The following is a 72,089-nucleotide window of genomic DNA, read 5'->3' as shown; positions in this document are numbered from 1 at the left end:
GTCATGATAGCTCCCCACTATGGATTTCTGTTCAAATTTTGTGACTTTTCAAACTAGGGACTATTGTTCTCATGGAGATAATGGTTATGCATATTTCGAGCATTCGCAATTCTATGATAACACGCCATTGCAGCTAAAAGCTTTGAGATTAGCGCAATTGAATGTACTGTCATATTCATTAGAAAATGAAGAACATCAAAGTATCTTTTGGCATGCTCAGCTTAACAAACTAATGAGTAATGCTAAATTTGTTCTGGAGCCGCATCAAAATTATAGATGTCATTCTAGCTAAAAATTTTGACATCAACGTAATTGAACATATCTATATTCATCGAAAAATGAAGAACGCTAAAGTATTTTTTTGGCATGCTTGATTTAACAACCTAATGCGTAATGCCAGATTTATTCTAGAGTCGCATCACGATTGTAGATGTCATTGGAGCTAAAAGCTTCGAGATTAGCGTAATCGAACATAATGTCATTATATTCATTGAAAAATGAAGAACACCAAAGGATCTTTTGGCATACTTAGCAAACTAATGAGCAGTGCTAGATTTGTTGTAGAGCCACATCACAATTATAGATATCATTGGAGCTAAAAGCTTCGAGATTAGCGTAATCGAACATAATGTCATCATATTCATTGAAAATGAAAAACACCAAAGTATCTTTTGACATACTTGGCTTAGCAAACTAATGAGCAATGCTAGATTTGTTGTAGAGCTACATCACAATTGTAAATGTCATTGGAGCTAAAAGCTTCGAGATTAGCGTAATCGAACATAATTTCATCATATTCATTGAAAAATGGAGAACACCAAAGGATCTTTTGGCATACTTGACTTAGCAAACTAATGAGCAACGCTAGATTTGTTGTAGAGCTACATCACAATTGTAGATGTCATTGGAGTTAAAAGCTTCGAGATTAGCGTAATCGAACATAATTTCATCATATTCATTGAAAAATGAAGAACACCAAAGGATCTTTTGGCATACTTGACTTAGCAAACTAATGAGCAATGCTAGATTTGTTGTAGAGCCACATCACAATTGTAGACATCATTGGAGCTAAAAGCTTCGAGATTAGCGTAATCGAACATAATGTCATCATATTCATTGAAAATGAAGAACACCAAAGTATCTTTTGGCATACTTGGCTTAGCTAACTAATGAGCAATGCTAGATTTGTTGTAGAGCCACATCAAAATTGCAGGAGGGTGACTCTTTCCTGTTGCTCAACAGTTACCTCCCTAGCTCGACAAAGTACAGGCCATCCAGTCTCATCAAAAAAAAAAAAAGATCCATCGCATGGCGAGGACCAGATGGAAAACGATGCTTCCATTCCGTCAATTGACATGCACCGAGTGAAGTTCTCCATTCCAACACGAAGAGATGGACTCCTGTCATTATTCTATAAGAATAAGGTGGAAAAAAGTCAAACTTTGCTCGGACAAGCCACGATTTTTAGCTGACCGAAGGTAGTAGGAATTCTGCTATCTTAATTTTAATGCGGACATAAACCACTATATCTGCTAGAGGAAGTAATAAGATCTAGATGAAGTGAGTACTTTTGTAATCCACTATAATAGTTGATAACTTCCTGCATATATAGAGCTCTACCTTAGCTATTGGACAGTGCCCACCAATCATTATCATTTTAGTCTTTTCTTTTCTTTTTTTTTTCCTGCGGATGAGATGATCGAGCCCATTACTGTATTATCTTGGATTTCGTGCTAATTTAGCAAATGTGATAATCTTCTTATTCAGTGATCATCTTTTGGTAACTTGAGACTGTTGATGCAATGCATCCCTGTTAGCAAAGAGGACATCGGGGTCAGATTTTACAAACTACATGTGGGAGAAGTCCTAGGGTTGGGGAGTTAGCTCGGGATGCTCCTAATATGGTGCAAATATTGACTTCGATACGCATCTTTTCATTAGATGTCCTTTTGTAAGAATCATTTGCTCGTCTTTGAAGACGCAACTCAAGTTCTCTAGGTTGCCATCCGATCTCGAAGATCTCAGACTTTATGACAATGGTGCCATAGAAAAATCAAAGCTCCTTCGAAAAGAGCTTGGCCTAGGGCCAGCATCGCTATTGCGATGCATAGATAGATTTGGTTAGAACGAAATGCTAGAATTCTTCTCGATAATAATAATAATAATAATAATATCTCCTTCTACGGTCCTTCATAAGTCAATCCTTGCTTTCCAACTTTGAGGAAACCTTTGTAATGGCAAAGAAAAAAAGAATCATGATCAGTTTACGAGTGTCATTGCTCCATTATTCTCACACTCATCTTGATACGCTGAAACATCTGCTCTTTTCCTGTTGTACAGTCTTTTATTCTTTTCTTCATAAAGTTGAGAGGAAGCAATTGGCTTCCCCTCTTTACCCTCAAAAAAAGAGGACTAGGAAAGAGGAATGCGTTGTTAATACAAAATTCTAGCAAGGAAAGTTAGGTACCTTAAAGTCATGAAATTTTCTTATTGCTCCATAACATGACTAGATGTAAGGTTTCAATTGAAACAGGAGTAACAAGAAAAGTAGACATCAGATATTGAAGTTTTTTGTTTTTTAATGCTAAATTTCCATGATGCAGCAGTGCTTTTTAAGATAGAAGCACCATGAAGTAGGGGCCCTTCCAAAAAGCAATACACCGAGCCAAAATTGATAGGCACCATTCATCCTTCTCCTTTTTTTCTTCGTCTCTTCACTATCGTTCGTCCGTGAATGAGTGGGTGAAAAGGATGGTTGACAAAATGGATCGACACTAGATCTGATGTGCTGTTTGTTCCACCACCCTGAGAATGACATTGTCCACAATATACCACGCCTACATATAGTTAATCAAAATGCGATAGCAAGATACTTAGCTCAAGCAAATTTGCATTGAAATATAATTTGCCCAACATTGAACAATTCTTTTCATTTTATTAGTAGAATTTTTCAACACATTAAAGATATGTTTGCATGATTGGACTGAAAATTCTATAAGATTCATGAGCTCGGTCGGTACAACCAGCAAAATTATAGATGAGGTCTTTTCTTTTTCTTTTTATAGAATTCGAGCTGGCCTACTCTAATGCTATTTCTGAATATTTATGAATATGGACCTAGCCCATTCTATAATCTTATAATTTTGCTGTTTGTACTGATCCAATCCACGAATCTCATATAATTTTAAATTCAATCATCCATGCCCTAACAAATTTTCTATTTCGTGGGTTACAAGCCTGAACTTATAGCTCTAGAGGCGATGTGGCATGATCTCATGTCTCATGGTTTTGGATAAGAAGTATGGTGATATTGTAAGAAAATATAAAATATATAAATAAATCTACCTCATCTTATCAACTTAAACTTTTAGGATAAGTAATGATTTTAACATAGTATCAGAGTAGAGGTGCTGAGTTCAAACTCTATCTCCGGACTCTTTAACCCCACTTTATCTTTTGGTTTTAGGTGGTACACCAAGGGATGTAAGGAAGGGAGGGAGGGAGAGAGAGAGAGAGAGATAGGGGGAAAAGAGACAGAGAAATGTAGGAAGGATGAGGGGGGGAAAATGGGTCTAGTTGCTTTAATACTTAGAGAGAGTAAAGAAAAGCAGGGTGCAAGGCCTTCACTTTTTTGAAGTTGAAACCAGTTAATCACAATTGCTCTACAGTTGAGCTAGAACCCGTGAGCCAGCCAACATAGTTGTCCAATTCATTTCACCAAGTTCAGAATCTTGGCAGGGGATATGGTGATGATGGAGATAAAAAGAGCCTATTTCTTTCTTTCTTTTTTGAAAAAAATGAAAAGCACTTCAAGTTTAAATAATTAATGGTGTATAAATATTAATATATAGTTGCTGTAATGGTTCCGGCCACTTCATTAATGGTTATAATAGGGTCATCGCTTCAATACCCAACCCTGACCTAGACTCAATGAACTTTGCAAAGCGTAAATTGTTTTAGCTCCTCAAACTTCGTCAACATACAATATTAGATACTTGCGATCGGCAATTTCAACATATCCATACTTTTTTCCAAATTTTCTTGTCCTCCATCTCAAACGAGAGATCCAGCCCTTTGATCCGGAAGAATTAAATCGTTGACTCCTGCCATGTTTGAGCGCCGAAAAGTTCTCATCTAAAAAGCCGAAACAACGTTTTTTTTATCTTTTTTATTTTTTTTTACAACAGCCTCTCATACAGCTCCATAAGTGTAACCAATAATATCAAGAGAGTACTCACCCACGAGCTGTATAGGATGCCGTTGTATAAAAAAAAAAAAGTATCAAGAAAAAGGAGTTGACGTAGAAGTGAAAGAACAGCTACATGACATGTCCAAAAAATCTCTTCCAAATACTGAGCAGCAAAAGAGACAATTCAATCCACGGCTCTATTCGTCTCTCGGTATACATGAACATTCTGAAATGAGCCACAGTCTCTCAACAATCTAAGGCTGTCAGTCTGTCACTGAGCAGCAGATGTCCATCCCCATATTGATTTTTGCACCGTATCCATTTGTTCAGCATAGAATTTTTTTTTTTTGGGTGGTGGTTCGGCTGCTCAAACTACCCTCACATGAGCACAGCCAGCTACATTACTAACAAGAATACTAGTAAAAGCAGAAGGAACTAAAGACTGCTGGGTCCATATAAACTCTCCTGAATGCTGAGCAGCGAAGGAGACGACCCAATCAGCAGTTTGGTTCGCCTCCCGAAGGACGTGCCTGACCTGAATAGCCCGGCATTCTCGTAGCATCCATCGCATGTCACACACAAGTAGGTGCTCCACCACCTCCTGTCTCTCCACCCGAAGACGATCAATCAAGACAGCAGAGTCCCCCTCCAGAATGATCCCATCCGCCTCCAGCACATATCTCGCATGCGATAGCTCCGTCCATGCAGCTCTAAGCTCCGTCCCGAATGTCGAGGCCTTAAAGAAACGACATCCCTCCATAGCAATCAGTCTAGCGTTGTGGTCTCTGATCAAAAAAGTCACTCCTGCCCAATCTCTACTAGCAGACATACTTCCATCGAAATTCATCTTAAGATGGCAAGGGAGTGGGAGTTCACAAGAGACAAGAATAAATCTAGACGCTATGGTAGCGAGGAGGGTTCAAGATGTCCGAAAAAAATCTTTTCAATGTAAATGTTTTCCTATCTTTTCAAAAGCATTTGTCTTCCATCGTCATCATCATTATTATCTGTTGCTGGAATTTGGACCCGGGGGCGGCCACTGGCTAAAAAAGGAGGAGCTCCGGTGCTTGTGGTACGTCGGCGAGCTACGTCCTCCGGGGGACCTGCAAAAAGCCGGTGGCCGGGGGTTCCGGCGCCGGCCCTCTAATGCTTAAGTTAGAGGGGGGCTTAATTTGGAGAAGAAGATGAGCTGTATATCGGAGTCTAAAAGTCAGAATCCAGAAGAAGAAATCCCTCTTTAAAGAGGAAGAAGTTTCTCTTTTATAGGATGGATACAGGGTTACTGTGATGTGACCGGATGAATTAAATGAGTTACCGTCATGATTGAATGTGGTTATCTGAATTAATGCATTGCTGTGGAGGACGGGACTAAAGCCAATGAGTTGTTGGGGATGACCGAACGTAGTTGAGTGAGTCGATGAGTTGCCATGGATACCCTGAGATTTTGAGTAAGCCGGAGATCCGTGGAGACCATGCGCATTAATTGTTGACAGCGTAGCAGGGTATGGCCCCTGATTGATGTGTCGTGGCATGGCCGGCAAGTAAAGCATGGTACGGTGAGACTGGTGCAGGGTGCAGCCGCAGCATGTAGACGACGAGCTCGGTTCTTTGAGCTCGACCTTCTGGGCTCGGCATGCATGAGCTCGGCCTGCATGAGCTCGGTCTACATGAGCTCGATCTTCTGAGCTCGGCCTGCATGAGCTCGGCGTGCGTGAGCACGGCCTGCATGAGCTCGGTCTTCTGAGCTTGGTCTTCATGAGCTCAGCCTGCATGAGCTCGGTCTTCGTGAGCTCGGTCTTCGTGAGCTCGGTCTTCTGAGCTCGATCTGCATGAGCTCGGTCTTCATGAGCTCGGTCTTCTAAGCTCGGCCTTCTGAGTTCGGTCTGCATGAGCTCGGCCTGCATGAGATCAGGCTTGCTATCGAATTTGCGTGCTTTAATTGTACTTGTGGGGTGTCCATTTTTCCCCCCAACACTACTCCCCGACTTCCGAGTTCGAGCTACTTTTTGGCTCGGGCGAAGAAAGTAGTCCAGTCGTCGATCGTCCTGTAATATAGCCAAATGTCTATGAAAATGTATGTGCTAAATAGGGTGTACCTCTCGTATAGTCGGAACTAACGGCCTTAAGCCGAGCTAAGCGACTTTGCTCTGAGATCGACTTCAACAGCCTTCTTTGGCTTGTGGTCGACTTAGCAGGATGCCCCCACTCAGATCGGGGCGTGTTGTCGTAGGAGGCGTCGAATGGCATTGAAAGGTGTCGAATGGCGTTGAAATTGCGTCGGATGTCGTTGAAGTGGCGTCGAATGGCGTCGAAGCGGCGTTGAATGGCGTCGGATGTCGTCCAATGGCGTCGAATATCGTCGAATGTCATCGAATGGCGTCGAATGTCATCGAAGGGTGTCGAATGTCGTCGAATGGCGTCGAAGGGCGTCGAATGGCGTCGAATGTCGTCGAATGCCGTCGAAGGTCGTCGAATGGAGTCGAAGGTCGTCGAAGGGCGTCGAATGTTGTCCCGAGCTTGATCGGAGAATCATTGGAGACACATACCGAGACGGACTTCGTCCGTTGGCGATCGTGCGCCCTTATTCGGATCGGAGCGACGTTGGAGATAGAGATACCCATAGGTCATTTTTTGGATTCTCCAACCTGAAAATAGGTAAAATATTGAAATTATTTGAAGCCAAAGTGGCGTCCGGTACATTTTGGAGATATTTTGATGGCTCTTGAGCTTCGAAGTCCCTCAAGACTTAGCTCAACACCGGCCTTCTGAGGTTGGCCTTTGGAGCTCGTCTTGCATGAGCTCGGCCTGCATGAGCTTGGCCTGCTGAGCTCGGCCTTCTGAGCTCGACCTGCATGAGCTCGGTCTGCATGAGCTCGGCCTGCATGAGCTCGATCTGCATGAGCTCGGCCTTCTGAGCTCGGTCTTCTAGACCATGAGAGGATTTAACTTCATAGTACTTTCTTAAGGTAGAATCTCCTATGAATCTAGCCAGAGAAGCGCTCACCTTTTGGAAGGCATTACAAAATAAGACGTCAGCCGAGCTTTCATTATGTACTAAAATCCTTTTTAAAGCCTTGCAATGATGAAGGAAATAGCTACAGCGTCGTCATAAAGAGGGCTCAACACCCTTTTGGTCTTCATCGGAAAAGGAGATGACTTTCGCAGTGCACGGATGCTTTGAGGAAGCTCCTTCTTCTGAGCTCGATGCTTCAGGCGCCTCTACTCGCCTGCCCTCTGATGATATTGTTGATGCCCGTGCGAGGTTAGTTGTCGTCCCGCTCCTCACGCAACACTGGGTTTTGTTCCTCAAGCTCTCTCCTGTATGCATGATCACGGACAAAACAACTCAACCGACCTCGGCGGACAAGTGCCTCGATCTCATCACGGAGCTCGTAGCAATCCTCCGTATCATGGCCGCGATCTCGGTGAAAGTGGCAGTACTTTTTCGAGTGCTTCCGCGACTCCATCGGTCGCATCCTCAATGGAGGTCGGAGGTAGCCCTGACCCTCAATCTTTATGAGGATCTCTGCTCGGGTGGATGTGAGGGGAGTGTATGTTTGAAACTTTTGGAGGGGAGACCTCGAGTGAGCTAGGCTCTTAGGCCAAGGAGGCTCTTTCTCATGCCAGGGGGATCTGCTGCTTGGTTGGGAGCGCTTCTCGTGGCGCGTCTTCTGTATCTTGGCAGGTCGTTCGGCTGCCTCCCATCGAGAGGCCATGGCTTCCTCAGCCTTGGTGTACTTGCGAGCTCAGGCCAACTTTCAACAAAGTCGGCGGAGAAGCTCTTCTCGATGGAGAAGAGAAATTTGTAGGATCGAGCTCCAACCTTCAATGCCGACATGACGATTGACTAGTCGAGATCGCGAACCTCCTATGTGGCCGAGGTAAAGCGACTGATGTAGTCTTTTAAGGATTCTCCCTCCTTTTGCTTGATGGCAAAGAGGGAATCTGAGGTCCGGCGCTGACGCCGGCTAGCGGCAAAATGGGTGGCGAGCTGCCTGCCCAGCTGTTCAAAGGAGAGAATCGAGTTGGGCTTTAGTCCGGAGAACCAAAGACGAGCTGCCTTGCGAAGAGTCGCTGGGAAGGCTTTGCAGAGTAGAGCGTCTGTGGCTCCTTGGAGTGTCATAAGGGCCTTGTAGCTCTCCAAATGATCCAGAGGATCGGATGAGCCATCATATGGCTTAATATGTGGCATCTTGAACCTCTGGAGGATTGACTCATCCATGATCCATTGAGGGAATGGAGACTCTGTTGTAAAGTCAAGGTCGGCGTCTCGCTTCGGGCATCGGTCTTGAAGCATCTGTATCTGCCGCTCCAAATCCTCGACTTTTCTGCCAAGCTCGGGTGGGGCTCCTGTTGCAGCTTGACATGGGGCAGACCCCGCCTCAGATGGGTGATCCCGTACTCGAGGCATCAGGCTTCGGTGCGAGCTCTCAGAATAATGGATGCACGACAAGCCCTCCCGGCTTAGGGGTCGAGCTCGGTGGGAGCTTCGGTGGTGGCAACGCTCTATAGAGAAATGACGTCGCGAGCGGCGTCATGAGGACTCATGCTCGTGAGGAGGCAATAGAGGTTGGTTTTCTACTTGCTGTAGGACTTGAACGGCCGCAGTGAGTGCTTGGACTTGTTGAACAAGCAGGTTAAACTGTTCTGATTAAACTTGGAGGACTAGATCCGCCGGAGGCCTTGGTGATGGGTTCTGACTTGAGTGTCCAGGACTTGGTACACGATGTCGGGAGGCGTTAGAGGCTCCCTTACTCCTTAGCTTCATTGCTACGACTCGGGCCCTTCCTCTAGCGCCAACTGTTGCTGGAATTTGGATCCGGGGGCGGCCACTGGCTAAAAAGGGGGAGCTCCGGTGCTTGTGGTACGTCGGTGGGCTGCGTCCTCCGGGGGACCTGCAAAAAGCTGGTGGCTGGGGGTTCCAGCGCCGGCCCTCCAATGCTTAAGTCAGAGGGGGGCTTAATTTGGAGAAGGAGATGAGCTGTATATCGGAGTCTAAAAGTCAGAATTCAGAAAAAGAAATTCCTCTTTAAAGAGGAAGAAGTTTTCCTTTTATAAGAGGGATACAGGGTTACCTGTGATGTGACCGGACGAATTAAATGAGTTACCATCATGATTGAGTGTGGTCATCTGAATTAATGCGTCGCCGTGGAGGACGGGACTAAAGCCAATGAGTTGTTGTGGGTGACCGGACGTAGTTGAGTGAGTCGATGAGTTGCCGTGGATGGCCTGAGATTTTGAGTAAGCCGGAGATCCGTGGAGACCATACACATTAATTGTTGACAATCGTAGCAGGGTATGGCCCCTGGTTGATGTGTTGTGGCGTGGCGGCAAGCAAAGCATGATGCAGTGAGACTGTTGCAGGGCGTGGCCGTAGTATGTGGACGACGAGCTCGGTCTTCGGAGCTCGGCCTTCTAAGCTCGGCAAGCATGAGCTCGGTCTTCTGGGCTCGGCCTGCATGAGCTTAGCTTGCGTGAGCTCGGCCTGTATGAGCTCGGTCATCTGAGCTCGGCCTGCATGAGTTCGGCCTGTATGAGCTCGATCTGCATGAGCTCGGCCTTCTGAGCTCGGTCTTCGTGAGCTCGGCCTGCATGAGCTCGATCTGCATAAGCCCAGCCTTTTGAGCTCGATCTTCGTGAGCTCGGCCTGCATGAGCTCGGCCTTCTGAGCTCGATCTTCGTGAGCTCGGCCTGTATGAGATCAGGCTTGCTGTCGGATTTGGATATTTTAATTGTACTTGTGGGGTGATTCATTTTTTCCCCAACATTATCATTATTATAATATATATATATATATATATATATATATATATATATATATATATATATATATATATCGTGGAGCAATAAAAAAATTTGATTTACGTACAATTATGAATGATTTAATCCCTTATATGGAAGATTCCATAAAAAGTCTTTGGATAAATAAGATCCATGAGCTACTTTCTAATAATTTACGAGAATTTGAACATCAAAAGAATTCGCTTGATGATGGTAAATCATTTTTTAATTATATTGGTAATTCCTTAACTTCATTTTCTTTTGAATTCATACCCAATTTTTCTTTGAAAAACTGTTATTTATTGGCAGAACAAAGAAAAATTGATTCAGAAATATATATATATATATATATATATATATATATATATATATATTACTTAGCCTTGGTTTCCGGTTTAAGGGATGGACAGACGGTGTCGGAAGTATCCAAGAGTGCGGGGCCGACTTTCTTTTGTTTGTTTTTGCTTTACGAAACAACACCACCCACCGAACGAGGGCTGCTCTTGGCCAGCTCTTCCTCCTCCTTTCCCTCCCGTTGCTCGGCTCGAGGACGCCTGCCTCTCTAACTCCTCCCGCGTTCGCCGTTCGATCGCCGCCACGAACACCACGGTCTTTTTCTCTCTTTTTTTTTTGTCTTTTTATTTCTTTTGGGATCCCCCTCCCTCATTGTGTTATATACATTAATGTTGTTGGTACGTAACATGATATGATGATAAAAGGAAGCCGCTTTCCACTTTGGGCCCAGCAGCCAGTAACCCTTCCGACTTTTCCCTCCGTACCCTTCTCACGTCCCCACCCTCTTATCCCCTCCTTTCCCTCGCCATTGCCTGTATTTCTCTCCTACTTTATTCCTCCTCAATCTTAATCAAGAGTTTATAAATATAACTTTGTTATAAGTCTTATAATTCTATTTTATTATAACAAATCTTTATTAAAACTGTTATAACTCAAGATCCAATTCATCTCGGCTCATGACAATCTTGGGATATTAGGCCTGTGAGAGACCCTTTTCTTTTTTCTTTTTTTTTTTTTTTTGATACAACGGCGATAGATATGAGTACAACCAATACAAATAGAGGTGAGAGGCTATTTGATCGTGTAAACACGGCACCCCAATTTGTATTGTTAGCTCTAAATAGGAAAAACATATTTATAAACTCAATAGATTTAAAAAAATATTTATAAGAATATGTGTGACCATGGTAAACTCAAATCCTAAAATATTTTAATAAGATAATAAATAACAAAAAAAATATAAAAATAAAATTTTTGACATTCTAATGACCCATGCTAAATATTGGAACACCTAGTCCTTAACTGATGATGCCAGGTCTATCCAAACTTAAATAATTTAGAATTATTTAATATAGATCTAATGAATGTCATAATAATCATCATAGTGATATTGCATCACAAGATAACAAATAATATGCAAAAATAATATCATGGTTATCCAAAGAAGTTTTGACTCAGCAAAAATTATTTTGAAGTGGTTTGATCTTTAAAAAAAAAATAGTTTGAAATTTAAATTTTATAAAAAATATTATTTTATCTTGGCCAACACTGCGAACAACAAATAACAGCAAATTATAAGACGATAATGGTCAAACAATGGGCACTTAATTAAATAATAGCTATTTTTTAAACCATAACTTTTTAAGTTGCTATACAAGTATGATATGGTAGCCCTTATAGGGCTAAAGTATGATCATATATTAGCATATTCGTATTCACATTTATTTTGTTTGACGAATATAGATATGAATATAGATGTTAGTCGAATGCAAAAAATTTATATTTATATTTATTTTAAATGGATACTGATTGGGGGGGGGAATGAATCGTCTAGTCCACAGCTAAAAGGCCGCCTAGTTTGGTCAAGCGCAATCTGAGATCCCTCTTCGATAGACATGAACCAGGCGAGTCCGAATCCCTTTCTGTTTTGGCCCAATAAACGCAAACACCGTCCAGTTGAATCCTCGGTCCGGCCCAAAATCAGCTCGGCCTCGGACTTCGGTAAAAGCTATATCAGTCTCGGATATTCGCCGACTCTCCCGACCAAGTTCGGGGTGCCTCCAATACTCGCCGACCCATCCTGACCAAGCTCGGGGCGCCTACTTCAGTAATATGCCTCGACCCTCGAGCTCGGGACGCTCCACCGAGCACACCTCGGAACCCGAGGAGCCGGAGCCGAGCTACCCTCAGTACCCATCTAGCCGACCTCGCCAAACGCATGACGCGACATCTCAACGGGCTCGGTCTCGCCAACAACCGCACCCATGTGCGCGCCTATGCCCTCCTACATGACCGTACATTACAACACCACCGTGCCACACTTTGATAGCTGGCCCTCGACAGTCAAAGAACGACACCATGACTACTCCGGCCATACCCTGTTGTGACTGTCAACACCTTACCGTTCTCGAGAACGGACAACACCACACGCCACCAACCAACCTTAGCTGCGTGCCATTCAGTTCGGAGCCACGCCCCCTCATGATGAAGGCGGACAGTGCCTCTGCCACCTGGGCCTCTCCACCGGGACTATAAATAGCCCGGTCAGGTAACTTTTAAATAACTTTTTGGCTAGACTAAATTTATCTCACTCTAACTTGATCATTGGAGGGCTCTCACCGGAAACACCGGTGAGGCTTTGTGTAGGTCTGCTGCCGTCGCGCAGGAGGTGGCCTCCGTCTTCTTCTTCCAACCACCAGCGGCTCCCTCAACTCCTCTGTCGTGGTCACCCTCGGGCCAAATTTGAACCACAATAGATACGGATATAAATCGAATACCGAAAGTATGGATACGAATATGGATATAAATCGAATAATTAAACTTTATGACCATAGAATCAAAAATATAATTAAGTGAATGATAAATCAAGTTAATAGCATGTTAATATAGTCATCTATTTTTCTTAAATGCTCATGAGAGCCATATAAAATTAAATAGAGTTATAAATGGAATCAGATATCGGATAGTTGTCCATCCATATTTATATTTAATTTTTTTGACAATATAGATATAGACACGAATATTTTTTAGATGCTCAAATTTTTTATTTATATTTGAATATAAAAATAAATTTAAATGGGTATTGTCCCATCCAACTTTTATCTTAAGTGCCTTAGGATGGTATGTACTTTGGGTACCATTGGGAATTTTTGCCATATTCTAGCTTATCTAGCAAGTATGAAGCAACGCTTATCTGTCTGTAAAAGAAAGTTTAACTGCTACACATGCTTGCCGTTTGAAGCACACAAAGGCAATGATGCATTAATGCCACAACACCATTCGAACCTCGTTGGCATGCAACCTCGTATTGTTCTTCCTATCAGTTCGTTTAGTTGGAGTATATAATTCTAAAAACTATTTATTTAAAATTAATTATGGCAAAAAATAAATTTTAGCATATTTATTTGGTCGAAAAATTACTTCTAAATATAGCACCAAAATAAATTATTATATTTAATTGAAAATAATCTTATATGAAAATATTACTAATTTTTTAATAATGCTCTTGAATAAATAATTTCAATTATTTTCTTTTTTCAATTCATTTGTTGGCTATTTGTAGCTCACTTACCTAAAGAGCGTCAATATAAAGCAATTCGAATATTAAAATATATTACAAGAGTTAATAAATATTTCTAAATTAATTATAAATATATTACAAAATATATTTTAGTAAATTTTTGGCATATTAATAAATATATTAATCAAAAAATTTATAAATATATTTATTAATAAATAAAATGAATTAATTATTAATAAATCTCATGTCAGATTTATTAATAATTCATAAATACTTATATTTATTTATTAACAATTCATATTTATGGATAACTATAAATATATTAGTTATGTTATTAATATAATAATCAACAGCTTCTCGGAGCTGCTATTGCGAAATACCGCTTACCCTTAATACTATAAGCAACAGGGGGGCTGGGCTGCTCGCCTTCATAGCAATTATTTATTAATTAAATATGCCATAAACATATTAGTTACAATAAATAATATAATATTTAATATTTTTTTATTAAAGTACTATATTTACTAATATATTAATGATTAATCTATTTATTATTAAACTATAATTAATATGCTAATTACATATAGAAATAATTAATATAAATATATAATTAGAATATATGAATTATATACTATAAATATGTATATTATTAATATAAATAATATATTCAATCATATAAATATTTATTATAACTGATGTATATTAATATAATGTGAATATAATAAAAATTAATTTACTATAAATAATATGCATATTAATATATTTAATATATTATTTAATATAATACTAATTTAATATAAATAGGGGTATTTCAATCAAGAAAATTTTATATTACCTACACCCGGTAATGTGGCGTGGAAAAAATACCACTTTTTTGGTGATATTTATTTTATCTTTCTCTTTCAATAAAATAGGTGTGGGATCTACCATTTATTTTATCATATCTTTTATTCTATTTTCATACCAAATATGACAATCTAACATGGAATTTATTTTCTCATACTAGATTACCCCCAATCAAACGAATCTCAAGGGTAGTCAACTAGCTCCCTTTCTAGGTATAACTAATTATTTGGACAGATACAATTGCATGTCTTATAATTTAACATCGAGAAGGTAGTCCACTTGATGCAGTTAAATGTGCTTGATGTTACAATCCTCCAGCCTGAGACCTAGTTTGGAAATGGTATAATCAAAAGTGGGATAAGTCATTGTTATCCTCCATATGTGTATGTAATTCTATGATAAGGTAAAATATGGTGGATAATTCTGTTTTTATCGTATTGAATAGATTTGGATGAAAAAACAAAATTACTCTTGATTTTGTAGCTACTTTTTTTAATTCCGATTAACTAACTGTTGGTGATCAGCAATTCTACGAGTTAAAATTTCTTGTTTGCCTATTATCTACCTCTTATAACTCTGTTATCCCACCTCTTATTTACTTGGCACACTTGGCGTCGGAGATTTGCAATACCAAATTGATTGCAATTGAATATATAAGTCGCTCAATATGGACAACCAAATTTTTGTTATCTCACCCCATTCTTTGTCGGGCTTCACTATACCTAAATTTCCTTGAAAAAAAATAAGTACATATTTTTTTATTTATTAAACTTCCAATGATACGCCCAACTATGTTAGGTTATCCAAATTCTGATAAAAATCTAAAATATGCGACTAAGCTAGAATGATCCATGGCTCTAATACCAACTATAAATTATGTTATATGAATGAAGAAAATTTGACCTACATCCATCGAGGATCACTAATATCTCAGCAATGCTGATGACTGATGAGCGACTAGTGCTGAGATGCATGTAGATATTGATTAACTTGGTCAATATATCAAAAGCTGCCAATATAATCAAATCTACATTAACTATCATATTATGTATCACAGCAATAGCTATAGTTGGGAGGGGCAATGGACAAGAGAAAAAGTAAGAATGTGAGAGGAAGTATTAATGGTTGTGATTCTCTTTCTAATAATTTTATTTCATGTTTATTTGATGCATTTTCTAAGATTAAACTAAACCAGTAAAGCTATATATATATATTTCTAAAATGAGGGTGTGCGTGTGTTAGAAGGCCTCTTGGATGATGAAGAACCATAGTAATATAAGAAACATTGCATAAAGTAAATTATTATTCTATAATTGACATGATAAATAAAAAACAAAAATATTTTGATGACATGAAGGTTGGAAATTTTAACAACCAATATTTATGATTCTTTTGGAACAACTGTAAGAGTGAGATGATAATTAAATGAAAGCTATTATTCAAAGTATCCATTACACACGGCTGTGATTGGTGTAAGTGGGTCCAGCCCACTTGAGGAGGCCCAATAGCCCATTAGGGCTTAATCCTTGTTTTTTTTGTAGGACCGCTTGGGAGACCGCGTGATGAAATAAAGGGACGTGTGAACCTGAGGCTGGCGGCACATCAAACATAAAAACTGAAGGGCTTGCGGCTGAGAAACACGGAAAAGAAAACAGAGAAAGGAAGGAGCATACGGCAGAGAAAAAGAAAAAAAAAGGAGAAGGGCGCGAGAGAAAAATCCAAAGATTTGCGCACGCCCTACGGAAAAAGAAACAGGTTCTTTTTCTTGTTCTTTTTTTTTTTTCTGGATGTGATTTTCACATGGAGATTTAACAAATTGGGTTTCAATCTAAGAGTTGTATTGGATGCTATAGGGAGTTTATAGTATTCATTGCTAGGGATCTCATTACATTCTTGAGTTCATCATACTGTGGTGGTTTGGATGAGATCATTGTTACTCTTAGGGAGGTGATATTGGAGTTTTCCCAATTTGTTGTGAACTCAAGTTTTGGGCATAAACTTGAGGATTGTAAACTCTATATTTATTATAGTGGATTGATTGGATTTGCCCCGTGGTTTTTTCCCTCTACACTGGAGGGTTTTTCCACGTAAATTTGGTGTGTTTTTCTTTCTGCTTTTCAGGTGTTTGATATATTGCCTGTGTGAATATTGCTTCTAGTTGGCTTTGGTTTTGCCTTAGTTTATTCTGCAATATCCCTGTTTTGGCCCCAACAAGTGGTATCAGAGCTGAGGTTGTGTGGGTGTGGAGATATTGTGGAAGTAGATGGAGAATTCTTCTGGTACTATGATGAAACTTAGTGTTTCTAATTATTCTATTTGGAAGCCTATGATGGAGGATATCCTTTACTGTAAGGATTTACATGAGCCCATTGAAGGTGCTAATGCTAAGCCAAAGGACATTAGTGATAGTGACTGGAAGAAGATGCACAGGAAAGCTATTGGGTATATCAGACAGTGGATTGATCTCAGTGTGTTCCATCATGTATCTCAAGAGACAGATGCCTACAGTCTTTGGATGAAGTTAGAGGGTCTCTATGAGAGGAAGACAGCCCAAAACAAAGCCTTTGCAATTAGGAGGCTTGTGAATTTGAAGTTGAAAGAGGGAAGATCTGTTGCTGAGCATTTGAGTGAGTTCCAAGACTTGGTGAATCAATTGACCACAATGAAGATAGTGCTAGATGATGAGTTGCAGGCATTATTACTGTTGAGTTCCTTGCCTGATAGTTGGGAGACTTTGGTAGTGTCACTTAGCAACTCTGCTCCTGATGGGGTGCTACAACTTACTCTGGTGAAAGATAGCTTGTTTAATGAAGAAACAAGAAGAAGAGACATGGGTAAGGACAGTGCACAGGCTCTCGTTACAGAAAACAGAGGAAGAGGTAAGAGCAGAGATTTTAAGGGGCGCGGTACTTCTAGAAGTCAGTCTAGTACAAGAAGAAAAATCAAGTGCTACTACTGTAATAAAGAGGGTCATATGAAGAAACACTGCAAGGCTTGGAAAAAAAAATTGAAAGAGGAAAAGAATCAGAACAAGGCCAATAATGAAGACACCACTGCTTGTGTTTCAGATGAAGCAGTGGCAGTTCTCTGTGTGGGAGAGGACCAGTGTTGTCATGTTGCAGATCCCGATGCGGAGTGGGTAATTGACTCAGCATGTTCCTGTCATATCACTCCAAGGAGAGAGCTCTTCACTACTTATAGAGCAGGTAAATTTGGCAGGGTGAAGATGGGAAATGACAGTTATGCTGATATTATGGGAATTGGTGATATCTGTTTTGTTACCAATGTTGGATGCTCCTTTACACTCAAGGATGTGCGACATGTTCCAGATATGCGTCTGAATCTGATCTCTACTAATGCTCTTGATATAGCTGGGTATGATAATTATTTTGGCAATAGGAGATGGAAACTATCGAGGGGGTCAATGATATTTGCTAGAGGAAAGCTTTGCTGTACACTTTATAAAACACAAGTCAAGTTGTGCGGTGGTACAGTGAATATGACTGAAGACGATGCTTTACCAGATCTGTGGCACAGACGGCTGGCTCACATGAGTGAGAAGGGATTGCAGATTTTGGGAAGGAAGTCCCTCATTCCTTTCCATACAGGTATGTCATTGAATCCCTGTGATTATTGTTTACTTGGCAAGCATCATAGAATTTCTTTTCAAAAAGCCTCTAGTAGAAAACCAAATATATTGGATTTGGTATATTCTGATGTATGTGGTCCTATTGAAGTAGAATCCTTAGGTGGTCGTAAATATTTTATTACCTTTATTGATGATGCTTCACGAAAAGTGTGGGTTTATGTTTTAAGAACAAAAGACCAGGTATTTCAGTGCTTCAAGCAGTTTCATGCCTTGGTGGAGAGAGAAATAGAGAAGCAATTGAAGTGTCTTCGTACAGATAATGGAGGTGAATACACATCTAATGAGTTTGAGAATTACTGTTCAGAGCATGGTATTAGACATGAGAAGACAGTTCCTGGTACCCCACAGCATAATGATGTTGCAGAGAGGATGAATCGCACCATTATAGAAAAGGTCAGATGTATGTTGAGGATGGCTAAACTGCCTAAGTCATTCTGGGGTGAAGCTGTACTTACTGCGTGCTATTTAATCAACCGGTCTCCATCTGTTCCTTTAGGTTTTGATATTCCTGAAAAAATGTGGACAGGGAAGGATGTTTCCTACTCTCATTTGAAGGTATTTGGGTGCAAGGCATTTGCACATGTGCCTAAGGAACAACGAGCAAAGCTTGATGATAAGGCTATTCCTTACATATTTGTTGGTTATGGAGATGCAGAATTTGGCTACAGGCTATGGGATCTAGAGAAGAAGAAGATCATCAGAAGCAGAGATGTGGTTTATCATGAAGACCAAACTTTGGCAGATTTTGAAAAAGTAGAGAAGCCCAGTCAAATAGTTGAAGGTGTTCCTGACTTTACATCTATCTCTTTGCCTCCAGAAAGTACCACTGATAGAGAAGAGATGCAAGTTGAAGACCAAGGTGATGGGCCAGTTGTTGATGAGGACGATTTGTTTGAGCAGAGGGAGCAGTCTACTCTGCCAGAGAGTGTTGAGCAGGAGGAGCAGCCTACTGCGGTAGAGCCTCGGGTTAGGAGGTCTACCAGGGAGCGTCGTTCATCAACTAGATACCCTGAATCAGAGTTTGTTTTGCTTACTGAGGAGGGGGAGCCAGAGAGCTTTCAAGAAGTGCAGACTCATAAGGACAAGCAGAGCTGGGTGACGGCTATGCAAGAAGAGATGAGTTCTCTACAGAAGAATGACACTTATGAGTTGGTAGAGCTTCCTAAAGGTAAAAGGGCTCTAGGAAACAAATGGGTGTTCAAGCGAAAGATGGATGGTGAAAAGTTAGTGAGGTACAAAGCTCGATTGGTGGTAAAAGGCTTCAAGCAGAAGAAAGGTATTGACTTTGATGAGATATTCTCTCCAGTTGTCAAGATGAGTTCCATTCGAGTTGTTCTAGGTTTGGCAGCTAGCTTAGATCTTGAACTTGAGCAATTAGATGTGAAGACTGCTTTTCTCCATGGTGATTTGGAGGAAGAGATCTACATGGTTCAGCCAGAAGGATTTGAAGTAAAGGAAAAAGAGCACATGGTTTGCAGGTTGAAGAAGAGTCTGTATGGGTTAAAGCAGGCTCCAAGGCAATGGTATAAGAAGTTTGATTCATTCATGGTGGGTCATGGCTATACCAAGACAGAGGCAGATCATTGTGTGTATGTCAGAAAATTTTCTGATGGTAAATTCATTATTCTCTTGTTATATGTAGATGACATGTTGATAGTAGGACAAGATGTTCAGTTGATTCGCAGTTTGAAGGTAGAGTTGTCCAAGTACTTTGACATGAAAGATCTTGGTGCAGCACAACAGATTTTGGGTATGCAGATTTTTCGTGACAGAAAAGCTAAGAAGCTGTGGTTATCACAGGAGAAGTATATTGAGCGAGTACTTGAAAGGTTTAACATGAAGCAGGCTAAACCAGTCAGTACACCTTTTGGTAGTCACTTCAGACTGAGTAAGAAGACTTGTCCTTCTACAAAGGAAGAGAAAGATAGCATGGCAGTAGTTCCTTACTCCTCTGCAGTTGGAAGTTTGATGTATGCCATGGTTTGCACACGCCCAGACATTGCTCATGCTGTTGGAGTTGTTAGCAGGTTCCTTGTTAATCCTGGGAAAGATCACTGGCAAGCAGTGAAGTGGATCTTCAGATACTTGAGAGGTAGCTCCAAGATGTGCTTGACTTTTGGGGGCTCAAAACCAATTTTGGAGGGCTATACAGATTCAGATATGGCAGGTGATCTTGATGGAAGAAAATCTACTTCAGGGTATTTGTTTACTTTTGCAGGGGGAGCTGTATCTTGGCAGTCGAAACTGCAGAAGTGTGTTGCCTTATCTACCACTGAGGCTGAGTATATTGCAGCTACTGAAGCAGGGAAAGAGATGCTTTGGATGAGACGGTTTCTCCAAGATTTGGGTTTGAAGCAAGATGAGTACGTAGTTCATTGTGACAGTCAAAGTGCATTAGATTTGAGCAAGAATGCCACATATCATTCACGTACGAAGCACATAGATGTGAGATATCATTGGCTACGTCAGGTAGTTGCAGAACAGTTAGTATCACTACAGAAGATTCACACTGACAAGAATCCAGCTGACATGATGACAAAAGTTGTGACAAGAGAGAAGCTGAAATTTTGTGCCGGATTGGCCGACATGGATTCTAACTAGCAAGTTAGAGTACAGTCTCCTTCCTCTGTGGGCTGGAGGGGGAGATTGTAAGTGGGTCCAGCCCACTTGAGGAGGCCCAATAGCCCATTAGGGCTTAATCCTTGTTTTTTTTGTAGGACCGCTTGGGAGACCGCGTGATGAAATAAAGGGACGTGTGAACCTGAGGCTGGCGGCACATCAAACATAAAAACTGAAGGGCTTGCGGCTGAGAAACACGGAAAAGAAAACAGAGAAAGGAAGGAGCATACGGCAGAGAAAAAGAAAAAAAAAGGAGAAGGGCGCGAGAGAAAAATCCAAAGATTTGCGCACGCCCTACGGAAAAAGAAACAGGTTCTTTTTCTTGTTCTTTTTTTTTTTTCTGGATGTGATTTTCACATGGAGATTTAACAAATTGGGTTTCAATCTAAGAGTTGTATTGGATGCTATAGGGAGTTTATAGTATTCATTGCTAGGGATCTCATTACATTCTTGAGTTCATCATACTGTGGTGGTTTGGATGAGATCATTGTTACTCTTAGGGAGGTGATATTGGAGTTTTCCCAATTTGTTGTGAACTCAAGTTTTGGGCATAAACTTGAGGATGGTAAACTCTATATTTATTATAGTGGATTGATTGGATTTGCCCCGTGGTTTTTTCCCTCTACACTCGAGGGTTTTTCCACGTAAATTTGGTGTGTTTTTCTTTCTGCTTTTCAGGTGTTTGATATATTGCCTGTGTGAATATTGCTTCTAGTTGGCTTTGGTTTTGCCTTAGTTTATTTCATGTTTATTTGATGCATTTTCTAAGATAAAACTAAACCAGTAAAGCTATATATATATATTTCTAAAATGAGGGTGTGCGTGTGTTAGAAGGCCTCTTGGATGATGAAGAACCATAGTAATATAAGAAACATTGCATAAAGTAAATTATTATTCTATAATTGACATGATAAATAAAAAACAAAAATATTTTGATGACATGAAGGTTGGAAATTTTAACAACCAATATTTATGATTCTTTTGGAACAACTGTAAGAGTGAGATGATAATTAAATGAAAGCTATTATTCAAAGTATCCATTACACACGGCTGTGATTGGGGCCAGATATATTGTTATCAGGCCCAAACCAACTACGAATGTAGTGCAATTCATGGAGGATTTGCGAGAAAGGGATGGGCTTTTTTTTGGGAGTGGCTATTCGTTGGAATCCACCGCTCGGCTGATGGACCAATCCAACTGCGAAGCAACATGCATCATATGGAAGGAAAAAGAAAAGTATGTAATACATGGACAATTTGTATGTGTTGCTTCACGGTTGCACGGGTGGACTTGGTCCAACTAAAAATTACACTATTTTAGAAGAGCTACACTAGATAGATGACAATTCGATAAGGACGGTGTGTCCTTTAGGGTTTTTCTGTATAGAAAAGATATTGTTTTAGAAAATTATGTTTCATTCGGCAGTAAAAAGGTCAGGTTAATGAGGTTAAGCTGGGTAAAATAGAAGTTAAAAGTAGTTCACCTTTTCAAACGGTAAGTCACGAAGTAAATGACTTGGTGAGGAAAAAAAGAAACATTTGTTTTTGATCAATTTTTCCAAGACGACTTATATTCTTGCAGAAAAGTCTTGATACTCAGTTGATGTGTGTCGGGATCCTCTCTAGTTTGGAGTTGGTCTAGAGAGATGTAATCTATCATATCTCATAAGTTATGATTGTTGTAAATTTTATATAATAGAGGATGGGCCGTGGTGCAATAAGAAGATTGCTACGATATAATTTAGATATTATGAATTTGAAGCATGAAAATAATCTCTCGCACATGAAGGTAAGATCGTGTGCATCTGAACCTCGTGATTCATGGGCCACCCCTGTTTTCAATACAATACATTACCAACACGATTCAATAATGAACAGGATTAATGCCAAGTTGTCAAGTTGAAGAGAAAGACAAACCATTAAACAGTTGTTGTGCCAAATACAATAGAATAGATGGACTAAGATGATCTTACTCCACTTTCTTAACCTTGATTTCGTCTTGGAAGTATAGTGTGTTTGGAGGTGAGGAGACCATCATTCAAAGAAAGGCACCTGTTTTGAAGGCCATACAAAATTGTTCAACAAAATCAGGGGGCACAGATCATTCAGTTAACTTCTTATAATTATCCTTTTCCGTGTTATTATTTCTTCAATAACTAGTCTTTGATGGTAGAATAAAAATTCTCCGTCACACACACTAGAGAATACCATATGAAGCGGTTTTCTATTCTGTCATGTTTTCTCTAATGTCTACCTTAAACAAAAAGACCAAAAATCAAATCATGACAAGGTTCGTCCTACTAATGGAGTCCGTCAACCTCGCGACCTGAAAAAATAAAATAAAGGGAAAGAAATCGCGCATGTGAAGAGATGCGGTCTTCCGGCATTCTCTCTTTCTCCTCTTGAGGTTTTTATTCTCATCCCCAAGTTTTTTTCTCCTCCAACATATTTTTTTTCATAAAAGCATTAGAACATATATGCTTTGCAAAATAGTCATCCAACATCCTATCATACATCTCTAGATAAATCGTTATGTAGTTTCGAGAACATTGTGTTCATTATTACATGTTACACAGCTATGTGAAACACACCTACCAAAATAGTCATTTAGCATTTCAATACACATTTTTAAACAAATCAATATACAATTTTCAGAATATAATATTCATCAATATATAGTATATGACTAGATCATGCATATTCATCGACTTCTTAGTATATATTATAAGTTTTTCTATATTAAAAAAAGAGAGAAATTTGGACAAGGGATTTAAAAAGAAAAGAGATAACTCCACGAGAAAAAGATGGATAGAAAGAAGGGAGGAGACGTGGGCGGGTGGCTTTTTTATTTTTTTGTTCTTTTTCATGTGTGCAATATTTTTTAATTTTTATTTCAAAGTCATGGGACGGAGGAAGATTCATCTGGAGAACAGGGGAGGCATGATTGATCCTTGCCACCCGTCACCCATTTGCATACATTACGTCTGTCTGACCCTCCCAAAGTTCCAGATCACCCACAAATTATTCCAATCTTCTCTCCCCCGGTTCGGTGCCTACCTCCCCCTTCCTCCTTGTCTTCTTTAATTCACACCGTCTTATTCCATTCCCCCTCGTTCACCACGCCAACAACACCTCATCACCTTTCTCGCTCTCTCTCTTGGAAGACTCTCTCAAATACTTGGGCTCTTCATCTATCTCGTTCTTTTCTTTTTGTTTTGGGTAAGAGGAAAGGGGTGGGCAATCCATCTCGTATTTTAGTGAGTGCTTTGCATGCGTTGCGTGCAGTGGGAAAGGACGGTGCCACACGGATTTGAGCACGAAATGGTCCCCCAATTCCGTTCACTTCGGCTGTTTGTGGCCTGTGAGCAGTCCACACACGCTTCCAAAGTAAAACAGCTGGCCTTCAATTTAATTACTTTGCCCACCTCGTAATGTGGCCATGGCTAATCATCCGTTTCACGAACACTGCTGTAGACTCTGACAATATTTTTAAGCCAGTGAAGGAGATCTTTCTCCTCCTCCTCCTCCTCCTCCTCCTCCTCCTCCTCCTCCTCTTTCTTCTTCTGATGATCTGTCAAATAATAATAATAGTCGGTGTTGCTGTCTCAGGAAACCAGCTTGATTCCCGAGACAACAACGTGAACTTCTCTTCTTGCTCTTTTTCTGGTCTCCAACTACGCTTGCATGTCGATTTGTCTAATAATAGAGTTGGTATATTGTTGACCCAGGAATCCAGATTTCCGAGGCAACAACGTGAACTTCTCCTTCTCTTTGCTTGTATCTTTGTTTCTCTCCTTTTTTTTTTTGTGTGCGCGAGTGGAATCTTGCTTGTATCATTGTTATCCTGAATAATATATATGTTTTGAGGGATACAAGGTCACGTTCCAAGGTTTCCAAAGGTCAATATAAGTAGATCACTTGATTCCTTGAAAAATGTTTCCATTTCTCAGTTTTTGAGGTTAAAAAAATGCAAACAAAGCTATCGTCTCGTGCTCTAAAGAAGTTTGTGTACATCTGTTTGTAAAGTGATCGAACTCCGAGAAGATATTACACGTGTCGTGTTTCCCAACACTTTGAGTTCAACACGTGTAAGCTGATACAAGCATGAGCAATAACCATTAGTTATATTTTGGGTTTTTTTTTTTTTTTTTGCATGAACTCTCTCATAAATATTGAAGTTTGCATGTATACCCTCATAAAACACTTGTTTTGCTATTTTATCTTTTTTTTTATCCTTATATTTGCATATGTACCTACGCCATTTAACGCCAAAAAATTAATTATTTCAAATTCAAATGACTAAAATATTTTTAATGGATAGATGTGCAAAAAAAAATATTTATAAGGCAATCGTAATAGAGGATAAAATAATAATGTCAAAATTTTGTTTTATTTTTAATTAAAATAACTATAGTTTTTTATTAACGGTAGTAGAAGAACCGTTATACAAAAAATATTTGTGCAAAAACAACATCTTATGAGTGTACAACTGTACATACATAAATATAAATTTTAAGAGAATATTCACACAAATTTAAATCTTGAAAAGGATATTCATGTAAAAAAAACCTTATATTTTTAATGTAGACAAACATGATCTATCATTCACTTCAAATGTGGGAGATTCCAACTATATGGATAATGCTAAACCTCTCCAGAGATGAGAGGATCTAAATTTTTGCTGGATTTTGCTTATGCCATTTAGATAGTTTGATAACTTTGCTAAACATGAAAGAAAGTGAAAGATTGGTAGTTAATTGTGCCTCAAATTACTGAGCATCAGATTTTTGGAAAGAAGACTTTTTGCAGTACAGAGAAATGTTCAAAAGAGTAAGAAGTCAGGAATCATAATTCATAACTGAATCACCTGAAAAATAAATCATGATAAAATTGCATCCAATTATGCCATAATTACGATAATGAGACATAATCTAGTATAAATTATAAAAATAAATTTGATTAAGCAATGTTGCACCATTTCTTATGCCAATTATCGTAAAAGAGAGAAAAACTGCTGCCTCAAAAGCAAGGAAGAAGAGAACCATCATCTTCTTTTAAGACAGAGAGGGGAAAACTCAAGGGAAATAAGTTTCAAAATATTGTGATCAGTGTCCCGATACACAGCCTATCACTCCATATTTATACACTCCATATTTATACGACTCTAATTTACAAAAAGTAGTAAAATGACCTAAAATTGGAAAATTCAACAAAATCGTTCCTACTTCTCAAATTACATCTCCTGATTCCCTGTTGAAATCAGATTCCCAAAACCTACCAAAATAAAAGTTTCCCTAAATGGCAAACATTAGCTTTGACAGACCAAATATAGCAGGGGAATTTGATGCTTGACCAGATGGATGCTTTGATAGGGGTTGGCAATTGCATTTGGTCATAAGTTATTGTTGTTGTTGTTGTTGTTTGCTAAAATTGATGGTTTAAATGCTTCTAGGATCACCAACATTGAACCTACTACTTGAAAGTTATGTTTGTTAATGTGAAGTCGGCACATTTTGACTCAGAACATCTGAACCAGCTTGCAACCAGTTCGATTTAGCTTCTCTAAGTAATCCAGAGCCACTTGATCTACATCGCAAACAATATATATTATAAATTATTTTGGTATTTCTGTGAAGATAAGTCTTTTATGATATCTGGCATGTATACATGGAATGCAATCAGGATAGTAGAAGGTACTTGGACTCAAGTTTTAGCACAAAAAGTTTCATAGCTAATCTTTTCTTTTTTGTGCAGGTGCTAATCTTTTGTATTAAGCTCGAGTAAATCAAGACTCCATCCAATAACTTTGTTGCATTATAACTTTATTTGGAAGATGTAATAAAATTTAGTTACTAATTAAGATAGGTTAAATATAGTCTTGTATTTTTCACATTAAATCACATTGTTTTGATAATTTATTAAGCATTGCTTCAATGAAATTATCTTAGTCGATCCATACCAGGTAAAGAAAAGCAGATATAGAGGATTCTTGACTAAGCTTACCCATTTATTAACAAAATTACATCAATTAGTAGCATGTCCCTTGCATGTGGAGTATTTTAACTGGTGAAATCTAAAGTATGGTCATTTTATCATTTGATAGCATGAGCGACATACAAGTCCACCCTGCTTTTACCCTGAACTTCATAATGGTACTAATATTTTCTTCACAAATATCGCCTAATGCAATGCAAATATTTAGAGTGACTGAAAGAAATCATGTGCATATGTTCCATAAATTCCAATTCTTTTCAGCTAGTTATAAAACTGAAAAAAAAAACAAATTTTGCTAATAATCACAAAATAGAAATGGAGTTTTAGATTGAAAAGCATTTGTCCACAGGTTTAGCTAGCACCTTGCAGGGCTAGTCATCATTTAGTTTTTAGCACTGATCCTACTGTTTTAATCTATATATAGGATACGTAGAAAATCTAATATGTTGTAGAACAGTTAATATATAAGTTCTGAAAAATCTTGAAGGTTGACCTGACAGTCCACCAATATATTAGATATCTGTGAGTACCGATATAATCATGGCTTTAAATTGCTAAAAACTTAAATCCCACAAAGGAGCTTTTGACGTGAAGCCATGCCCATAAACATAGAGATAGGACCTGAAAAAATGTGGTTACTCTATTTCGTTTAGAGAAAAAAAATTAATGATTGAAGTAAAATTTCATAAAAAGTCATCTTAACTTATGTGTTTGCATGCATGCATGCGTGCAGCATTAGCAGTAATATATTTAAGATTAAGATCCCATTGTTAAGTATTTGCGAACACTTATATAAATCCTCCAACACTTGAAAGGGAGAAGATACCCAAAACTCAGTGAAGCTTCGCTTTCAGGTGCTTCGTGGTTATTCTATCCTTTCACTTATTTAAAATTTATTTTAGTATCTATCATTTTGATTTTGTGGTTGCTATCATGGCTAAAGCAACAGAATCAAGCTTTTAAAGAAAGGACATGCGTGTCTTCATCGAGAAACATGCATAATAAATTACGGGACAAAAGAGCATTTTGCAATCCCAACATAATAAATTTCAAGAAAGGCACCAACGCTTGATTTGAGGAATCTTATCTAATGAATTGTTACTTGGAAAGCTAGAGATGCCACCTTTCATACAAGTAAAAGAACCTCCATTCTTGCTTCATTTGGTTCTTTACCATCAAAATGTAATTCTTGGTAGTGCTCATGCCACCTTCTGTGCTTCACTTTAAAAGGAAAGGAATCTAAAGATAAAAGTGGACCAAATAATATCTATATAGATCTATTTTTGTATCTCGATATAGTTAGAATTTGAGTTTCTAACTAATATCTGTATCTGTATTCATAAAAATATATATATATATATATATGATCCCGTAATTGTGTGTCACACCTTTAACCCAGAACATAACAGACGCCCCATACCTACAGAATGGACCATACAAGCATGCAAGGCTACAAATCAAATCATAATAATCTCAAAGCAATAATAATAATTTTTCGATCCTTGAAAATTATTTTAATTTAAGATCTAAATAAATCGTTCTCATAATCAATTATCCTAAAGTAACATAATTCAAAATATGCTAACTAGTTATTATTATTCAAATCGAATAAAATGATCAAACTAAACTAAATTATTCTAACTAAGCTAAACTAGAATTCCAAATAATCATGAATATCTTCAGAAGATAGCACACTCCTAATCCTGAGCAATCATGAAAAATAGAAAAAGAAAGAATAACGAGCTACACCAGTCCAATAAGCAACATAACATATCAAAATGAGGTCTACACATGCGAAGCAAATAATCAAATAGCATGATACAAATTGAAAATAAATAAAATCTCAAATAATATATATATTTCTTTTAAAATTTATTTTTTATAAACTGATACTAAATCCAATATTAGGCTATGGCCATGTAACCTAGCGGCATGGGTCAGATAGTATATACAAAATGCACAAAGTGCCCGATAACAGATACTACTATTCTAATTACAAGTGGCTTAGTGTCGAAACCAGTTTCTTAGATTACAAGTTGATAGAGCCAATGAATAATCTTCATTGGCATAGCCAGATTATAGCCATGCTGAGAATGCATATATAAAATAAATTTTATAATTTATCCAATCATATTTTTTAAATTTCATCTTTTAGGAATATCATAATAATAACACATTTTAAAACAATTACGACTGTAATAATAAATAGAGATCACAATCAAATTTAATAAACTAATTATAATTTTATCAAAGGTCAGAAAATATGCTTTGAAACATTAGGTTACTTACCTCTTCTCGTTTCAAAATCACACTTCAGTTAGACCAGTCAGGTTCACCTGTTTTAATATCATTAAAATATAATTAATTTCATCATTATCTCAGAAGACAAGTAAAGTTAAAAAAATTTAACATACTATTGGAGATACGACCTCATGTCCAAAGCAGAATGGTGGAAAGGCAAGGTCAGATAGACGGTGGTACCCGACTGCATAAATCGATTTGAACAAGATGAAGTAAACTTATCAAGATGAGCTATGATTTAAGAGACTCAATAAAGGTCAATAATAACTAAGTTTTAAGGGTACTTGCAAGGCTGGAGTATTGGGCCAGTATGCCGCCAGGGTACCAAGATAATTTAGGGCCTCCACCATGAGGTCAACTTGGATCTGAGTGAAAGAAGATAGAGCTCTAAACTAAGATCCCTAGGTCTTGCTTAAAGAGAGAAAGAGGGAGAAGAGAGAGACAGCTTTAGTCTAGATTCAATCAAGGGTCTGGGTTCAGTTATCAATAGCATAAATATCTCAACATCTGGTCCACGTGCCAGAAAAGAGGAATTAACAACTAGAGAAGAAAAATAGGATTTCTTTTTTTTGAAATTAATAAATAAAGAAAGAAAAATAAAAATGTGAAGGAAAATGAGAACTTAAAGGAGGAAGAAGAAGAAAATGGAAAAGAGGAAGAGAGGGAAGAGAAGGAAAAGAAGAGAGGGAAAGAGGGGGTGGTGGTCTGACAGTGGCATGACGAGCTCGTCGGGGGTCGGTAGCAAGCAGTTGTGACGGCGGTGCCAACTGGGGATTGTAATGCCGGGTGAACAGAAGAAACTGAAAAAAGGAGGAATGGAGCAGTGCCCCCTAGCTGCCATGGAGTAGGTTTCTCGACCAAGAAAGAAGCAAGAGGAAATGGGCCTCACAGGTGAGTAGTGATGGCGGCAATTTTTTGTCGACGACAATGAGTTTTGTCAGGTTTTGTGGCGACGATGCTCTGAATAAAGAAAGACAATAGAGTAGTCGGGTTTAGAGAGAGAAAAAAGAGGTTTTGGGGATGACAGAGCTCGGCTGCGATGACATGATGGCCGCTAGTGGTGAGGAAGAATGGATGAGGGAGGTTCAGTTACGATCAACCACAGTGGAATGGGGAATTAGAGAAATTTTTTTTGAAATATGATAAAATCAACTCAATGGAGAGATAAGGATGATCGTTTGTCGGTTGGCAGCGGCCCCAACAGTCAGTGCCCCCTCTATACTGGCCTCTGGTGGCACGATTACGATGGCCTTATCCAATCGGTAGAGGCACGGGGCGGAGAATGGCCATTACGTCCTCTATTCTGCCATTGTTTTTTTTTAAATTTTTGAATTGAAGTTGGTTGGGCATGGCAACTTTAAACCAAAATAAGCCTAATAGGTCAGTTTTACAGGATATGAATAAAAAACTATCTGATCCATATCCGAAGATTCGATTCGATCGTAACACTATTTAATTTTATATAACACTCATCAACTTTTTAGAAAAATATATAACTACATTTTTATGCTATTAACTTGATTTATCATCCACTTAGTAATATCTTTAATTCTGTGGTCATAAAATTTAACTATACCTGTATTTGATTTGTACCATATCTATTTAAAATATATATGAATATGAATTTTTATATTTTACTAATATCTATATTCGTATCTGTATTCGTCAAATATAGTAAATATAAATATATATATCTCGATATCTGATCCGGTTCAGCCCTAGAGAAATCTGTTGTTTTAAATTTTTCTAGGAATCTTTTAAATTTTTTATATTTAGCTCAAGTATACCGCCACCGATAGCAACCTTTACCCACTTGTCTTAAATTTTGACATACGACCTTCTACTGAATCCAACTCTACATATCATATAGTATATGAATGGAATCTTTTCTAATGTTCGTGTATTAAATTCAAAAACAATATGATATAGGATAATATAAAGCAAAAGAATAGATTGTTAGTGACACCAGTAAGATCACAGTCCAATTATTTACTATCGTATCCATACTTTAGAATTTGTAGTAAGCAAGCAATAAGTTCACAGCTAACAAATAGGCGGTATATAACTTTATTTCATTGGAAAACAACTTTGCAAGGAAGCAATGTCATAAGCCTCCTCCTCCTTCCATTAGCTAGATGAGTTCCAAAACATACCATCCACCTTATTTCAGAAGGAACCATCATACTCTCTTTTTTTGTATGAAATTTATCAAACAACTTAATTATAGATCCAAGGTTAATCAAGAACATGGTAATATTATGGCTTCAATTTGTATCTTGAAACCTATTGTTCAAATCATTATGATCATCAGCTGAACAATGGCATGGATAAGAATATCAAATTAATGGGGAATGATTGGTTATTTCTAGATTCTTTGAGAGACCATTATGCTTCCACAACCAAAAAGAATCTTAACAAATCAAATCATTAAAAAGATCATATTATTCTGTATACCGTATCCCACCTGAGCTGCCAAACATTGTTTGCGACCTTGCCTCCATGATATCATATGATCCTAAACGAATGTTAGGGTTATCCTAATTTAGGTTTAATTATTGTGTTGCCCCCATCGCCTGCGATCCTTTACTCCATTTACTCACTACACCGCATACGGCACCGAAGACCTACGGAAGCCTATTGCCATCCCTATCTCCTACCATGGGGACCGCCACTACGAGTCTACGCCAAGCAGGCAATGGATGCCCTAGAGCCGTACGATCGGACAAAGGTGGGCCCCGTGAAGCTCCGATTCGTTGGACGTTTGCGATCAAAACCGTCCAAAATTCTGAGAGCTGGAAAACGGCCTCACGTCACGCGGCGAGGGACGCAGGCTTCGCTGGAAGCAGTAATATTCCATGAAAAAGGTCGCCAGAAATGGAAGAGACGCAGAGAAATAAAAATATATAAAAAATATAAAAAAGTATAATTAAAAAAAAATAGAAATAAAGAGAAGGCGCGGTGCTCTAGAAGCCGCGGCTCTGAGACAATCCAAGCTAAATTTACGGAGGTGGTGGCGTGCAGGTGGGAGGCCGTACGGACGCGGGGTTCTCTTTAGGGTCGCGGCCCCACTCCCAGCACCAAAACTTCCCTCCTTTCCCACGCCACCCACCTAATACCACCCTCTTCCACCTCTGAACCGTCCTTGGTTTAGAAGAATATTAGAAAACAACTCAGATATACTAAGCCACCTAGTTTATTTTACTTAATAAGTACTCAATATAAAACAGGGGGCTAAGTCCCTTTCCCCCTTCTTTCTCTTCTCTTCTCTTCCCTCCCTTGCCTGATAGATTTTAAGTAATATATTATTCTATTATAATGTACTCAAAAATAATAGACAATAAACAAAAATGTTATTTTTAGACCTATAAATTTTTTGAGAAAGATTTTAACAGAAAAGTATGATTTTTGAAAATTTATTATTTTATTAAAAAATAAGGGAAGAATAAAAATAATAACTGCTATTTGTATTACACAATCTTTTATAACAAAAATAACAAAAAAAAATAATAGTTATGACATGTTTCATATTATTTATCCCAACAAAGCGGCAGGACCACTGAAATCGCTACAGTAGCCTGACTATGATACTGTTATTTAAATTACAATAGAGCCGATGCAAGAGAGAGTCCTGTGAGCTGAATATGATCAAATTATGTAAGCTACATGTTCTCATCTTGAAACGTGTTCTTCAAAAAGATATATTTTTTTACCAAAAAATTTATTTTGAATATGATCATATAAAATAGAATGAAGGAGGAGAATTCATGTAGCTGATTCTAGCTAGTTTAAGATTGAGACTTGGTTGAGCTATGATGGCTCTAGTTTTGCTAAATATTCATCCTATTTTCTTTGATGAATGCACAAAATTCTGATCTCGCTATTTTGATCCTGCTGTAAGTTATAGGATTGAACTAATTTGTTTGCTCACTTCAAGCACTAGCAAACAAATTGAACATGACTTTATTTCTACTACATCAAAAGTTATATATATGCGAACAACACCCGCTATGAGTAAAATAATTCTTACTAGGAATGAATGATCCAAAGCCCTCAGCCAATATCCCCATCTGTCTCATAATCTCACCCTTCATCCCTAACATACTCTGACCATGGCAACATAGGAATTCATATGCATTCCCACACACCCAATCTCACGCACACCTACCCGCACCCACAACTAAAACTCTAACTCCACCAATTATACATTATTATGCACCCACTTTCCATTGGCGCTTGCTTTCTGCTCACCTCTCCTAAGTCATGATTTGCTTAACGCGTTGCTATTTTTTCACACTAGGCGAATGAAACCGAGTGGCTTTTGCAAGTATTAGGTTCATGTTCTAGTTTATTCTAACATATAGAGAAATATGCAAGTGATTGAAGTGCTTTTGTATGTTTTTTTCTTAAATTAGCTGTTTTGCTCTATTAGTCACCCCTCTAAGGTTCTTTTTCAGGTATTAAAGAAAATAAAACAATCAAATTTCTCTGAACAGCTGTTAGTTTGTCCTTTGTCTCTTGACTCAGTAAGCAGTGCTTATGCATGACTAATGTGAATTGCCACCAAAAGTCCGTTAAGATCTTGGAAGTCTAGTTTCCAGTCCATCTCATTACGCGGATGAGCTTATTTGGTGTAAAAAGCTGCCGTGCCCGTTACTTTCAAATGCGAATGCAATCACTATTTGGTACATAATGATAGGAATATTTCTACCACATACCTTATTGGACGCGGCATGTCTCTAATTGCCCTGGAAACAAGAAATTAGGAAGGCGAGAAGGAGAGAGAGAGAGAAGCGGAGGGATTGCACGTCACCATGCTCCTAAAGTAGTAACACGAATACCCTCTTGGAGGTCCTTTTACGAGGGATTAAACTAAGCTAACTTAGAGCAAAACCCGTTTATATCTATGTAAAACCTTTCATGGCTGGGCCCTCAACCACGAAAAGTACGGCATATATTCGCTCCCTACCTATTATTTTATCATCAGTGTGCAGCTTGGGAGGGGTAGCAAGGCATGAGGGAGTGGAAAGGAGAAATAAAATAACATCATGAGTGATTGGATTGATGGAGACCAGAGGGGGGGAATGGGTGGTCAGTGTTAGGGTGGAGAGGAAGAGAAGGAGAAGAAAATGAAAAGAAAAAAAAAAAAGCTGAGCCTGAGCTTGACCCTTTTTACGACCTCTGACCCCATGCACCAGAGACCGGAGGGAGCAGCATGCATTCGAGGGTGATCCGGTTGCTCTATCTACACGTGTCTCATTCTTCCAAACACCCTTTTTACCCACCTTGCCTTCCGCCCTTGGCGTCCATCACCCCAATTTAAGGCCTAATTTACCATTGCCGCCTCCTTGTCCTGGCTTTAATATACATCACGTGACTTCAGCGGGTAATAATGCCATGACCCCAGCTAAAAGAAGGGAGAGTTGACGCTGCTTACGCTTCCATTAGAAAAGAAAAAGAAGGCAGAGAGAGAGAGAGAGAATGGAGAGGCAATTGAAGGGAAAATGGAGATGAAGGGGTGTGGGGAGGTGAGGGCCGAAAGCTGAGCGCTTAGCTTTTAACAACCGCAGCAGGACAGGCGGCAGCGGCAGCGGCAGCAGCAGCAGCGGCAGGAGCGGAAGCAGTGCAGGGAGCGGCAGTGAGACAGAAGCCTGCGAGGAAAGAAACAAAGATAGAGAGAGAAGGGGGGAGGAGAGTGATCGAGAAGATCTCGATCAGAAGGAATTTCAGAGTCCCCACAGCCAGCCCCAACATCACCTCTCCCCCACCCATAATTAAACCTCACACGCCAAAAGGATAGAGAGAAAATTAAAAAAAAAAAAGGGTAAAGAAAGAGAAAAGAAAACAACATACACCCCTAACAAGAAAAACCAAAATTCTAACCCTACTCATTTGTTAGCTTTAGATTAACACAGGCATATAGATATATAATTAGTGATATATAGATAGAAAAATAGAGAGAGAGAGAGAGATAGGAGGAGGGAGACAGAGAGAGGGGGAGGGGGTGAGAGAGTGAGGGAGAGGGGTGGGTATATAAGAGGAGAGATAAATATACCTCCAATACTAGCAGGGGTGGCTTCTGGAAGGCGGTTCCCATCCGACACCGGCGCGTTCGCGGACTGGGTGGCGTCCTCCGCCACCGGTCGAGGCGATGATCTCTGCCTCGGATTCAATGCCGGCGGGGGTGGAAGCGGAGGAGGAACCGGAGGAGGAAGCGGCGGAGGAGGATGGGGTTCCAGCTCGTCCGCCTCCGCCCGCCAGGGCCTCAATTATGGCATCGCCGACATGGGGATGGTCGGCCTCCGCGATGTCCTCGTCGTCGCACCAGCGGGATCGTTTCATTCGCAGTACCACGAGCCCTTGCCGTCCTCCGCGGAGCACCCCATCATCCCCCTCCTCACCACCGCCCCCTGCCTCGTAGATGAGGCCCACGACGGCGGACGCCCTAAGCCCGCAGGCGGGATCCACCTCTGGCAAGCCCAGCCCCCTCCGCCGCCCCAGAACCCCAACCCTAACCCTAACCCTAACCTCTCCTACATCAGGAAACCCGTCCCCATGCTCGACGCCGCCGGCATTCTCGGCGGCGCAAGCGGCGTCGGGGGAGGGGGGGTATCCACGTGCCAGGACTGTGGCAACCAGGCCAAGAAGGACTGCAGCCACCGGCGGTGCCGGACCTGCTGCAAGTCCCGCGGCTTCGAGTGCTCCACCCACGTCAAGAGCACCTGGGTACCCGCCGCCCGCCGCCGAGAGCGCCAGATCGCCACCACTACAGCCGCGGCGGCCGCCGGCTCCTCCGCCTCTACCTCCGCCCCCAAGAAACCTCGCCTCATCTCCTCCCAGACCACCACTACCGCCTCCCACACCTCCACCTCCAACACCACCCCTCGTAGCTTCGACACCAGCTCCAGCCACCAAGGTACGGTCCCTCCCTCCTTCCCCTCTTTAATCTAAAAAATGACTAAATTTAAATTCCCACACTCCAATCATCCCTCTATGTCGGTTTCTCTCTACACGTGTTTGCTTCTGTTGGTTTCTCTCTCTTCACTCCTCCTACTTCTACCAGATGCTAGCTTCCGCGAGAGCTTGCCCGCGCACGTTCGAGCGCCGGCCGTTTTCAAGTGCGTCCGCGTGACGTCCATCGACGACGGCAGGGACGAGTACGCGTACCAGGCCATGGTCAAGATCGGTGGACACGTCTTCAAGGGCTTCCTCTACGACCAAGGCGTCGACGATGGGCGGGAGGAAGCGAGCACCAGCGATAACGCCATTCCAAACATCTCGGAACTCCACCTCGGGGGTGTCGGCACTTCTGCCGCTGGTGGTAGAAATGGCTCCTCCTCCGCTGCCATGATACCGTCCGACGACTACGGCGGCGGCGGATTGCTTGGAGGTACTACCAACTATGGTAACCCAATAAATTGAGCTCTCCCTTCCGCGTGTAAGCTTCTATTTTTCTTCTTCTTATGCTCGACTCAGCTGTATGAAATCATGAAGTCATTGCATGGTGGTCAGCGAGGAGTGGTTTCAGCTGCTGCTGCTGCTGTAAACTTCCGCATATCTACTAGACTTCTTAGCTTCTTTTTATATGATTATGATTTTCACTATTGTTATTATTATTGTTTCTAATAATCACTTCTTCTCAAGTTGATGATGATAGCCGGATCCTCTCCTACTCTAATCTCTAGCGGACTCGGAGAGGAGAGGGCGAGAGGCTCACGGACAGATTACACTGTTTATGAGGTGATTGCTACTTTATTGAGCTATTTCTTCTTTTCCAGTCTTCTCTACTGTGCTTTCTAAATTTAGGATGGATGGATGGGGGTAGGGGGTTTCTACCCTGCTCGACTGCCGTAGGGGTATCATTTCGCGCCCTATTCTTGACTGTTTCGTTTCATGTGAACTTGTGGTTGCGGGGCTCGATGTTTGACCGCTGGGCTTTCCTTTTTTTTCGCCCTTTTCTCTGCTTTCGTAGCCATCTGATGGTTTTTTATGTAGGTTGGTGTATGTGCTGTAGAGCATCTCATTGGAACTTGAAACTGATTGACGCTTTCTCTAGCGGAACATTGTAAGGCATGTGGTGGAGGAATTTTTTTTCCCAGGCCTTGAAAGATAAGCTTGGTTTCTTAACTTCTTCCTTCCTCTCCCTATATTACGCCCGGAGGTTAATGTACCATCCCGAGCCACGTTGCTGCTTTTCCTTTATTTTTTCTTTTTCCTTTTGCAATCCATTTATTCTTGCCACTGAAACCCATCACATCCAACCAAATACTGCCTTTCTATTTTTACTATTATTTTCCTGTGCTCTTCCTACGTATGTCTTCGTTTTGATTTGGCTGTCTTGTTTTTTTTTTGGTCGTCGAAGAGCTGTCTTTTGTCTTCAGAAAAAGAAAAAGAGCTGTCTGGTTAATTAATGAAGTTTATCATGAAGTATACCACTGAGTTAAGTTGATTTAGAATGTTTTGTTAAAAGAACGTATTCAAGTATTTGATAAGTTATAATAGGCTTTCAGTTATTGCTTTATTCGTCTGCTGTAGTTCTGTAACCTTCGTTCACGGTCGTATACAGTGAACTGAATATGGATGCTTTCTCTTTGTAAGGACATGTCATACCTATATCTTACGTAACCAAAGTTGGGTACTTTGGATGTTTGAATGTAGCCACTTTTTTCTTTTCGGTGTATCGCTAGCCAGGTGCAAATGCAATAAATGATGTGTCAAATTGAGTGGAAGATTTATAATGCTGTACATTTTATTCCAAAAAAATGCACTCCTCAGTCTGCGCCTGTTCATTATATGCTACTGTCTTCATGTACGTCCTTTCTTTCCTTCAAAAGAAATAAGCTGGAAGTGATGATTTGCTCCTTTTTTTCTAGCGAAGGGGACAAGTTGATATGCTTATAAGATTTAGAAACAGTTGTTCTCAAAATCTGTTCAGTGAGATCAGCTGGCATGCATAAAATAGTACAAGATAATAGCAGCTTAGATATTTGAGTTTTTTAAGGAAGCCTAGAATTTGTCCTTTTAGAAGTGGAAGTAACATTGAGGGAAGGTCTAGTTTCATCTGGCACTGCCTTAGATATATTATCAGTCTAGTTTCTTTTTGGAATTTGCCGTTCCTAAAGAATACTTCAAATTTTTAATTAGTTTCTGTTTTTTCCAGGTCATTTAAATTCTATTACTTGAGTTATCTGGAACCAATACAAGTTTTTAGTATGGTGAATGCACTAGTCACTTTTAGTTGCTTCTTGTTATATTTTGACTAAATCAAATTTGGCTATTTGTGGTTTATCTGGATATGATACTTCCTTGCTCAAAACTCTTGATTCATCTTGACATCCAAAACTTTCGTTTTTACTTATTGAACATTTATCTATCTCCTTGCCTTCATCAGTGTTAACCGGCATATTTTATTCATGCACCTTGTGCAGATCATATCAATAACTTAACAAATTTTGCCACCTTTCTTCTTCTTCTTTTTTTATCTTCAGCGTATTCAATATAGTGTCTCATGGCAAGAATCCTTTCTGGAGCTTCCTTCTAGTTTGATTATCACTGTCCTACTAATGGACAGTAATTTGGTTGGGCCATATCATAATTGCTAGAATAACAGATTTAGTTGACCTGTCACTTGATGACAGCGATGTTATGAGTAAATCTGGGACATTCGTTGTCTACTTATTCTGGGGACATTGCTTTTACTGTTATTAACATGCAGTGTTGTTGCAGTTACAAGGCTATTCCAACATTTAATTCTGAACACCAATCTGAATTTCATCATGATATGGACCCATTGAGTTTATTGATCTATTTGTGACCGGTTATTCGATAATTTTGTCAATGACTAAGATCATGCAATTATTCTAGCATCTTTTCTCAGATTTCTGGCCAGTTATTCACAAATTATTGCTTTTAATGTATTCTCAAAAATATAGTTAGATATTCATTTAAGTGATTTCAATTCCTTCAAAAGCGCTTTAATCTTTTTAAAGAAATAATTTGTTTTGATTGATGTGGTGGCTTAAAATATAACATGTATAAAACCACTCAAATGTGGCAATTTTCTTGTTCTCATAATCTGACAGTTGCAAGTTGATGCCCATGATTATTAATAATGTCTAAAAGATTATCATGCATTGACTCAATTTTTATCGAACTCAATAAACTTATGAAATACAGTTGGGTCCATCATATGTTTTAAACCTGTTTTGAAGTTCATTTACATTTTGCATTTTATGATTTAATGCTAGCTCTTCTATGATTAATTATGTGTGCCATTCACACTGAAGACATGCTTGTGAATGCTAGTTTTGTGACATGCTTAGTGATGTCAACTATGTAAACACTATTTGCATTTACTGTTAATCTCAAGTCATTAGATAATTTCCAAGTTCGTTCTAAATCTAATGAAGCTGATACTATACCTAGTGTATCCGATGCTATTCTAGTAGTTAACACATGCATCGTTTTCACTATCTAATGGTAATAAAAATGCCCGAACAGTTCTATAAATATGATTTGACACAAAGAAATAGAGGACGGTTGGAGTGTCTTACCCTCATGGTTGGTAAGGTGATATGCGAAAAATGTTTTATGTAAAGACGTTGAACAACACAATCAACACACGTCAATTTCTGATTGCGAAAAATGTGTTCCATGTTTTTTCTTGTCCAAGTGTTCGGAAGTAGTCAGTCCCAAATTAATAAAAGCTGAGGAATCTGGGTGACATGTCAGCATGCCCAACAAAAGGAGATGTGGTTAAACCTGTTAACATGACAATAGCCAGTGTTGGAGTAGTCATGCCATTGCTGTTGATGCCAAGCAAGATGTAGTCATACTTTTAGAATGAGTCTAGTGATCCATATAGAGAATTCTGAAGAGTTGGGCAAAGAAATAGAATTGCGTGTTATTTTGACTTGGGATTAGTATCATCTCTATATGACCAGCTATCATTTTAGTTTTAAGTGACAGGTGAAAAAAGCTTACGGGATCGGTTTGTAAGGGTTCTACTTAAGGTAGATTGTACGTGATCATGTGTGGGTAGAGCTAAACATGAGCTATGTGATGGAAAAAGAGAGAACCTTAAGAGTATTATGCAGAAGATTTGTTTCTGCATCTTTCCCCATCATATATGCAAACATCTAGATAAGCATGATATTAGCTTAGGTTCTGTAAATTGTTTTCTGCACCGGGTTATTTAGACTGCCAACTTGAATGAAACAGAGGCTAATAATTCATAAGTGAACCTCTTGTACTCAAGATCTTGGGGGTGAAAAGCTTGCCCTTGATGTATGTTTTATTTCTTGAATAAAACATGTTGTCAGAAAGATATCATGATAAGCTAACTTTGTCTTTTTGTACCAAAAAATAAGCTGACTTTGTCTTTGCTTGAAGTTGGAAATGGGGTTATATAACCGATAAAAGAAAGGCCTATGCTGGCAATATCCATGTTCCAAACATCAAGAAATGCTCTCATAAAGTTTAACCATGAACTATAGATAGCTTAGTGAAGTTCCAGTTTGGGAAAGATATCTAGATGTGATGATTACAAGTTACTTTTTCTTAATTTAACACATTGTATGTTGAGTTTTAATATGAACAGTTCTACAGAGAATCATTTAGAACTTACAGATAGACCTAGAATTTGGTTGTAGAACCTTATTTTTTTAAGGGTTTTTTGCATACATACTCTCCTAAATATTGGAATTTACGTGAATACACTTTCCAAATTGATATTTGCATGTATACCCTCATCGAATATTTATTTTGTATGTATACCCGTGCTATCTAACGCCGTTAAGAAGTTAACGGTTTAAAATTAAAATGATAAAAATGCCATCAATAGGTAAACATGCAAAAGAAAATGTTTATAAGGATATACATAAAAATAATAATTTTGGAAGGTATTCATGCAATTTCATATATTTAGGATGGTATACAAGCAAAATTTTTTTAGATTTTTGCATAAATATATTTCTAAATGTTAAAATTTGCACAAATGCCATCCAAATTGATATTTACCTGCCCCCATAAAACAGTATTTTTGTATAAATACTTTTGATATAACGATTCAGCTAACGTAATTAGCCAAAATTATATTTATTAAATTAAAAATTAATTAAAATTATGTAAGTATTTTTTTTATTTCTAAAGTGGAAATAGGTTAACAGATCTTACTGAAAATTAAAATAGGTTGAAATAGAAAAAATAAAATTAGATTTGTTTTTGATGTAAACCCTCATAAATATGTAAAATTACATGAATATTCTCACAAAGTATTATTTGCATATATACTCTTATCAAATATATTTTTTTGCACATCTACCGATTAAGGATATTTCAGTCATTTTTAATTTTAAACTGCTAATTTCTTAACGGCGTTAGATAAGATGGGCACATATGTAAGAAAAAAGAAAAATAGAGGGTATACATGCAAAACGAGTATTTTATTACGGTATACATGCAAATATCAATTTTGGAAGGGTATTCATGCAAATTTCAATATTTAGAAGGATACGTGCGCAAAAAACTCTTTTTTTAAAATAAAAGTAAGAAATGGAAGGTCTGAGTAAAATTAGCCGGAGGTAACTGAGCCAAAACAAATTTATATTTTCACAATTTCTACGCCATCTATGTTTTATTTAGGAATTTTAAGTGTTTTTACGTATTCTTGAGTAATTAGGAATGGAAATTGATTTTGAATGAGACTCAGATGACTGACATATCGTATTGTGCATTATATGACTGTGATTACTTTGTTGCTGTGCAGAAAACTGATGGAATGTCTAATACATGTTTGTAAAGATTGCGTTTGTATGTGATCAACATAAAAAGATTGTGCTTGTATTTTTGAAATCTTATAAATATTAACTGGTTTCAGTTTTGTGAACCTCGATAACATCTTTCGTGGTATTGGTGATTGGGAAACTTTGCAAATAGTTTTTGGTTATAGTTCAACAGAGAAAGGGACGGAAACTATAAAGAGTTTCTGGTCTGATATAATATGTTTAGCCATCTTCAGGCTTGTATATTAGATACTTTTTTTTTGAACCAATGAATTGGGGGACTTCAGTTCTTGAAAAGGTTATTCACTTAGAACTAGGGACATCACAGTTGTCTTTTGAAATATTTTGTGATGGATTCCTCAGATATAAGTTTTTAAGGATATTCCTTAGGAATCAAATCACCAAAGCAATTGCTATATTGTCAAGAAGATTGTAGTGTTCTTAAACCTACATAGTATCGGATTTGCTCTTAGAGATATTGCATAGCAGGGAGAGTTTGGGAAAAAAAGAACTTACTGTTGGTGAGGGGCCTGCTTTTCTTTCTTTAAGCTTTGAGAAGAGGGTCTAGGTTGCAGAATTTAATGGATTATCTTGGTGAGTTAGGACCCTATTCATTTGACATTTGCGATTGTTGAAATCTTGCTTAAAACAAATCTATTCAGCTGCAATTGAAGAGATGAATGGCTTGTCTAAGGAGGTAACTGATTTGGATTATGTGCCTGAGAATTAGGGATATTGTCATTTTCCTTTTTCTGCTTGTTCAGACATTGTTTCAATTGTTGAATGTCTTTTATGCCTAAATTTCACCTATTGAGGGAAAAATAAGAAACAAATACAAAGTATCTTTTGGTAAAAGTGCACTTAGAATACAGAGATATCATGTCGTTTCTTTTGAAGTGTTGTCATTTGGTAGCATTACTCATATATGTTCTTATCAATTTGATAGAAGGCATACTAGAAAAACATGAACAGTATTGGGAGTGAAAGAAAGAAATAAATTAAAAAAAGAGAGAATGGTGTGGCAAAGCAGAAGTAGAATTACTTAAGATACATACTCTATAGCTGTTTTCTTGCACATTATCAGTCATTTCTACCCCTGCACTGTTGTTGTAGCTCATCTACCACTTTGAACTCTCTTTGTTGAAATATTTGTGGAAGAAGAGGAAAACAAGAGGAAAAGAGAGAGAGAAAAGTGATTTTATTTTTCTGTTTTTTTATATTCGGAACATCTCAGAGGTTATATATACTCGTGTACAGACTTTATACATGAAAAATAATATAAGTTGATATAAGATCTCACTAATAATGAAAAATATTATACGTGATATAGATTATCATGTGATTCCTAAAATCATTCTAACAAGATTATGCTAACAAAGAAAACTAATATAGGTTGACATAGAATTATGCTGATAAAGAAAAATATTATGAGTGATGCATGTTGTTACTTGGTCCCTAAAATTATTCTAATATGTTTTTTTAGTCTTAGAGTCTTATTATTTTTGTTATCGCTGTTGCTCTTTGTGCGATGGTTGTGTTAGTTATCTTGAAATCCAAAGAAGAATATTTGGTATTTTTGTGTAACATAATTTCTAAGAAAATAGACTATATTTTATGGATTGTTTAGATTTCAGTGCTGCATGGAACTGCTGAGGGGCATTATTTTGTTCATAGGTTTCCTGCCTGCTTTTCTATCTCGGTTCCAATTATGTAGGATGTGATGATGTCTGTAATTTCCTTGGATGTCTTTGGTATTTAGCTACCTGTTTAAAGTTGTCTAGTTCTTCTAGATTTTAGGATTACTACTAGTTTAGTATAGCCTGAATGTGCTAGACCTAGGAGTCTCAGGATTCCTGCTGTTATATTAGATGAGAGTATCCTTCGCTATTATCTTCTGGAATCAATTGTTTCTTTTTTATAACTTGGTTTACTATTAATGAGGGTTTGGTAGGTTTTGAGCAATATTCCTACTTCTAATCAAACAAAAAGGTGGCCTACACCCTTCGCAGCTTGTGTTTCGTGGGTCAACGTGGGTGATCTACATTTCAACCTGCTGTGTAACATGTTTTTTTTTTTTCTTTTTCTTATATGCAGTTTGTGTCTAGAAGATGTTGCAGTTTTCTCAATATAATTCTAGGCTTGTTTCTTTCCTCAAACGTGCCTCTCCTTTTTCTCTTGGAACATTTATCTGCTTGCATTATTTCATGAAAAGCCGACCGTTTAGGGTTCTTGTGAGGATGCAGCTGTTTTTTTTTTTTTTTTGTTCTCTCTTTTTGGCATTCCCGTGAAAATTTTTTCTGTTTGATTTAAATGACCTTTTGCATTGCCATGAGCACAATGTTTATGTGGAGGAAAAATTAATCCTACCACCAAAAAAATTATGTGTTTAATGTAGTGCTTTGAAAGTGATACGTTAATGCGATGAAATGGAAGGAAAAAAACTGGTCCTGTTCTATCTTTTGAAATGTCTGGGTTCCAGGCCTACTGATATGAAACAAGTAGGTCTGTGCAAGAATACGTGACCCCTGATCGCCTCATCATGATTTTGTTTGTTCTTTTCTATCTTGATGTCGTATAGTCTTTTGGATTTAGCATTTAGTGGACCTGTTTATAGGAATGATGATGCTATCTTATTTGCGTGGTGGTGGGTTCTATCTCATGATCATTAATTAGAAACTTTGGCAACTTAATACGACGTTCCTTTAAATTAATAATATGTCCTCAGGCAACCCACAGTTTCTGTTATACTGAACTTTGGTCCCCTCTGTCTTTAATTCCTTCCCTACTCTTTTCTTTTCCTTTTCTTTCATCTCTCTGCGCGTTTCATTGTATTGATGAGAAGCGTGGCCGGGCGTCCACTATTTTGCTCAAAAATAATAATATACAAAAAAAGCAGCTGCCAAAGAAAATTTAGCAGCAAACAGCCAGGTTGTGTGTAGAAGATTTTTTTTTCCTGTTGCTTTCATCTCTAATGCTGATCTAAACATATCCGATCTCTTGTTTGATAGGTGTAAGCATCCGTTGGTTCCTTACTGTTGTTGTCTTCCATCCTCTAGTCATTGTCAGCCATTTCAGTGAGATCATATTGAGCAATCTTGGAGGTTTCATCTTCACTAAAAGGTGCTTCCATCCACTGTTAGAGCATTCGTGGACATCATTTTCATGATTTGCATTGATGGAGCGATGGGGGCATAGGAAAGGTGCTTCCATCCACTGTTAGAAAATGTGAAAAATTATGAGTGGGTATTTTAGCCAATCCACGAGAGTGGTCGGAAGGGCTAAGGAGGCATCAGGCTATGAGGGTCTTAGTAGCATGTCGTAGCACAAAACAAAGCGTCTCAGTAGCATATCTTGGGCGGTTTTTTTTTTTTTTCTGTGGGGGCTTCGTCCCTAAGTTCAATTTATTTGCTACGTGTTATTCTAGTGCTCTGAACAGCAGAATAGGCTAAGAAGTGGCATGGTGAAAGAGGAACAGCACAAACAAATGACTAGTAACTGCACAAAAAATGAAGCCGGCAAACTCTTTTGGACCTCTAAATGCTAACAAATTTGTACGACTATTTTGAGAAGGTATTAGATAATTATCGAACTTTTATTTTTGCGTGTGTACGTGTGTGTGTGAGAGAGAGAGAGAGAGAGGGAGGGAGGGAGGGAGAGGGAACCTATCGCACCCTAATTTTTTTTTTTTCTGGGAGACAGAGAAACCTGAGATAGAAGACGAAGAAAAGAAACTCTGAATGTGTCTGCCAAAACTATACATTAAGATCTGGAGGTAAACTGCTAGTTCTGATTATCATCCTCTGTGTGGAATAGGCTTCCTCGGCTTCCCTGAAGACATAGCAGTATGAAGAAAAGTTTTGCTATAGCTGAATCTGTTAAGAGTTTTAATTAAAAAAAATTAAATTTTCATATCTCCTAAAGATTAGTTATTTTAAATGTTAAAAAAAAAAAATTGTTAGACGTCATGTAGGAGGCAAATCACGTTAACAAGTTATTTTTAATCTTCCGAAGATTATTCTTTTATAATATTTCTATAAAATAAAAGTATAATAATTTTTAGATAAAATATTTTCAACAGAAACGCCCTTCAAGAATGATTCTATCCGAATGTGAGTTTTGGAGTGTAGCTCTCAGTCTATACCAAGCGGGAATTGCAGCAGACAACAGAAGCTGTACACGGTGGCCTGCCTACCAAACTTGGGCTGCTGCTTGGAGCAGGATGGGCCCCAAGATGTTGGGCCCACATTGGGTCCAATCGTTGCCATAAAAAGCTTGGATACACGGCCTAGTTATGCAAGTCAGAAACCTAAGTAGTTTTGTTATTTCAAAATGACAAGGTGCAAGTTTAGATCGTTGAGGATCCCAGATTATGAGATCAGAAGGTCTTGCATTCGATCGACCCCAGTTCAGTCCAAATCTAAGATAATTATAAGAAATTAAAAGGAAAGCAAAAATAACAAGGGGTTGTTTGCTTGCCTATAGCCAGCAGTACCCAGAGACCAACACTCCTCTTATGGCATCCCCTCCCATCTTTCCCACCCAAGTTAGGCTGGGTTCTCACCCCTCCATCTTTCATGCATGCGTGCTCGCCATCCAATAGCAGAAGGCTCGACCTGATGCTAAAAGTACTCACCTTAGCCATCATGACTCGAAGCCACTGCCTATTGAGTCACTGCCCTCTCTTTTGCCTCAACCCTACCTGTCTCCTTTATACTTGGTAGGGAGCTTTGCCATCAGCGAAGCTTCCAAGATAGAAACTTTGTCTCTCCTCCCACATTACTTTCTTGATGCTCCCTGACTCGATCACGAGCCTCAAGGACGAACCGATCTCCTAGTGGCACTATAGAGAGAAGATGATGTTGAGATTCATTACCAAGTTCTAATCTTATTATGATTCTTGTTTAGTTAGGTCATTAATTTTAACGACTACAAAATGCTATTCTTAGTTTTTTTTCGACAAGAATTTTTATCTTTTAGTAGTGATAAATCCTATCCTTATTCTTTAGTAGTGATAAGTCTTATCCTTATCATTTAGTGGTAATAAGTCCGATAAGTCTTATCCTTTAGTGGGTGTTGAATTTGAGTAGAAAATAAACATCCTATACATGAGAAAAAAAAGAGTGACTTGAGATAAGAAGTATCGCGAGAAATTTTTCTCTCTCCTAATTATTTTTCTTATGAGGATATTTTGGAAAAGCCGGTGGGGAGTCCAAGGATGGCTGAGATGATGGATGAAATCACCTTAAAAGGAATTGAAGGAATCTGGTCTCATCGGGAATGCGAGCTGTGGAAAAATTTCTAACCGGTTCTCACTTGAACCTCTACCATTCATGCATAGGTAGGTTCTCATATATACTGCAAACCGTTTGGGGTATCCATATGGACCATGGAGTGTGTAGAAAGAACTGCCACATATCCCTTAATATACTCACTTTTTCACAGGTTCGTAAGTTCAAACTTTATACAAAGACTGCAAAGACCCTGTCAATTAGGGTCCTTAGATAATCATGTTGAAGTTCCTAAATAGACTTCCTAAATATTTGGAAATGCGACCGTGACAACGAACCTGTTGCACCAGAGAATTCCTCTGGTTCATCTTCTCGCACCATGAGTGTGCTCCAGGAGAGGTATGCTATGGCACAAAGGTGCGCACAGGGCATGTCGCTGCGAAGATGAAGGCTGCCCGGTGGAGCCGAATCTATAATAAAAGTCATAGGATGATAAGCATTTTCATGGAGCACGGCATCATCACCTAACAATTGTCGAGGACTGTTTAGTTTAGACCTTGAAATGGCTGGCCTCATGAATGTTGCACACTGATCATGATAGATTAGTATCTGTGCTGCATACCCATTTACCCAAGGATGAGTTGGTCTGTCTTTATTGGAGCAATGCAATGAAATCCATTCCATGGACAGTGGCATATAGAGTCTGATACCAATATACAAATGAGGTATACATTGCATTCCTTCATCAAGAATTTCGAGGATGAAGGGAATGCCACTAGAACATCAAAGGGAACATATAGTTGTCTAGAATGCCATCACAACCTTAACATGAGTTTGGTAATCAGCCTTTTGGAGTTGCTGAAAAGCCCTTTGCTGCGTTTAACTCCCTATGGGTGAGAATGGAGGGCACTCAGCCCCTTGTCTCCCAAACCAAAGCTTTCCAGATAACAAACATCATTTGGGGAAGGATATCACATGCACTGTAGTTTCAAGCATCCAAACACATGCGGAAGTATGCAGAGAAGATTATCCCAGCCTCAGGTTTCAAGCTTCAAAATGCTGATCTTTGAATTGCAAAAGATGTTAAGAGTGAAACTCCACTGTGTACCAAGTGCAGCATCTCTACCAACAATGACAAGATTCTACTTTACAAAACTCCGTTGAAGAATACTCACTAACGAAATCTAAAAACGCACAGGCAATCAATGGTAGCCTCAATATGATAGGAGAGTTCCTTATTTTGAAACTCATCAAATACGTCAGGTTTTGGTTTTCATCTTCTATAAACAAAGCATTTAACCTGTGATCTGTATGTATTCTCTTCCGAGGATTCTGTGTTTGATGGAAATTGTCCAAACTACTAATTCCTTAAACTGCGCCTCTCTCAGAATATCACTATCTTCCACTGTCCCACCCAGGAGTGTTCGCAGTAGCCTCGTTCACCATCCTTACGAGCGTAACCTGCACAAATGAAATCGTCAAATGTATGAATAGAGCCGGTATTCAGATGAGGTACATTTAGTATCTTGATTAGCCAAAGGACAAAGCTATTTTCTGGACATGCATTTCTCTGCACGAGCAACTGCCATGCACCTTGCCCTGCGAAGCCACCCAGTCCACCCATGCATGGTGTCACAACCAGGCTTTGGTGCAGCACCATTCATTGGCTAGTAGGGTGTGCTTGAAAGGCAAAGGAATGGCAAATTCAGGGTCACATATAAATGCTAATGCTGGCAAAAAAGCATTTTCCTTGGTAAATAGCAAAAGTTGATATGGAACCTCAGAAAGTCACCACTGTTAATCAAATAAGAAAAAAATGATTGAATTTTCTGAAAAGAAAAGCCGCATTAATTAAAACTTTCTTCCGACAACTGCAACAAATCCAATCCTCTCTCTGCAAGAAACTCCCTTATGTGGATGGCCATCCACAAGACAGGCAGTGTAAAACTTTTACAGATTAATTATGTATTCATGCCAACCAGCCTTAGCTGGCTGTAAGGCTGGTTGGCACCCCTCTCCACTTCCAACAGGTCCTGGTTTCAATAGATCTCTCTTAACCATTCCTTTTTCTTGTGTGAAATAGATCTCCTTTTGAGTGAACTATTAAGGGTGTTGGGACCATATAACTAGGGGTGGAAGTCAGGTCGGGTCAGATACGGATCGGGTCAAAAATTAATCAACCCAAATCTGACTTGTTTACTAAATAGGTCAAAATTTCAAATCTGAATCCGACCTGTTTATTAAATAGTTAACCTGACCCGACCCATAAAACCCATTTATTAAACAGGTTAAATGGGTTAAACGGGTTAGACGAGTTTTTAAAAAGGTTAAATTGATTTAAACAGGTTAAATAGTTAAGCGGATTAAGTAGGTTGGGTTAAACATGTCAAAAATAGGTTAAGCAGGTTTCAAACAAGTTAAACAGATTTTAAATAGCGTAAACGGGTCGGGTCATAACCCGACTCAATTATTAAATGGGTCAAAACGGGTTATGGGTCAAAAGTTCAAATTTGAAGCCAACTCATTTAATAAATAGGTTTAGACTGGTTGACCCATTTACGACCTAAACCTGTTTTTCGCCGTATCGGTACCGAACTCCGTACCGGTGCCGAACTCCGTACCGGTGCCGCACTAGTATAGGCGTACCGAGTGTAGGTACGCTACGGTATGCGGTATGCTAGGTATACCGACATTGGCGTACCGATATCGATACCCATCGGTACGGGTACGGTACATCCAGTACCGATCAGTACCGACCGGTACAGCATACCATGCTTGTTTATATCAAACCCAAACCTGCTTAAAGCGGGTCATTCGTGGATCAGATTGACGGGTCGTGTCATAAATTGTCACCTCTACATATAACCAGCCAGTCACATATCTACTCCCTCTTTTTCTACCAGACCTTCCTTGCTTGTAAATTTAGGATTCATAATCCAAGACATCCCAACTCTACTGAAGGAAAAATAGGCCATCCCTTCTTTTTTCTTTTATTTTATTTTCATTTCTTTGTTCCTTATTTTCTTCTTTGCTTTCCATAAAAATTATTTCTGCATACATATCACTCACTAGACACTTACTTCGCTTTATTTTATTTTATTATTATTTTATTTTTTTTTGAGAGCTATCTCGCTAGTCGAACACTTGCTCCCAATACCATGTAAAAAAGTAGATAAATAGAAAAATAACATGTGACTATGAAACAATTAGATTCACCAATCTTAATAAACAGACTTTCTCCATCAGGATGAAGAAAAATATGAAATCAGGGCTTAAGCACAAATTAAACCAAGTCTTTGGCTCCATATGCTCCATGGCAGCAGATGATAAAGAGATGAGAACACGAAGGAGGAGAAGATAAGTACCACAACAATCTATTTCCATTTAGTCAAGCACGAAACTATAATGCACCCAAACTCCCCTTATTATAAAAGGGTTGGCTTCTGTAAGTCACCTAGCTATGGTCATTTGAGGCTCTACATATATAAAGAAAGCAAACAAATAAACATCATCAAAAGATCTGCAATGTCTTTGACTAATGTCCTCCATATCTTTCGTATCACCTTGAATAATTTTATCCAAATCTTTAAAAATGTGGATAAAGAAAAGTAAATAAATCTAAGTGAACTTTTATTTCTCCACCTGCTATTAATCACGTAGCTTGTCTTGTTCATTTGCTTATTTATGGCCACCTTTTAAATCCCTTGAGGCCCTTTTTATTGGTTTGAACTTTTAAGCCATGTCCACAGCTACTGATGAAAGTTTGCATCATTTTGCAATCACATTCTGAATAGAATCATCGCACTGCTTCCACATTTCAGTTATCAAATAATTCATTTCTAATTAGTTCCTAATTCAGGTTTAAATAAAATTGGATCTATTAACAGTACTTTCATCCATCCTATTATGTGGATGGTTACATAAGATGTATTGCCTATGTTCTCTTCCCAAATGTAATACTGATGCACAAGAGTACATATAATTCTGCAGTCTCTGTTTGCAATTCAGGGAAAAGTTGGCAATTACATGTAGCATCAGAGTTGGTTTTGTACGTAGCTTTCTACATAAGTCATACCAAAACATTCCATGTGGACAATGAAGAAAGTATTGTCAAGACTATTTTCATGAGGTTCGCATTCAAAGAGTATCCAGAAAGGTAAAAGGTGCAAAATTCAGCAAAACACGAGTGAGAAGACAGAAGTCTAATGCACGTAAAAAAGAACAAAGTTTGACAGGATAAATGAAGGAATACAAAGAAACAAAATGGAAATTTTAAAAGAACAAATCACGGGGAATTTCATGCTTGTTATGCACAGTATTCAGTAGGAAATGCTACAGTTAGGATGGAAAAACTTTCTTTTAAAAAAACAAAAAGTTTAAAACGTTCAAGGTTTTCCTAGTTATTTTAAAGGAAGTTGGATGTTACAAACATACCACACTTTCAGGAACTCCTGGAGGGGGTAAGGAAAGGTTTCTTGGTGGTGGGCCATGAAGATATGATCTTTTGTCAAATCGCCATTCCCCAATCTTTCCATAAGTTAGTTGACCCTGAGTTAAAATAAATCAAGTAAGCAGACCCATCCATACAAGTTCATGAACACATACCAATGCAAAAGCTGGTATTACCATTAAAAAATTATGAAAATACATTAATGAAAATAAATTCAATGATTCTAGATGTAAGCAGGAAATATTACTATAACACTACCACAAAAAAGCACTTGCATACAGATGAAGGATGTGGTTACCTTTAATGAATAGTCACATCCATAGGTATAGTGGATGATATATGTCTTTCCCACCTTTAAGTCCCAAGGAGGCTGTACTCAAACATTTTCAGAAGACATCAAGCAGAATTTTTTGGAGCAATAACAGGAATATCTGAATCCCATGAAGAATTAGCTTAAAGTAACCAACTAAAATAAGCAATACCAAATACCTGTATCATAAAATCTTTAAAAAGAATATGTTGCACTCCGTGCAATGCACTGGCAATAGCATATGCATACCTGTGGTAGCAGCAAAAACTAATAAGCAACACCCAGGTTCACTTCTAGACTTGAAACAAAATGAGAGCATAGTATGTGAGATATTAATCCTCACATTTCTAACACCCATCCAAAAGCTTTGTCGGTCTCTGGATCGTTTTTCATTTTTATAGAGACATTCATCCAAGTAGGAGCAATTTTCTCCAGCTGAGACTGAAGTGTGTTCAATTTAACAGCATGCAGATTAGCATCAAGCAACACTATTATATCACAACAGAAAAATTGGAAAAACTATGGCCTAATAAGAGTAAATAATTACAGCAAAGAGATTATTAGATATAAGGGAAATAAAATTATCAACCTAGCATGCTTAAACAGCAACAAGCTTCTAGAACCTGGCACAGGTGATTCAATCTACCTTTTGAATAATTACAGGAGAATTGCCAATTGGGTCAACTTTTGTTACTGGACCTTTTTCTTCTGGATAGAACTTCCTTACTATATTTTCATGTTCAGATGGTTTAATGTAGAAGAATGGGAATGCTGCTGGGTATTTGCCATGAGACAAGTTTGGCAGAGGCTTCACAAAGATATGATCTGGTTCAGCCATTAGTATATACCTGCAGTTTTTCTCATTAAGCAACACAAGCTAATCAGGTTATTAGCACAAAAAGAAACAAAAGAAATAATGCAACTTCTGAATGTATGTAACTCACTCTTCCTCAATTTTTGCTTTTTCCAGCCATTGCACAAAGGCCCAAGGCCTGTTCAAGACGATGTAACCCTGGCACCAGCATTTCAGAAACAATGTGAAACATGGTGTCAATAACATATTAAAGAGTGATTAGCATGTTTGGAATTACTTGCAATAAGGACTGATACTTCTTGAGAGAAAGATGTGACTGGCAGTTCTCAATAGAAAATGCTTATCACATAAGCAAAGGCGAAAAGGTTGCTTTTAAGAAAAGCCAGAACATCTGGCTCATGGATTTTGCTTATATAGAGCACCCATTTCTTTTCCATGAGTTTCCCTTGTTTAAGGGAAAGATACATTGAAGATGGAAATGGCTTAGATAAACTTAATATTTAGTAGGCACATCAGGGAACCAACCTAAACCAAAATATGATTCTATGGGCCATCTAAAAGCCCTTAATCTAAATTAGATCACAACAAAGAAACTGGAGTACGATCCAAACATGCTGAAAAAAAGTGCTTCTACATGATGCATTACTCATCAGCAAATAAGTGAAGAAATTATTATCTTCTAAAGCATTTTCATTGACATGCTTTATAGAAAGCCCATTTAAAAAGGCCGAAGCTTCAATTCCATCACCATAACCAAGTCCAATCTAAAAGATTAACTAGGTGTACATACATCATAATCATCTTTTATCGATTAACCATGAATAAAGTCTACACAATCAAAGAAAAGCAACTAAAACAAAGATTAATATCTATTAGCATGATGGCAGTCTTTTACAGCATTATTCATGCTCATTCCGCAATACATTCTTCATAATTTGTTCTCTTAAATGCCTTAACTATTCTTTTCAACAGAACAAATACATAAACAGTTAAGTTTATAGCAAACTGAGCAAGAAAATTGCTGCAAACATCACCATGTCTCTGCCATCTGGTATAATATTTAAGCAGATGATCATACGTCTATGTCGTGCCACTCAAACATGGGATAAATTCAATAAGATTGCTGCAATGGTTAATTTTATTTGCAAGTAAAGTCCTTTTCTATAAGAATGCAATTTAAATGCAAATTCAAGAAACACCACCACTGAAAGAACAGACAAATTCAGGAAACATTATCGAATGGAGAATCCTCACCCGATCCATACCAGCCGGGAGGGGGTCGACAACAAAGGTAGGGATCTCCTTCATCAGATCATCAGCACTCCCAGAATGCAGCACCCTTGTGAACCCTCCCATCTCCGACCCCTCCCTGTCCTTCATCTTCTTGTACCAGTAGTACATTATCCGGCACTGCCACTTGCTGTAAGGCGCATCCGTCGCCGTGAGAGCCACATGGAAGGCCCGCTTCGGTCCCATCGATTTCTTCAACTCATCAGGCATCTGAACAACGGGATCCTGGGACCTCACCTCGATTAACTCTCTCGATGACTCCCTTCTCTGGTTTTGGATTACCGTCGTTACAAGGTTGTAGGTTGCGAGGAAAAACCCCAGGGAAATCAGAACCAAAAATACTGGTGCAGCCTTTGCCATGTTCTTCCTTCCAATCATCCACAGATTCTCACTGCCTCACTGATATTTTCCCCATACGAAACATCAAAACCAACAGCATTAACGACAATTAGGCATCTAGTAGGCGAAAATTTTACATCAATTCTATCTCCAGTATTAAAATTCGATTCAAATTAACGATCAAAAACTACGCTGCGCTATCAAAATCACATGTTTTTTTAACATAAAACGCGTAAAAATCCAAACTTGATGATTTGTTCGTCAAACACTCCCCCCATCAGCAAACCAAATGGAGAAGTACCGGCCTAGAAAGTCAAAGTGATCGAACGGAGAAAAAAGTCGTTTAAAATCGCACAACGTTTCGTCCAAGTAAGCATCTTTTCGCTCACTAATCACAACACTGCCGTTCCGCAAACAAATCAAAAGAAAAAAAAAAGTAAGAAGGCCAGATCAAAAGAGAATGAGAGAGAGAGAGAGAGAGAGAAAGACATACCTGCAAGTCAGAGAGAAGGGTTTGTGGTGGGATCGGAGACGTGGTGGGGGAGGGAATTTGAATAAGAGGAAGGGGGACGCCGGGGACCGCGAGAGAGAAGTGGGAGGAGTGGAAGACCTTTTATTTTTCCATATTTTGTCTTCATTCTATTTTGTTATACACCATAGAGAGGAAACGTACGCGTCGGGCATTAGGAGAAGAAATTAAAAAACGAGAGAGAGAGAGAGAAAGAGTTACAAGAAGAAAAGCCAAGATCGAGGCTTTGGAAATGGACGGAGGACGGAGTCAGCGACGCGGACGCCGAGGGAGGACCGGCGAAGAGCGAATGCACCGCCGTTTGGGGAGAGAGAAGGAGAGGGCGCGGGGCCCGTAGACTGGAGTCGAAAGGAAGGAAGAAATCAGGAACAAAAAGACCGACCGTGTGAAAGACCACACGAAGGAAGGGATATTTCGATCTGGCTGTGGCCTTTTTAAGCAACAAAACGTATAATTTATAGATTTAGGGGGATATAAAATTATGCATCAAAGTGACGACGTGTAAACCGGGGAAGTGAGCTTAATCCATGGCGCGCAAACACAAATCTATGTCTGAGGTGGATCCCTGTAGGTGGTCCAGCTCCCGTTATCGGACTTGACCACGTGGATCTCACCAATTGCAACATGCCACGTTGGGTCGACAAGATTTGGAAATTTCATTGCAGCTGCCTGCACAAATATTCAAAGGACGGTAAAACTGTCCCCTTTTAAGATCTTTTAAGTAAATGCGTCGACTCTCTCGTTACCCCCCGCCGCCTCAAGACCAATGCGACTCCGGGGACATTTAGGCTTTTTGTTCACGAAAGAATTTTTTCTCTAAATTAAAAAAAAAACTAATATTTGGATATATGGTACTGAAAAAAATAATTTTTAAAATTCTATTTGGGAAGGCTTTTGAAGAGCTAAAAAGTACTTTCTGATCCTTCAAAAGTACTTTTGGATGGAAAAGGATATTTGTAGTAATCTTATTTTCATAAAAAATTTATTTTTTGATTTTTTTTGAAAACTATAACCAAATATAAGATATTTTTTTATTTTTTTATTGACCATATTTTTTCTCCTTGTCTTCCTACGAACCACATGAGTCTTTATATATTGCCAGTATTATGCTGACTAGAGGATTTGTATCTTTAATCATGCATATTCGGTTGTTAGCCTGATTTTTGTTTCTCCCTGTCAAATTATGTCAATTTGTTGAATATTCACCAATATGATATATTCATATATATATATATATATATATATATATATATATATATATATATATATATATATATATATATATATATATATATAGACACATGTACCACGTAATAGAAATTCTTCAAATGAGGCATGCAGAACTAGAGTTGAAAAATGAAGCCTTTGAATTTTGCAACTATGACAAAAGAAAATATTTAAGAAATAAATATTTCGTATGCATACAAAACTAGGTGAGAAAGAGAGAAATTTGATGCATGAAAACTACACTCTATATCCCAAACATAGAGTGCATTGGCATTGGCATTTTTCTTCTCCTGCATTGCTCTGTATTCTCTTTTTTTAAAACAAAAAAAGTGCACAACGGGCACAATACCAGTAAAATGCCAATGCTCATCATCTCAATCAACACAGACCAAAATCTCTAAAAATGGTAGATGTTCTCCACCTACATGCAATATGAACTACACTCTATATCCCAAACAAACTTCTCTATGCATATTGAACACAAGGGCACAAATTAGGATGTGGCTTTTCATGATCTAAGCAAAAATATGCAAGTGGCCTTTGCATGCTGAGGGTTTATAAATTTAACATGTAATATATTAGTTAAGACTCAATAAATTTTCCTTCCAATTTTAACTAAGAATTTTAATTACCTCTAAAGTGAAGCCTTTTTTTTTCTTGGTAAAAATAGCATTTCATATAGCTCTTACATGGGTACAGCCTGCCAAGTCAGAAAAAATAAAATGATACAGGGTAGGAGGAAGCTCATCGGCACAAGCCCAGAAAAACTTTCCGGCATGCCGAGCAACATAGGAGGAAACCCAGTCTGCCGCTCTATTTGCCTTCTGATACACATGTGCTGCCTGAAAGGATACCATCTTCCTGGCCAGTTTGCAAGTCTCACGAATCAGTAGGTGTCCATCCTCATATCGATCCACTCTCTGTATCCAATCAATCACTATGGAGGAGTCCCCCTCGAAATGTGCCCTATCGGCACCAAGTATCCTTCTCGCATAAGAGATACCCTCCCACGCTGCCCAAAGCTCTGCCTCAATGACAGTAGAGCCGGGAGTATGCCGACCACCTGCCACAACCAGTCTGCCATAGTGGTCTTTGATCACAAATCCCATACCTCCATATGCTCCATCAGCCAACATGCTGCCATCGAAGTTAACTTTGAGATGGTCAAGGAGTGGGGGCACCCAAGAAAAGAAGGCAAATTTGGGCGCTATAATAGCGGAACAGGTGTCTCAAATTTTCGTAGCCATCTCAGAGGAACTTGACGCAACTGCTGTGGTGATCTCCGCAGCATGACGAAAGGCTCTGTCGACTACTGTCCTCGGAGCCGACACCCTACCTTCGAAGAGGCAGGCATTCCTATCCAACCATATATGGTAGACCAAGTATGCCCTCCTAATCCCCTCCTCGGCTATGCCCAGTCTCCTCATGGACTCTCTCAAATAATTTAGCAGGTCCTCTACTGACTCCAATGCCTGTAGAAGGGGGATCGAGGACCCCTCCCAAATATGTATTGCTCTGGGGCATCTAAGGATGACATGGGTGATGGTCTCCTCAATGTTCGGACATGTCTCACAATATAGGGTAATCTGAACCTCTCACCCTGCTAACATCCTTCTGGTCGATAGACAACCGAGGACCCCTCCCAAATATGTATTGCTCTGGGGCATCTAAGGATGACATGGGTGATGGTCTCCTCAATGTTCGGACATGTCTCATAATATAGGGTAATATGAACCTCTCGCCTTGCTAACATCCTTCTGGTCGATAGACAGCCCTACGCTACCTTCCATATGAAAAGGGTCACCCGCGGGTGTATCCGCATCCTCCAGATCCAACCTCCCTCAATCTGTCGATCCGGCTCCCCCCTAAACAGCGCATGGAGGTCCCTGGTATGCACCCTGGATTGTCCCATTGGCTTTCATACTAATCTGTCAGGCTCCTCCTGGGATGGAATAGGAAGGGCTAAGATCCGCTCTACTAAGTGCTCCCCAAATACCTTCTGGATCAGTCCCTCACTCCAATTGGCCCCCTCAGGAACAAGCAGGTCACAAACCCTCTGTCCAGCTAGCCTAGTTGTATCCACCATCATCGGCAATCGACTAATAGGCAACTCCATCACCCAGTTATCCTCTAGTACATCAACAGACCGCCTATCGCTGACGGCCCATCTGATCGCCGGGACCACCAACGGAGCTCTCGCACAGATCTCCCTCCAAATAGGCGAATAGTGGCATCGTGATCGGATGCTCTCTATCATCGGAATGGCCCCATACTTGGCCTTCAACAGTGAGGCCCATAGACCCTCAGGCTTCAATAGAAATCGGGCTGCAAGTCTTGTTGTAAGGGCCTCCCTCATAGCCACTCATGATGGCACCCCCCATTCACCAATCCTAGTCAGCTGACACAGTACCTCCCAAGCTATTAGGTGATACCTCCTCTGCCATCTCGCCTCCCCCAAATGAAGTTTCTGATGCCGCACAATAGTCTCAAAGGATCCTCCTAATGGTATGGCCAGCCTGTCTCGTCGCTCAAGCTAGCAACAAGCAATCATCCGCAAAGAATAAGTGGGAGATCGGGGTGGCCTCCTGTACTGGCCTGTAAACCTCCAACGTCTGGGAGTCAACTGCCTGTCTGAGTGCTCTGGACAAAGCATCTGCACAAATAATAAAGAGTAGTAGAGATAGGGGGCACCCCAGCGTAGCCCGCCGAGGACTCAAAGAAATGTGAGGGCGTACCGTTCATCAAGATGGCGAAAGATGGAGCCATAACACACCCCAGCACCCATCTGATCCATGTCTCATAAAATCCAAAGTCCTGTAGAGCATGCCTCACGAAATCCCAACACATTCTGTCATAGGCCCTCTCTATGTCAAGCTTTATCCCCATCATACTCTTCCTAATCGGGGCCCTATTGAGATTAAACATGAACTCCTGAGCAATGAGAATATTATCAGAAATACTTTGTCCACCCACAAATACCCCCTGCTCTAGACTGATAAGCTTCGGTAGGATGTCTCTCAATCTGATTACCAGTATCTTCATCGTAGCATTGTACAGTGTGGTGCATAGACTAATTGGACGAAAATGGCACGGCTCCATGGCATCCTATCGTTTCGGGATCAGGGTGACAAAAGTTCTCTTCTAGTCTGCCGACATCACTCCTGAGCTTAAAAACTGCTGAATAGCCTCCGTCACATCCTGCCCGATGAGCCTCCAAAACCTCTTGAAGACTACCAGTGGAAAACCATCCGATCCTGGTGCTTTATCCGCCTTAAGGGACCACACTGCCTCATAAATCTCCCTCTCCAATACTAAACTAGTCAGTGCTGCATTCTCCTCCTCAGACACCACAATCGAAGGCGAGGTAGATCAGGCGCACTCCCACACCCTGTCTGCTCAATCCATCTAGCTCTGAAAAACTACTCCAGTATTGCACTGATCGTATTAGGGTCCTCCGACATCTGACCATCGCTCCCCCTAATAGCTCTGATCCTGTTCCGCTGCCTTCGGATAATCATCGACTGATGAAAAAACTTGGTATTTCGATCCTCCTCTAAAATCTACTGTACCCTCGACTTCTGTCTCCAAAATATCTCCTGCTGTCGTAACAAAGAATCATGCAAAGACAGAAGCATTCTGAGCTCCTCCATCTCTCCTGCCGATAAACCTCCCCTACTGACCTCCTTAGATTGTAACCTGGCAATGGCCTCCTCCACCTCCTCTATCTTTCTAAAGATATTTCCCACCTCTTTCCAGTTCCATCTCTGCAACCACCTCCTAATCAGCTCTAACCTGCAGGACACTCTGTACACAGCATCTTCCCTCACCGGTACATCCCACGCCTCCCGCACCACCTCCCTTCAATCTAACAAATCTGCAACCTTATTAACTTCACAGAAATGTGGATGGCAAACAAAATATTTCAAGTTGCAAAACACTGCCATATATCCAACAAAGTGGGATGATAAGGGATTTTATCCTTATCTCTAGAGTTGATCCATGAGACAAAAGTAGAATTGAAGCAATAGCTTTACCGAGTGCTGCCATAATTCCTCCCATTGTTGCAGCACAAAGCTCCAAGCTTGCATCTTAGCGAGTATAAACCAATATATCAGCTCGTCTTGATGTCTGGATGAGACTTTTACCTTTAAGAATGTTGGTTGCATGCCTGCTTGTGAGGTTATCATTCACATGCAGCCATGCAGGTGAGGCTCAAGACTCTTTACCTGAAATTTTTGCATGCGTTTCTACTACATGAAAATCTGCAACCTTATTAACTTCAGAATTGCAATATTCTCGGTCTTCGACCTCCATGTTTTATGGTATCACAACACCATGTTTTTTTCAATAAACTCCCTTGGAAAATGTTTTGGGGCACCTGTATGTACACTTGCTTTGGCCTGCTATAACTTGGCTAGCAATTTAACAATGATATTCTTCGTATATGTGCAACATAAACTTTAGTAGCATTACTCGACAAAGGCAGATCCAAGGAGGTGGGCAAGCACGTAGCCCGTCCAATGATTGAGAAAATCTTTTAGGGCTTGCTTGGAAAATCCAGCTAGATCCTCATGATTGGAAACAGGATTTCTAATATAACATAATATAAAACATAGCCCAGAAAAAGACCTGTTGGATTCGGGCCAGCCCGCTCTGAAGTATTTCTGTGAATTTCGTGAATATAGGTCTAGTCTAGTTTATTGTCCTGTGAATTTTGCTAGATTGCACAGGATTATCTAGATAGACCCTTATGATATTGTATGTGGGCTCCTCTTTCTTTCAGTTCTCTGTTAATTTTCAAACTTTCTTTCTAATTTGAGATTATGCAAATACCATGTCAGAGTTTTACTTTGAAATAAGCTTTCATTGTTATGTTCGATGGGTTGGTTTGCATCCCCATCTTTGAACTTGTTAGCTACTTCTTCAAAAGATATAATTAGTGGGCCTCGCCCACTTTTTTTGGCAGGTTGCTCAACTTATGAACATCTTGACTTGAAAAATAGAAAGAAAGAAACAAAAGACATCACCAAACTAATGTTCCTCTCTAATTTAGGTTAATAGAGGTTGCAATTGTCTTCATGATAGAGAGGATTAATTTCCTTTCAATTTTTATTTCATGCATATTTCTAATATTGCTCAAAGAGGTACTTCTCTGAAGCAATGAAAGTCCATATACAAATTTGGTAGCACAGGATTCGACACAAACATGCTCACTCTTCCGGTATCCTCTCCATCTTCCATGGTTATGAGGATCTATGCCGGCACGAGTTTAGTCCTATAAGATTTTTGTGCTAGGAGATTCTGGATACTTATAAGTACATTTTGGATTGTCCTTTTAGATAAGGTCCTAGGTCATGTACAAATAGTATTAAAGTAGATCTGGTATATGATCATTGTGAACTAGGAAACACTACAACACTGGTATTTTGGAGATGATTACGAGCTAATCATAGTATTTATGATTAGATCTGATTAAATTTAGACCTCTTAGGCTCTGTTTGGGGGAGCTGTTAGTAATAGAGCTTTTGGAAGTAGAGCTGTTGGAAATAGAGCTGTCTGAAGCAGAGCGTTTATAAACAGCTGTTTGCTGCTTGGTAACTATATTTCTAAAATGCTGTGGCACTTTAACATGTGTTTGGTAAACAAACTGAAAAAGTACTTTTGTGTGACAAAATGACCATAAAGGACATTACCAGTATTATACAACAGAGCATAATAAAATATAATATGTATTAATACATAAATATATGATATAGCATAATATTAATATAATGTAATATAATATTATTTTAATATAGTACTATAACATTATGTATTATAGAATAATAATTTAATATAATATTAAATTATTTAATATAACATATCAATGTATTGTGATATAATGTAATATTATATTATATTTATAGTATAATACAATAATAAATATATAAAATATTATAATTATTAGTGTAAATTAATTTTTCATCATTCTAATGACCATATATCTCTCTAACAAATTTTCTAGCTAGGTGATAAAATTGGTTAAATAATTACTAATATTTATTTTTATTTATTTATTTATTTATTTAGACCAGATTATTTGCCACTCACTCATTATTTTTCTTTTTATTTTATTTATTTATTTATTTATTATTTTATTTCATTGAAATATAGAGGGGTCACCGGCCATGGGTGGTGGCCGGCATGGTGGCTGCCACCGTGGGCAGCCACGAGCTCGCAAAACAAAAAAAAAAAAAAAAAAAAGAGGAGGAAGAAGGAACAGAGGCGGCGGCATTGAGAGGAAGAAGAAGATAGAGAGGGAGAAAGGATGGGTGAGAGAGGAAGAGGCGGGATGAGAATTTTGGGGGAAAAAGTGCGATTTAAATGGGGTATTTTGGTCCAAAAAACAGCTTCCCGACAAAGCTGAAAACAACGTTTTCGGAAAGCTCCAAATTGGAGCTTCTCCCCAAAAGCTGTTTTCAGCTTCCCGCAAAAGCTGAAACAGCTTTTCGAAAATTTTACCAAACATCATTTTTTATCTAAAAGTACTTTTAGAGGGCCAGAAAGTACTTTTTGGTTCTCCAAAAGCTCCCCAACATGGCCTTAGTAAGCTAAGGATACCGGAGCTTAAACATAGAGAATATATAAGGACTCATGCATGTATATGTTTAGTTCCACATAAATTATATGTTAAGAAAATTTGGGTACCTATGTAGAACCAAGAAATTCAAATAGCATATTATGGCTAGTCTTTTTAGATGAGGTCCTCGATTTTCTGGACCATAACTATCAGCTCCATAATATATTTACCCTCGCTCTCTACCTGCCACCTTGCTCTCCTCAAGCATGTAGACAAGCATCGGCATGGCGACTTGCAGTATTCTATCAGTCTAATCTGCATGTCCATCTGCTCTGGTAGCATGCTGCCCTAAGTCGAAGTCTTTGAGGCCAACCAGTTTCACCTCCATGTACCTGGGCTTCTTGCTTGCAATGGAGATTTCCTATTCTTTGCTTCTCTGTCATGGGGATGGTTGAGCTCTTGGCCATGACTGCAAGCAAGAAGCCCAGTGGAAGTCCTTTTACCATGTTGACATTAGTGCTAGTGGCCTCATTCAAACAAAGGAATGTGGCAAGACCTCTGGAGACCCTGGTCTACTCTATGGAAAATACTGAGCACACAACCAGCTAGTGTAAGCAATTGAACACTGACTTTTATAGAAGATAGAAGCTCAATTTCTTTGCATAAGAGAAAAGATAATGTGCATTCGTATATGAAATTTACTCATTTTAATTGGATCTTATATAGAAAATTCTTAAATCAGAATTGTGTGAATTATGCACTCTAGCTATGAAAACTAAGTGAAGGAAATTACTGAACATTCATAATATCATATAAACTCCCATAATTTTATAATCATATCCTGATATTAGTGCAAATGACAATATGTTAATCTTGTTATGCATTTTTTTTGTTGAATTGATGTACTAAAATATTGATAAATTATTTGTTATATATACCATATAAAGTTTAGCTTTTCTTGAAAAAAAACTCAAAAATAATACTTTTGAAATAAGTGGAAATAAGTGGGGAAAGTGGTGGAAAACTAATAGTGAATAAGGGTGATGGAGAAATTACAAGTGGAAAGAAGGAATACCTGGACTTTACTAAGGGTCCAACTAAGTCCCATCTAGAATCCAATAGATGGCCCATTTAAGGTTGAAATAAGTTCTTGGGGGTTGCTAGTTACAACGGGCTAATAAAACCTCTTGGTAGAGCTGATCATGGGCCAAATTTCGGCACAAAATATTAAATAGGCCCAATCTGAAGCCCGACTAAAAATAAATAAACTTTAAACCTGAGACTCGCCCATTATCAGCTCTACAGTGCCAAGTGAGTAGCTAATCCTATAACACCCTTCGTAACTCCCCCGGTTAAGTCCGAAAATAAATCAAAGTTAAGTCTTGCAAACGAGGAAAGCATAGCAGCCCAAAAAGAGTGAGACGGCCCACGCCGAGCATGCATACGCATGCCCATTTAGGACTACAGTGTGCTAGTTTGGGGAAAGGTTAAATGCAACTTGTATTAAATCTTCCAATGCATTGATGGTTTTAATGAATAAGTTCGAAAATAGTCAAACTTTTCCTACCAAAATCTGAAAAATAATTTAAATTATTTTAAAATTAAATATCATAAAACATTCTCCTAAATAACTTCAAGCGCTAAATCTATAAAATTAGTAAATATCATTTCTTCCAAGCAACTTATATTGTGAAATAGATAACATATCTATCGAACATGAACCTCACTTAATATCGACTATATAGATTTGAAGGAGCTATGGTGGACTAAATCTTGAACTAGATCTTTTATGCTCAGATTTCAACACATCATGCATGCAGTAGAGATCAGCTGGCTCTTAAAGTGGATGGACACTATTGATAGTCTTATGTTGGTAACTTATTTTTTATGAGAGTGGATGGCATTAGCCAAACTCATAGTTGCGGCCTTCATGACCTCTCCCATATAGGTTAGTCTCTTAAGGGTACTTGTGATTCAGTACTATGATGATAACCGATCTCAAATCTGTAAGAATATATCTTAGCCTTAAAAAATCTATCATACCTAATACAAGCAGTACTCATCACAGTAGGATTATGAGGAGACACCTGGTATATATATATGTACACAGCATGGTGGTCTAAGTAATTACTTATTCAATTTTATTTCTACCACAACCAGTCACTAAGCTCAGGTATCCAGTGTCAATGACCACATAATGGGCTTAAGCGCTATTCGCTTCGATGATTTTAGGACTTCGCTTCTACATAGACCTTCCATCAATTTGTCTGCCAATTTTTTTATTATATAACAAACTCTAATGATTTCACTAAAACTGGAATCATTGCCCTTTCCTCATTCAACATTGTAGCCCCCCCCCCCCCATAGGATCCAAACTTTCTTCTTGCTCTATCACCGTAAATTTCTTTATATCTTTATTTGAAATAGATTAAATTATTTTACTATTCAAATTGAACTGATCTCGCACTATAATCATATGAATCTTTCAGTTCCTTTGACTTTTTATATCGAGATGAAAATAGTAGAAGTTACTGTTAAGAATTCGAGATTCTAATCTAAACTATCAAAACAACTGCTACTCATTCAGGACGGGGCTAGGGCTTCTATGCCTCCGCATCACAACAGAACTTTTCTATGCTAATTTGGCATGCGCGAAGGGGAAGTACTGTCGTAGTCTGTGCGGTTTGCCGACTATATATTGTTGTTTCTTTCTTTGCTAAATTTTTAGTTTTTTTATTTTTCTCAGTCGTCTCCTATTTCTCCAAATTCTCTCCTTTTTATTAAACTTTGTTTTTTCTTTTTATTTTTATCGTGTTAGTTTGCTTGTACGGTCTAAATTTCAAAAAGGTGAATCCTCGTCATCGTTCCTTAGAGTATGTGTCCGTTGACCGTTGGATGAGGCCTTCGTTCGCATTCTGCTAAGCCTGATAAGACCCCAACCTTGTTAGTTTTTTCTTTGCAATATATATTTTTTTAAATGTATCTCTACAGGGCTATTACGAATATTAATTTCTTTTTAAAATTTTGAGCATTACCGTGATGCACCAGCCTAGCTATTTTGACCACAAAATCTTTTGCATAAAATATTCCTACTTAATTCATATAACCATTACCTACCCACATGTCATATATCGACACCCCACAACATTTTGAAAGTTGAATAATCTGGTTGTAATGAAATGAAGTTCAGAATAAAAAATCTCTAAAAAAATTTAAAATGTCCAGCATAATTATTAGGGCTGTGAATCCAATATCGTATATACTATAATATGTAAGATTGATCTAAGTTATCATATCGAAATTATGTATACAATATGTGGCAGTTGAGATATCATACCAAGATATACACATATCCCGTCTCTTTTTGGCCCTTTTTATTCGGGATGAAAAAAAGGGATTTCTCAACCAGGAGCAAAGATCGAGAACACTATGGAGCGATGAGGGCTACAAAACCAATGTTCGGTTCAGTTTTTATATTTCCTACGGTATAAGCAGCCCATAAAAGAAGCTATCATATCCATTCGGAAACCAATGGTCCCTTAATTGCTAAATTGCCGGTAAAAGCTGGTTGTCCCAAGGCCTGGGTGTCCAAACGAATGCATATAAGTTTCTTTCCGCCGGTTGTCTATATACATACCTGCACGTGGAATTTCGAGAGGTTTGCAGACAAACTAAGAATGCAATATATGGCAGCTGTGAATCCAATATCGTATATACTATAATATACGAGATTGTGCATGATTCTAAACTGTAATAATAATTAAGCTATTATATAATAACAGAACCTTGTTAGGGACATAATTTTCCTTTACCAGACTGATTCAGTACCACTGCTACGCACAGAGGATTAGTACTCTAATGAGGGAGCAGGATGGCAGTTTCTATGGGATACCAATACAAGCATGAGACCAAGAAACAACAGGTCTCTCATGCGAGCATTCCAACTTGGCGCCGGTCTTCTCTGCAAGTCAATAACAAGGTAAAGATCAGGACATTTATCTCGTATCGGATAACCATGACACAAGCTGAGTGCCGCCCAGCCAACTTTTATATGCGGTACGTCCAACCAGAGAGGGCTCCACAGCGAACGTGTGCACCCAGTCTCCACACCCTTTAATTACTGCCAAAAGGTTTGCCCTAAAATTTCGCACCACTTGGGACCAGTTTGTTCCTGCCCGGTTAATTGTTCTTACTTCTCCTGCATGGAATTGGAGTAGTTAAAGCCACTGTTTGGAAGAAGACACAAATAAGCTCCAAAGTTACCTCTCGTCTTCACCACCTTTTTGGATGAAGCAGCTAAAAACAGCGAGATCTAGATCTGAACCGCTCTGCAGGAAGTAGAACAACGAGGTTGGCTCCTCTTCGCAGCAGACAAAATAATATAGTATTCTGTGTTTCATTGTAATACACGTTGATATGGGGGCCCTCTCTCTGCCTTGGATTCTCCGGGAGTCAAGGTTCATCCCAAGTTCAGCATGTACCCCTTTTTTTCCTGTGAATCTGGTGATCAAATCTGTGCTGAGTACAAACGTCTCCCTTTTTGCAGAGTTAGAGTTCTCGTGAATGGAGATTTGCTTTAGCTTTTCCCCCCTTTGATCACGCATGACACAAAGTGAATGGGTCACAATGATGCGGGTTGGATAGTTTATTATATATAGAGCAGGGGTGCAAATGGGTCGAGTCGGACCGGATCATAAGTGACCTCGTCCAAAACTGATTCCTTGTTTGAGTTTTAAAGTTGGACATAGACCCAATCCAATAAAAGCTCGGGTCGGGGCGGATCAGGTCCATTGCTAAAATTTCTAACCCAATGGGTCATACGGGTCAGATCGGGTCCATCTATAATCCGGTCCCAACCTAAAAAAATTCGGAACCAAGTCGGATCCCAACCCAAAATTACGTTATTTATTTTGATAACTTAATTTGTTCTACAATCTATTAGCCATAATTAGAAAAAAGGAGAAATGATTTCATTATATAAGACTAAAATGAGGATATGTGCAGAGTGGTACTGCTTGTGGTTATGCAAAACTCTATAATATGTAGAAATATGGTCGATTTTGCAAGAAGGGATTCGATTACGGCCGTGCCCTCCGTGGCCACATGCGAGCCCACGAGCGAATGGAATGACAAGTTCAATCCTCTCGGTGGCCACAGGCACATGTACACCCTCCGCACCAACCCCAACCGCCTCAAGAGCTGTCGCATTAGCGAGAAATGCGGCAAGGAGTTCCTCTCCTAAAAGTCCTTCCTCGAACACGGCAAATGCAGCTCCGGGGAGGACACTAACAACGACTCCCTCGCCTCCTCCCCTTAGTCCGATGCTGACGTCGACAACCCCGTCCGAGGGTGCATCGACTGGTTGAAAGTTAAGTAGTCACGCTAGGCCAAGGCGGTCATGCCTGTCTGCTCGCCCAGCGAGGAGGACCTTGCCAATTGTCTCGTGATGCTGTCAGCCGCTCATGTTGACCTGATGGTCATCGTCGAAACCGATCTCGATCACTGCCACCACTTGCAGGGCCAGAGTTAGGGTGGGAGATGTCTCTCGGGTCCTCCAGCAGGGATCAGAGCTGGGCAGGGACTGTGGCTGGGTCTGGAGATTTGGGCTACACCAGAGGGTTGCACTCTTTCTCTGGAAGGTGGCCTGGGACTGTCTGCCGACGAGCTGGGCGCTGAGCCGACGTGGTGTTAGCATCCCCTCCGTGTGTCTGTCTTGTGAGATGGATGAGTCAGTGGATCATGCACTATTCCAGTGCATTTGGGCGAGGCGGACTTGGAGGCTGTCCGGGATCCCGGAGGGTTCCTGGAGCCGGAGGGACTGTTTTTTGGAGGAGGTTCGGCGGTGGTCTAGCTCCTCTCAGATGCGCCTTGTGGCTATTCGAGCGTTCTGCACAGCGTACCAGGTATGGCTGGCTAGGAACGCCCGAGTTTTTGGCGAGCTCCGTCCGTCCCCATGGTTTGTGATGGAGCAGGCTCGGACATAGGCAGCAGAGCTTCTTCATGTAGGGTTGGATGATAGACCTTTGATAGCTCGGGACATCTGGAGCCCCCATACTGCTTCGGCAGCTCACACACGGTGTTTTTCACCTGGGAGCCCCCACCCCTGAGTTTTCTCAAGGTCAATTTTAATGGTTCGGTCCTGGATGGAGGCAGGAGAGGAGGGGCAGTTTTTGTTATCAGGGGACCGAGCTCTACCATGGTGGCAGCGGGGGGGTGTCAGATCTTTGACACCTCGGTCCTAGGGGCAGAGCTGCGAGCGGCTTGGCTGGGATTGCAATATGCGCGACGAGTACTTCGGGCGAGCTCTATCCTCCTGGAGGGCGACTCGTCCACGATGATCAGCTGGGCCCAGCAAGGCCTTCACAGTGGTGGAGGAGGAGTGCATCCTTTGCTTCGTGATATAGGGTCGATAGTAGGGGAGGGGATCACCTTTCGAGCTATACATATATATCGGGAGGCCAATGGGGCTGCGGACTAGGTGGCGGCGTATGTAGCTAGCCACTCGGGAGACACCCTATGGGTTGGTGAGGATGACCTGCTCGGTGCACTCCGGAACATTTTGTTTGCAGATTCGTCTGGGTGTATTCGTACCCGACTTGTATGAAACACCGGTTTTAGCAAAAAAAAAAAAAGAGTCTTGAGCCGGGCCTTAAGCACCCAGCTCCAGTTGACCTATTTGGCTTGCACCCCTGTAGTCCGCGGGCCCAAATAATTTTGCAATTTCGAGTCATGTTAGATCGGGGTAAGTTGTAAGATCGGAAATCCAAAATTATTCAAATTTCAAATAAATCGAGTCGGATCAGGTCGGAATAGAATTTAGAAAATCCAAACCCAGCTTCGAAAATAGAACGGATTCAATTTTAGAATCCAACCCAACTCTATGGGTCCTTTAAAATATATTGGATCGAATTTAATTGGATCGGATCATGGGTCAACCCAACCTATATGCACCCCAAGCGGCGAGAATTGAGTGCTTTTAGAGAATTTAACTGTCGAACACAAAAGAACACACTTTTGGCTGGTCTTCCGGTCAAAGGGTAGGGTTGGCATCGTAAAATTCTTTGCCCTCCCGTCACACCTCTATCTTTATTTTTTGTTCTTTCTTCACCGACAGATTTGTTCCAGTTCTATTATTATTTTTCTTCTGACTATTGTAATTTCTCCTCTCCTTCCTACTTCTACCATTGGTCTTTTCTTCTGTCATTGAACTCGCTCGTCCGACATTGTTTTGTGACTTTTGTCGTCAAAGCTATTGACGTCAATGGAGGCTTGCAATGGAGAGAAAAGCGTAACCATGCCTTCTTCGAATGATTTACCTTCCTTCATGAGAATCCAGATTGTGCAAACGTCACTTTGAGATTTATACAAGCCGGTGAATGAGAGAGTTTGAAATACTTTGAGAGCTATGTGTGGTGCGATCCAACAGATGAAACATAATGCTTTTGAACGGCGATAATGCTTTGACCCTCCTTTATAGGATCTTTTGATTCAAGGCCAATCTTTCAGTAAGTTTTTAATCATGTCCTAAGTAACAACAGATGAAAAATAAGGGACACAGCCAAAGGCGATATCAATGTCTTTAGCTGAAGGCATCAATTGCCTTGCCATATTTTTTGTGATTTAGCTTTGAATTTTTTTTCTTTCTTCTACATTTCATCGTATACAGAGTTGAAAAATCCATTCATTTACAAGTTGTCATAATAACAATTCGACAGAACTCGAAAACCCTAGTTCTAGCCATAATTTTCTCCCCAACCTTTATGAATATCTGAAATGCATTGGTATCATGCACTCACTAGTGCGAGGTCTTGTATTATGTCTAGCTGATATATGGATGTTCTAATATCAAACAATGATGCATTATGGCCCCCTTTTTAAGAAATATCTCTTCTATGTATTTTTAAGTACTAATATTACAACTAATTAATCTATAAACTACAAAAATGACATTCTTACTTTTAGTATATATAGATATTACCAATATCTTGGCTGTCATACTCAGCAGCTGAGATAAAGCAAAATTCCTAATTCCATCCATGCTGTTGCTCGGCCACAAAGACATGCAAAACCCTGGTTCCAAGAACAGGCTAGCCAACCTCGAACAACGAGGTGTGTGAGAGATTCTGATGAGAAAGTCAGAAGGAGATCAGATAGGCAAGTCTCTGCACCATGTTTTGGTGTGCCATTCAACCTATTCATGGCTTTTAGGTCCGGAACCTCTTCACGTAACCTCCATCCCAAGGAATCCAAAGCACCTGTTATCCTATTATCAAACGATTATTCCAAGTATATGCACACTATAACTATCTCAACATGCACGAGATATACTCATGGAAGGGCCAAAACAAACCCAAGCAGACATCCTCAATAAAGTCGCTCAACTTCATACTTCAAAAGCTCCCGCGCTTCAAGCATTACTCTAAAGCCAGATCCGACCAAGATCCACTCCTTAAAAATAAAATATTGTTCCAGTCCTGTACCTCTCATCGGCCTTATTCCTTTCTTTTATTCCATTGGAATATCTTGCATCCACCGACTCTTAAACAAAACCGGAAAAAAAAAAAAAAGCTTGAAGGCTGAAGAAACTTCATCAAAACATAAAAAATCGAAGACGGGAATATGGGGATAATGGGACTAAGTATAACTGCAGTGGTAAGTGTTACCATACAAACTCCAGAGCACCAATACAACCAATAGAGACAAGTTATTTAGCTGTATATATGCATGCATGGGTTTCACTCATTATTCCTAGCTGGAATGATATGTTTGAAGCCACACGCAAAGAACTAGTTTCCAACCCTCCCCCCTCCCATCCCACACTTAATTATGACTTACCCGGCCCATCAGGTAAAACAAAATGGGACAGACTGTTCATCAACACACACCCATGAGGACCCATCTCTCTCTCTCTCTCTCTGCACATTTCCTCCCTCTTTCTCTCTTTATATAAACCCCTTCTAAACCTCCACTTGTACTCCGTGCCCCATCATCCAACCTGCACTCTCTCTCTCGTCCTTTTTTACCTCATGGCCATGGCTGGTCCGCCCCTACTACTGCTGCTGCTGCTACTAGTGGCAGCTGTTGCGGCCTCCGGCGGTGCCACCGCGACCCCGGCAGGTTGCGCCGCCCCGGCTGACGGTGGCTCGACGCTGCGCGTTCTCCACGCCTTCGGCCCCTGCTCCCCCTTCCACCCCTCCACCTCCTGGGAAGACACCGTCCTCGATCTCCTCTCCCGCGACGACTCCCGCCTCATCTACCTCGCATCCCTTGCCACCGCCCGCCGATCCTTTGTCCCCATCGCCCCCGGCCGTCAGGTCCTCCAGACCCCTACCTACGTCGTCCGCGCCCGCCTCGGCACCCCGCCCCAGCCCCTCCTCCTCGCCCTCGACACCAGCAGCGACGTCGCCTGGCTCCCTTGCTCCGGCTGCACCGGCTGCCCCTACTCCGCCGTCGCTCCGCTCTTTGATACCTCCCGCTCCACCACCCACCGTCCCGTCCCTTGCGGCGCTCCGCCGTGCTGGCAAGTCCCCAACCCCTCCTGCCCCTTCGGATCCGCCGCCTGCGGCTTCAACCTCACCTATGGCTCTTCCTCCCTCGTCGCCTCCCTCGCCCAGGACTCCCTCTCCGTTGCCTCCGACGTCGTCCCCGGC

General features: G+C 39.6%; 3 protein-coding genes, 1 long non-coding RNA gene and 1 pseudogene across 7 annotated transcripts in view; 2 read left to right on the top strand and 3 right to left on the bottom strand.

Moving 5' to 3' along the window:
* Positions 1-27,594: 27,594 nt before the first annotated feature.
* On the bottom strand, positions 27,595-30,505 carry LOC148699633 (uncharacterized). The gene is made up of 2 exons (XR_015974526.2): positions 29,043-30,505; positions 27,595-28,949 (listed from the first exon to the last, which is right to left on the bottom strand). It is a non-coding gene; the product is annotated as an uncharacterized LOC148699633 (long non-coding RNA).
* Positions 30,506-34,172: 3,667 nt separating this feature from the next.
* LRP1 (Lateral root primordium (LRP) protein-like protein) lies at positions 34,173-36,688 on the top strand. 2 transcript variants are annotated; one of them, XM_008783796.6, is made up of 3 exons: positions 34,179-35,827; positions 35,975-36,301; positions 36,388-36,688. In XM_008783796.6, exons 1-3 carry the CDS (start codon positions 35,197-35,199, stop codon positions 36,393-36,395), a joined length of 966 nt encoding a protein of 321 aa, XP_008782018.1. In that variant the 5' UTR covers positions 34,179-35,196; the 3' UTR covers positions 36,396-36,688. The 2 variants fall into 2 exon arrangements, with proteins under 2 accessions (XP_008782017.1, XP_008782018.1); XM_008783795.5 differs by having other exon boundaries at positions 34,173-35,827; positions 35,975-36,688.
* A 10,884-nt stretch (positions 36,689-47,572) lies between these two features.
* Positions 47,573-55,075, bottom strand: LOC103701651 (hydroxyproline O-arabinosyltransferase NOD3-like). Of its 2 annotated transcripts, XM_008783798.6 has the most exons (10): positions 54,855-55,075; positions 54,618-54,763; positions 53,750-54,184; positions 52,626-52,693; positions 52,328-52,529; positions 52,025-52,122; positions 51,861-51,930; positions 51,670-51,741; positions 51,356-51,469; positions 47,573-48,382 (listed from the first exon to the last, which is right to left on the bottom strand). In XM_008783798.6, the coding sequence occupies exons 3-10, from the start codon at positions 54,161-54,163 to the stop codon at positions 48,317-48,319; spliced, it is 1,104 nt and encodes a 367-aa protein (XP_008782020.3). In that variant the 5' UTR covers positions 54,164-54,184; positions 54,618-54,763; positions 54,855-55,075; the 3' UTR covers positions 47,573-48,316. The 2 variants fall into 2 exon arrangements, with proteins under 2 accessions (XP_008782020.3, XP_088570062.2); XM_088713936.2 differs by lacking the exons at positions 54,618-54,763; positions 54,855-55,075 and adding an exon at positions 54,426-54,598.
* A 3,333-nt stretch (positions 55,076-58,408) lies between these two features.
* LOC148699632 (uncharacterized) lies at positions 58,409-58,922 on the bottom strand. Its single transcript, XM_088713182.2, has 2 exons — positions 58,616-58,922; positions 58,409-58,533 (listed from the first exon to the last, which is right to left on the bottom strand). Exons 1-2 carry the CDS (start codon positions 58,920-58,922, stop codon positions 58,409-58,411), a joined length of 432 nt encoding a protein of 143 aa, XP_088569308.2.
* Positions 58,923-71,405: 12,483 nt separating this feature from the next.
* LOC103701652 (aspartyl protease AED3 pseudogene) overlaps positions 71,406-72,089 on the top strand; it is a 1,713-nt pseudogene continuing 1,029 nt past the window's right edge. The window contains exon 1 of the transcript XR_015974398.2: positions 71,406-72,089. This exon is cut by the window's right edge and continues 1,029 nt beyond it. The product of XR_015974398.2 is annotated as an aspartyl protease AED3 pseudogene (transcript).

The sequence above is a fragment of the Phoenix dactylifera genome, chromosome 17 (genome assembly GCF_051530095.1).
Source record: "Phoenix dactylifera cultivar Ajwa chromosome 17, Ajwa_hap1_PhDact_Kaust_v1.1, whole genome shotgun sequence".
Lineage (NCBI taxonomy): Eukaryota > Viridiplantae > Streptophyta > Magnoliopsida > Arecales > Arecaceae > Phoenix > Phoenix dactylifera.
This window is presented reverse-complemented; position numbering and strand designations above follow the sequence as displayed.

Excerpts from the sequence above, each read along its gene's own strand:
- LRP1 (XM_008783795.5), top strand. The coding sequence starts at position 35,197 with ATGGGGATGGTCGGCCTCCGCGATGTCCTCGTCGTCGCACCAGCGGGA. Across the intron at positions 35,828-35,974 it reads CACCAGCTCCAGCCACCAAG|ATGCTAGCTTCCGCGAGAGC; the intron begins GTACGGTCCCTC and ends TACTTCTACCAG.
- LOC103701651 (XM_008783798.6), bottom strand. The coding sequence starts at position 54,163 with ATGATTGGAAGGAAGAACATGGCAAAGGCTGCACCAGTATTTTTGGTT. Across the intron at positions 52,694-53,749 it reads TCCCGGCTGGTATGGATCGG|GGTTACATCGTCTTGAACAG; the intron begins GTGAGGATTCTC and ends TGCTGGTGCCAG. Across the intron at positions 51,470-51,669 it reads GATGTGACTATTCATTAAAG|GGTCAACTAACTTATGGAAA; the intron begins GTAACCACATCC and ends ATTTTAACTCAG.
- LOC148699632 (XM_088713182.2), bottom strand. The coding sequence starts at position 58,922 with ATGAAGATACTGGTAATCAGATTGAGAGACATCCTACCGAAGCTTATC. Across the intron at positions 58,534-58,615 it reads TTTCGCCATCTTGATGAACG|ATGCTTTGTCCAGAGCACTC; the intron begins GTACGCCCTCAC and ends TTATTTGTGCAG.